Source organism: Cervus canadensis, chromosome 12, assembly GCF_019320065.1.
Source record: "Cervus canadensis isolate Bull #8, Minnesota chromosome 12, ASM1932006v1, whole genome shotgun sequence".
NCBI lineage: Eukaryota > Metazoa > Chordata > Mammalia > Artiodactyla > Cervidae > Cervus > Cervus canadensis.
Window position 1 is genome coordinate 3,229,471 of NC_057397.1, and position 72,089 is coordinate 3,301,559.

Below are 72,089 nucleotides of genomic sequence, written 5' to 3' on the forward strand. Positions count from 1 at the left end.
GTGGAACAAGGGAGATTGCATGTTGCCCTCATGGGCTTGCTGTCAATGGGAAATAGAAGCTATTTGCCCCCATGGTGCCTGGCCCTCGGCTGGTCCTGCAGCATCCCTCATACTGGTGCAGGCCTGAGGCATCCTGGTGCAACAGGTGTGTGAACCACCTGCAGTGCCCGCTGATGCTGCACCCGCCTGGTCTGGGGTGGTCCACCACTTCTGTCTCATGACAGATGCCTGCTCACCTTTTCCAGCCTGATGACTTTCTGGTTGTGACCCAGCTTGTGATGGGTGGTTCCAGCTAGACAATCACGTGGTGTCTCCTGGCCATCATTCAGTCTTGACTGGACACCAGCAATACCCAGGGCTTATTTTCAACAAACATAAGGCTCTCCTGTAAATGACATGACCTTGGGCTAAACATCAATGTCCTTCTGGGACCCACCCCTGGAGCACATCACACACTCCAAAGGGCGTCTCTTCCCATCACTGATACCTCCAGCAGCGTCAGGTTTGTGAGTCGCCTGGTCCATCAGGCAGCTTCTGGCCCTGCAGCCTGAACCTACCACAGACCCCTCTGAGCTCTGGTGCCCAGTCAAAGCTGGCAGCTTGTCATGTCATTCCATCTATATGTCTAAGTATTATCCTGCATGTGCCAAGTGCTCCTATAAAAACCTGGAGAGGCCAATCAGACGCTGTGCATCCCTGTTTGGGGAGGGAGATGGAAAACGAAATAATTTCCCTTTTACTTTGAAGATGACGTCCACGCATGCCCTTAGCCACCACTAGCCCTGAACAGTCTCTGTATGTGACAGAGCCTGAATCTCCTAGGGTTTCTCTGTCACCCTCTGATAATTGCATGGATGGAGGAGCCTGGCAGGCTGCAGTCCATGGGGTCACAAAGAGTCGGACACGACTGAGGGACACTTTCGCTTTCACTGAGGTCTCCATTGTGCCAGCCACCTCTTGCTCACTGGCCCGACCAGCCAACATAATATGTCGAAGTGAAATTCTGTGGCCTGTCTGACTCTTCCTGGTCTTTTCTGACAATATTGTGAAAACAGACAGGAGAGTCAAAGTGTGTACTGTTGCCCATTTCAAAAGAATGCTAACTGTTTCAGATTGTTTATTCTTCCTGGATGCAACAGACATATTTGCCAAATCAGTGTCAGGGTACTGAGCCCTGAGGCTGTTTTAATTGTTAAATACGACAACTGGGGTGTGGGCTGCCATCCTGGCTTCCATTTGGTGAGCTTGTGATAGCTGAGAGTTGTCCTCCGTGATCGGTCTGGTTTCCGCAGAGGTGACAGAGTGAATTGAATAGAAATATGGCGACTATCCAGGCTCCCCGAATCCTTAGATCCTTAAGAAAGGGTGCTTTTCTCCCTCATCCCCATTAATCGGCGGGGGGGGGGGGATTCTAGAAATTTGTACTTGGTCTCCCCCACTATGATAGCTCTTACCCCCCAAGCCAATGTGGAGCTTGGGATACACAACCATACACTGACTACTCCTTTAGAACATGTGTTTCCAATCTCCCCCTCTTTGACCTGTAGATGTTACACAATTTTGGTATTTATCCCGTGGGTAGATCCAAGATTTTACAAAAGGATGTGTGTGAGTCTTACCGATGGCCTTGGCGCCCAGGTGTCAAGAAGGCTCTGGAGAAGGTTTTGATGTCACAAGGGATCAACACTCATGAGATTGTCCAAAAGGTCCTCAGATGGCCCACATCTCCCACAGAGCTCCTGTATCCATCTTGATGATGCTCACTCCTCTTTTCCTAGGATGTTGGTTGCTATGGTGACAAAGAATGAACTGCGAGGGTCCGTAAAAATAGGTTAATTGGGAAGAAGGCATTTTAACCAATATAAATTGTTTTCCAAGTGATTCCTTTCAATAAATCTGAAGAGTTACATCACATCACCAATAAAGGTCGTCATAGAGTCACCAGAGGCAGGTGAACAACAAAGGACTGGGTGAGGGGAGGGATAACTTGAGAGATTGGGATTGATATATACACATACTACTATATATATAATGGGACCTCCCTGGGGGGGAAAATAAAGAATCTGCCTGTAATGCAGGAGACCTGGATTTGATCCCTGGGTCGGGAAGATCCCTTGGAGAAGGAAATGGCAATCCACTCCAGTATCTTGCCTAGGAAATCCCATGGACTTTAGAAGAATCTGGTGGACTACTGTGAATGGGGTCGCAAAGTTTCGGACATGACTGAGAGACTAACACTTTGCTGTAAAATAGATAATCAACAAGGACCTACTGTTTAACACAGGGAACTCTACTCAATCCTCTGTAGTGACCTATATGGGTAAAGAATCTTAAAAAGTAGTGAATATATGTGTATGTGTAACAGATGCACCTTGTTGTACACCTGAAACTGACACAGCATTGTAAATCAAAGTGAAAGGCTCTCAGTCGTGTCCAACTCTTTGCGTCCCCATGGACTATACAGCCCATGGAATTCTCCAGGCCAGAATACTGGAGTGGGTAGCCCTTCCCTTCTCCAGGGGATCTTCCCAACCCAAGGATCAAACCCAGGTCTCCCACACTGCATTCAGATTCTTTACCAGCTGAGCCACCAGGCTATATGCCAATAATTTTTTTTTTTTTTGAATCATTAAAAAACGACTGTGGGGGATACTTTCGCCTCTGTCTTCGCTTGGCTATCCTGGTTAAACCCTGGGATCCTGGGCCAGGAGGAGATTCTAGGTAGAGGAGAGAAGAACTGGCAACAGTTAAATCCTTTAAGAGTAAGCAGTCTTTTGAAAATTGTTAAGTAAATTAGTGCCTACTAATCCCTTTATCCCCACAGTGAAACTGATGCGAGGCTGTCTCACAGGTAGAAGAACAGAGGTTCAGAGAAACACAGGGGGTTGCCCAAGGCCATGTGGTGAGGGTGGGGGATGGGGGGTGGGGGGCATGATGCTGGGGCCAGTCCCCAGGTCCCCAGGCTTGTGGGCACCTGTCTGACCAGCAGAGCATCTCACAGGCAGCTTCGGGCCAGAGTCAGGACCAGAAGCCCTTCACCTTGGCATTGCTCTTTTCCCTGCAATGTGAAAGCAATGAGGGCAGCACCTGATGCTCTCCTTAGCAGAATCCTGAGCTGAGGAGGAAAGAGCGAGCCAGCGCCAGCCCCCTCTGGCTTCAGAGAGCATAGTGTGCTGTCTGTCGCAGGGCTCAGGAGGGAGCCTGCCCAAGAGCAGGAAGCCTACGGGAGCAGCGTGGGGGGTCCCCGGGCAAGGTGAGCTAGGGATGGTCCAGCCGGGCTGACCTGGCCGCTGGGTCACTAAGCCCACCTGGGCCACTCAGCCTCCTCCTAGATGCCACTCTGGCGAGGATGAAAGATGGAAGGGATGGCTGATCCAGAAAATGGCAGAGGCCCAGAGAGAGGAGTGGCTGGGCCAAGGCCACAGAATATGTTAGCCACTTAAGTGGGGTTAGAAGCCTGTCTCCAGGTTCCCAGCTCAAGTGCATTCCCACTGCAGCCCTGCGCCACTCAGAGAGCCTCGGTTGTCCTCTCATCCCACCCTCCCCTCCCTTTGCTGGGGCAGTGGCCAACTGTGGGCACTGTGCCAGCCTCCATCCGCCTCTTCCCCATCATCCCCCCAGCCCTGCCCTCCTCCTGTGGGAGGTTCTGCTGACAGTTGCCCAGGAGGGAACCAATGCTCACCTCTCACTCCTCTCCTGCTTTCTATCCAGTTGTAATCAAATCCTGGCAGCTTGTATGCAGAGACGTCCTGCATGGTTACAGGTTCACACCCCGTCCTCTCCCCCACAGTGACCTCAGCCCACCTCACCTGGCTGGCTTCCTCCCTCCATTCTCACCCTCCTTTCAGCTGCCAGACACCAGCCTTTCATCTACACACACACTCATTTGTTTAATGTGGTAGCTTGAGGATCTGCTATGTGTTGGGCACTTTGTGAGGCTTCATAGATGAGGCTGTGAATAACATGGACAAACCTTGTCCTTCTGAAGCTTATATCCCAAAGGTAAGGGGACAGACAATGAGCAAATAAACAAGCAAAGGAATATAATAGGATATAATGATAAAAACAGGCTTCCCAGGTGGTGCTAGTGGTAAAGAACCCACCTGCCAATGAGGGAGACATAAGAGATGTGGGTTCCATCCCTGGATCGGGAAGACCCCCTTGGAGGAGGGCATGGTAACCTACTCCATTATTCTTGCCTGGAGAATTCCATGGACAGAGAAGCCTGGCGGGCTACAGTCCATGGGGTCACAAATAGTTGGACATGACTGAGCTACTAAACAACAATGAAAATAATGCATATTCATGAAGAATTTGCTCATTTCATATGATCTTTCATTGGATTTTTTTCCTTACAGCAATCTTGTAAAATAAGCAGGAACACACACACACACACACACACACACACACACACACACACACACACACATTTCTAAATATACCAGGATACTTTCAGAAAGGGGGCAGAGACACTGCAGAGAGGGCAGTTGCCATGTCAGTTGCAAAATTATAAAAGTTCATCTGTCTCTTAAATAACAGTGCAGAGCTAAGTGTTCTCAGGCAGTCTACTGTCCTGGAGAGCTGGTGCTCATCTCTGTCTAGAACAGCTGCTCCACTTTTACCTGGAGGAGAAGGAGGAGGGCAGATTGTACCCCTTCCTTTTAGAGGTTCAGCCTATGGATTTCATAGCACCGCTGCTCACACCCCACTGGCTGAAAAATAACCACACGGCCTTTCCTGCTGGCTACTTGTTGGGGAAAAAGGGTGTTTGTAGCTGAGTGGCCATGTTCCTGTTGCAGGAAGGGGGACCCCTTCCGGGGCCTGAAACTGGGCTCCTGTCTAACACTCGGAAATGAATTGTCTGAGGAGACACATGTGCTGACAAAGCAAGAGATTTTATTGGGAAGGGTGCCCGGGTGGAAAGCAGGAGGGTAAGGGAACCCAGGAGAACTGCTCTGCCTCATGGCTCACAGTCTTGGGTTTTATGGGGATGGGATTAGTTTCCCGGTGGTCTTTGGCCAATCATTCTAATTCAGAGTCTTTCCTGGTGGCGCACGCATCACTCAGCCAAGATGGATGCCAGCGAGAGGGATTCTGGGAAGTGGACGGACACGCGGTGTCTCCTTTCACCTTTCCTGAACTCTTCCGGTTGGTGGTGGCTTAGTAATTCTGTATTCCTTATCAGGACCTCCTGTCATAAAACAACTCATGCAAATGGTTACTATGGTGCCTGGCCAGGGTGGGCGGTTTCAGTCAGTGTGCTTCCCCTAACATTCCTAGCTACAACTCGGAGCTGCCTGCTACTAAAATAAAATGGGGATGGATGTCGGGGAGTGGTTAGTCTCTGCCACACTCATTGTCCCTGTGCCCCCATTTAACTTAGAACTTGACCCCAGCATGATGCCGAATCTCCCAAATTGCCAGTCTGACTGCCAGCGTCCCAAAGGGTGAAGAGTGTAAAAAGTATTAATCGCTCGGTCATGTCTGACCCTATGGACTGTAGCCTGCCAGGCTCCTCTGTCCATGGAATTCTCCAGGTAAGAATGCTGGAGTGGGTAATCATTCCCTTCTCCAGGGGATCTTCCTGACCCAGGGATCGAACCCAGGTGTCCTACATTGCAGGCAGATTCTTTACTGTCTGAGCCACCAGGGAAGCCCCAGAATGAAACCTGGACACCCTAAGTGCTAACGGCCCATGTGACACCCCAAGAAAGCCCTGGAACTCCAATGATTTCAGGCACCTAAATGATAGTGACAGTGACCCCACAGGAAAAAGCTCTGCCATTCACAAGCAGTATGTGTCCAGATCAGGGACCCTCACAATAACTTAACGGTTATGATGGATCAGGAAAAAAAAAAAAAAGAAACACTCAACTTCCAAGGTGTCAAAGTTGAATTTAGGAAAGCTTTCCAAAATTTGCTCTGACACTCTCTGAAACTGCTGCTCATCCAACAAGAAAATGGTAACACTTTTCCACAGTATCTACTGAGCCTCCTAGTCTAGGCAAAAATAGCTACCCCCTCATTCTGTTTTATACATTTGTGTATCCAAATATTCTTTTTTATTTATTTTTTATTTTATTTTATTTTTTTTTGGCTATGTAGCATGTGGGATCTTAGTTCCTCGATCAGGGATCAAATCCGTGCCCCTTGCATTGGAAGTTCGGAGTCTTAATCACTGAGCCACCAGGGAAGTCCCCAACAATATTCTTTATGAAAAAGCAAATATTCAGAAAGAATTCTCACCACCCTCCCCATTCCCTTCATTCATATATTTAATCTGTGATTTGTTTGAAGATTGTTGTACATTCCTACAGGAATTGCCTGCATGTTTATTAAGAACTTCTTTTAAAATTGAATAAAATTTGTCAAATACAAGTTTTACTATTTTTCTTGCAAAAAAAGCCAGAAAATGACTCTCTCCTAGAAATCCCATACCTCACCCATGTTCTTGTTTTAAACTTGTATCTTACCCTCTCTTTTCTGTGGCTGCAGATCCAGTGTGAGACCCTCACAGTGTCCTGGCCTTGGAGTATTTTGGGGGAAAGAAGAGATGTCTGAATAGCCTGTCCATATCCATCAACAAAGACTGCAAACAATTTTTGATGAGAACACTTTCCAAGCTGTTCATGTCCATACAAACTGTGTACTAAGATGAGAGGTCAGGTGCAATGGAAAGCAAATCTGGAAACAATGGAAACACTGGATTTGTAGAATACAGAAGAAAAAGAGGGGGAGAAGGAATAAATTTTACCTAACTGTCCTCTGCACATTTTCCCAGATGAGCCTCCGAGGAGTCAGGGATCAGGACACCTCGGACTTAAACCATTAAGCCGCATGGTAGCACCAAACCAGGATGCCTCCCTCTTCCACATTCCTCCGGATGTGCCTCCAGGGATGTTATTTAGGAAATCAGTGGATTCGTAGAAGAGAGACTTGGCACACAGACTTAAGAAATTCTTCCTAGGGGAATGTGATTCTTTTGATTATACAGGGAGATGCAAAAATGCATATGAATAGAAGATTTTATTGCTTGATTTGAGCATTATATTTCATTAACCTAGTAGGTATGTTTTTTCATACCCATTACCCCTGGTTAAAAGAGAGGGTCAGAACGTATTTCGACTTTGCCGGGGGAGGAGATTCAGAATGGTGTGCTGCAAACACCTGCATCTCACTGGTTCTCTGAAAGTTCTGGGCTCCCACGTGGTGGTCACTTTCTGCCATGTCCGCAGATCTTGCAGGACACAGTGGAGTGCTTGAGTGCAGAAACCACCTCTGATGTGACTCTCTGTCCAGCACATTGTCAGGCATAGGATCCATGCTCAGCAACCATCCTTAAAAAAAAAAAAAAGATTAATTAATTAATTAATTTGGTTGTGCAGAGTCTTAGTTGCAGCACATGGGTCTTCTAGCTGAGGCATCCAGTTTCTTTAGTTGTAACATGCAAACCCTTAGTTGTAGTATGTGGGCTCCTAGTTCCCCAACCAGCAATTGAACCCAGGCTTCCTGCTTTGGGAGTGTAGAGTCTTAACTACTGGACCACTGGGGAAGTCCTGCTCAATAACTGTCTTGACTTACATTTTCTGCTTTTGATTCTGGTTGCTGTGTTCGCCCCCTGCCCTGCGTTATCCCTAGAGAAGAAACAGGCTTTTTGTCCTTCCTTGTAAAGTTCATACCTCCTCATTCACCAAAACCCATTCCCGGTGTCCAGAGTAATTGCTTTGTCTCTGAGGATGGCCTGTGACCTTGCAGAGGCAGGATTCCCTGCAGAGGCCCAGCTCCTGTCTGCCACCTGTGAGAAGGGCCATGAGCTGGTTGAGTTCCATCCTGATCTAATAGGTTTCTGTGTGATCGGTCCCTGAAATGGATGGACAGACAGGTTGGAAAATGCTGCAAAATGAATGGTCCTTGATAACTCAAACTGGAGCCGGATCCAGAGTCTGCAGAAAAATGTATCACCAGAAACAACAGCGCCAGGACTTGGGGAGAGGTTCAGGGTGCTGGCTTTTGGGCTGAGAGCTCTGTGTTAAGCTCTCCCATCCCTGCAGAAAGATGTTTGCAGTCATAGAAGAACGGGAAGTGATCCTGAGTTACGATGGAGACAAGCCCTGGAGCCGGGGTAACTCGGGCTCAGCTCTGACCGCTCCACTTACCTGACTTAAAGAAAGCTGCCAAGATGAATGGATAAGGAAGTTGTGGTACATACACACAATGGAATATTACTCAGCTATAAAAAGGAATGCATTTGAGTCAGTTCTAATGAGGTGGATGAACCTAAAACCTATTATACAGAGTGAAGTAAGTCAGAAAGGAAAAGACAAATACCATATAATAACGCATATATATGGAATCTAGAAAGATGGTACTGATGATCTTATGTGCAGGGAACAAAGGTGACACTCATGTAAAATAGCCAGTGTGAGCTTGATGTATGATGCAGGGTACCCAAAGCCAATGCTCTGGGACAACCTGGAGGGTTAGGGTGGGGAGGGAGGTGGGAGGGGGATTTAGGATGCAGGGGACATATGTATACCTATGACTGATTCATATTGATATATGGCAAGAACCATCACAATATTGTGATTAATTATCCTCAAATTAAAATAAATACATTAAAAAAAGAATAAATAACATACCTGTACTTCAAGAAAGGAAAGGTGTCTGGGGTCTCCATGCCTCGGTTTCCTCATCTGTGCAATGAGTAGAGTCATTTTGTGAGGGGTACATGAATTAGTAGAGATACACATGGTGTTGGTACTTGGTAAATAATCTGTTGAATGAGTTCCTGAATATAAATTGACTTTCCTAGTGTTTGGCCCATTATTTATGCTTTTAAAGAATGAAGAAGTGAGTGAATGAATATACGCTTCTTACCATGGTGCAAGGCACACAGCTGTTCTTAAAAATCAAGTTAGTACTTTCAATGAAAAGAAATTCATAAAAGAATGACTTTTAATTTCCCTATTAATATCCAAGGTAGATGAAGCTGCCCACATGTAAATCCAGTCAACGGGTAAAGTCAGTATCAGGGGCAAAAATGGGGCCATTGGTCTACCACTGCTCCAAAGCTATAGTAGTTAAGATTACCCAACTAACTCCCCTCACTCCAAAGCAATGTAGGCAGCAGTTGTCCAATTAGTAATATGGGGTTTGGTGCAGTTTTGTCTCCAGAGAGATTTTACCCAACAAACACACATACTCAGGTCTTCCTCATAGAACCTAGTCATAGTGACCTGATAGGTGAACATTCTGATTTAATACCATGTAGGAACCTGGTCAATATCTGTTAAATAAGTGAATGAGTAGCAGTCTCCAGGGGATTTGGTAATTGTTAATTAATAATGAGAAACGTTCTAATTTTTGCTGCTGCTGCTGCTAAGTCACTTCAGTTGTGTCTGACTCTGTGCGACCCCATAGACGGCAGCCCACCAGGCTCCCCCGTCCCTGGGATTCTCCAGGCAAGATAGTTCTTGAAATACTAGTCAAGCAGGATTCTGAGTTGAAGATTAAATCACAAAGAAGACTTCACCTTTGTGTTTGCAAAGGAAGTACACACAGCCCCTTTTTCTTATCCCTCAGTATATTACAAACAATTCAATTCTTAATTGTACACCTTTAAAAAGTCATATCGCAATTGTTACCAGTAAAATTATACATTTCAAACTAGCGTGTGGACTCTTTAAATTTAAATTTTATTTTATATTGGAGTATAGTTGATTTACAATGTGTTAATTTCAAGGGTATAGCAAGTGATTCAGTTATACATATACATACATCTATTACTTTTCAGATTCTTTTCCCATATAGATTATTAGAGAATATCAAGTAGAGTTCCCTGTGCTTTATGGTAGGTTCTTGGTCCCATCACTTCATGGCAAATAGATGGGGAAAGAGTGGCTGACTTTATTTTTTTGGTCTCCAAATCACTACAGATGGTGATTGCAGCCATGAAATTAAAAGATTCTAAATCCTTGGAAGGAAAGTTATGACCAACCTAAACAGCATATTAAAAAGCAGAGACATTACTTTGTCAACAAAGGTCTGTCTAGTCAAGGCTATGGTTTTTCCAGTGGTCATGTATGGATGTAAGAATTGGACTAGAAAGAAAGCTGAGCACAGAAGAACTGATGCTTTTGACCTGTGGTGTTGGAGAAGACTCTTGAGAGTCCCTTGGTCTGCAAGGAGATCCAACCAGTCCATCCTAAAGGAAATCAGTCCTGAATATCCATTGGAAGGACTGATGCTGAAGCTGAAACTCCAATACTTTGGCCATCTGATGCGAAGAGCTGACTCATTTGAAAAGACCCTGATGCTGGGAAAGATTGAAGGCGGGAGGAGAAGGGGACGACAGAGGATGAGATGGCTGGATGGCATCATCAACTCAATGGACATGAGTTTGGGTAAACTCCATGGTGATGGACAGGGAGTCCTGGTGTGCTGCAGTTCACGGGATCACAAAGTGTCAGACACAACTGAGCGACTGAACTGAACTTGCTGATTGTCTATTTTATATGTGCTGTGCCTATTCACTCGGTCATGTCTGACTTTTTGTGACCCCATGAACTGTAGCCTACACAGTTCTTTGTCCATGGGATTCTCCAGGCAAAAATACTGGAGTGGTTTGCCATGCCCTCCTCCAGGGGATCTTCCCAACCCAGGGATCAAACCCAGGTCTCCCACACTGCAGGTGAATTCTTTACCCTCTGAGCCACCAGGGAAGCCCGTTTTATATGTAGTAGTGTGTATATGTTAACCCCAAGGGCCTGCACGTGTGCTAAGTCACTTCAGTCATGTCTGACTCTTTGCGACTTGATGGACTGTAGCCTGCCAGGCTCCTCTGTCCATGGGATTCTCCAGGCAAGAATACTTGAGTAGGTTGCTATGCTTTCCTTCAGGAGATCTTCCCACCCATGAATCGAACTCGAGAATGTTACGTCTCCTACATTGGCAGGCGGGTTCTTTACTTCTAGTGCTACCCAAGGACCTACAGATTATCATACTAAGTGAAATTAGTCAGACAGAAAAAGACAAATATCATATGAAATCTCTCACATGTGGAATCTAAAACAAAACTTACTTACATAACAGACTCACAGATGTAAAGAACAAACTTTTGGTTACTAAAGGGGAAAGGTGCAAGGGAGGGATTATCGACTCCCCTGGAGAGCAAATCCTCAGGCCATTTTCTCTAGGCAAAACACTGGGAACCATTGAATGAGTGATGGGAGGCAGCCTGAGGAAACTGGTGTTGATATGCAGTGATTAATGAGATAAACTTCAAGCGTTTGTGTGATGCAGGAAGTTCATTTACATGTGTAGGCTGTCTGCCTTCAAAGTCCTTGCCCTTTGGGGACAACCAGAAATTTCAGACAGGGGGAAATAATATGGGCAATGGGAATGGTATCTATGGGGACCTCCATAGAACCATCTTTGGAATGGCCCATGCAAACCTTTTGGCGAGGGGAGCTTAGAATTCTCCATGCAGAGACAAAAGCACTTTAGTGATCACACCCATGGTCATCTCCTGTTTCTAAAGGAGTTTAATTCAATGCAGAGTTCCTCCTAGCCATCATCGACAGACCTCCCACGTGGTGGACTCAAGGAAAGAAATCGTGTCGAGAATTGTCCTGCGGATTTGCTGAGAATAAGTGAGAGAGAGAGAGAAGCATACAGCTGTGAAAGGTTAATTAGTATTTAAACACACAATTATGTTTTCTATTTGGTCTGACTGGGAAAATAAATTGTGTTTTTGCAAAGCAGAGACTTGCAGGCTATAATTGAAAATGGGCATTTTGAGGGCATCTCAGCCAATGCAGCAGAAGAAACAAAACAGAAATAAATGGAAGCAAGCAGAGGTGTCCTCCCCAGCCCCAGCTGGAGGCTGAGTGACAAGGGTGGGGGTGCAGGGGGACAGACAGCTGGCTGCTTACTTTACCCCTGTTCCGGATGCTTTCCTCACGGTCACTTTGGGATACTTTGCTTATCTGAACTCCTAGATTCACTTTGTAAAATAGAGTTAGTAGTACTTTTCCCATGTGTGGCTAGGAGGTAAAGTTTAGGAGAGAAACTGGCTTGATGCCGGGCACAGAACAGGAGTTCAATAAACACATGTCTCCAATAAATGCTTGGTGAACCTCCTTTAATCTCCCTCTTCTCTGAATTGCTATGATATTTCTCTAAAAGACAGGAAAACCAGCCCTTAATGAGATGGTGTCTTCTATTGTGTCCTAATTGTATCATGTTTAGATTGCCAATACAATCCAATTTCATTTCATTCACTTCAATTAAGGAATAAGTGTTGAGAAATGACCATGTTTCTCATGCAATACTAAGGAATCCAAACATGCAAAAGAACCAGCACATACCTTCCAAGGGTTTAAACCATGCTGAGAGAAATACAAAACATACCTGAGGGCCCTCCCATCAGTATTTGGACACTTATTATTGATTGGCTGAGAGCTCCTACTAGGGGGTGATCATGTCCTTTAAGGCATGTGGTTTTCACAGTAAACTCGGGAACTGGTGATTTTTGCACATGAGTACACTGAGGCTCAGAGAAGGTAGCAGGCTTGTTCAAAGCTGCTCAGGACAGAGGACGGACTGGAGCTTGATTCCATCACCTGCTCACCTGAGCCCACTCTGTTTCGGGTTTCCCCATGGTCTGCCCCTCTCCCCGGCCCCACACCTGCCTGGCCTGGCTCACCTCTCACCTTCTAGTGTTCAGTTGTGTCTGCGTGTTAAAGCTCAGCCACTGATAATCCTCATGTTAGACCCATGGGGAGAAGACATGTGTCCTGTAAACGCTAAGGACAGCGGAATTGAGAGTCTCACCGAGAAGACTTTCTCGGGACTTCCCTGATGGGCCAGTGATTAAGATTTGTGCTTTCAGTGCAAGGGGCATGGTGTTCAATCTCTGGTTGGGGCACTAAGATCCTGCATGCCATGAAGAGCCGAAAAAAATGATGATTTAAAAAAAAAAAAAGACTTTCTTATTCTTCCTCCATGAGCTGCAGGCCCTATTTATGATTTATGTATACCTCCTATTTCTAGAAAGAAAATCTGAAGTAGGTGTCCCTGCATTGTCACACATAACCAGAGTTACTGTAAAAACACTTTGATTTAAAGGAATAAATCCATGTGGCTAGAGACTTTTCTGTCTTGTTTTTTCTTACATCATCAATGTATAAAACAGGGCTTCCCCAGTGTAGATGTACAATACATGTTCTCCATGTGATGATGAATATTTTTATCCTTTCTGGTGTTCATACGTATTTCCAATAGTCACATGCAGCTAATCATTTTTCTAACAAGTTCTAAATGTATTCTTCATCTCAGTCATTTTCCAGAGGCACAAATTATCTCAGACACTTTCCATATCAAATGCTTGGTATCTTGTTGTCATTTTAAATTCTACCATTTTAAAAACACAAAACAGTCATTACCATTAATGTATAAATGGTTAAAAATGTTTAGCCATTTATTTTATCAATTTCTGTGTTCACTCTCATTTTCTCCATCCCTACCATACTCCTGCAGATTCCGTTTTCCGCTGACTAGCAAGCAGACGCCTTGGCTCTCTGAACATCTGTATTTCTCTCTCACGAAATGATCGTACTGCTGAGTACAGACCTCCAGGACGCCATACTAAGTTCTCAAAAGTTGACAGTTATCATTTATTTTTCTTTTTGTTAGATTTTCAGTCATTTTGCCTCAACGCTTTCAAGATGGTACTTCCCCTTCTCTGGCATCTATTGTTGGGAAGTAAAGTCTATTGTTAAGTCTAATTGCCATTCCTTTGTAGGTAAGCTATCTTTTTCTCTGATGACTTCTAATATTACCTAGTTTGAACTTTGCTGTGTCACCCAGAAAACCCAATGGTGTCAGTTCCTGCCTGAAAGCTGGCAGTCTTGAGACTCAGGATGGTTTTTATTCAATTCCAAAGACAGTCCCAGCTCAAAGTGGGACCTGTCACCACTGGCTTCTCTAGGTCACAACTTCAGATCTTGAGATTCCCCAGCCTCCAAGATCACGTGGGCCAGTTCCTTATAACAAACCTTCATATCTTACTCTCTCCAGCCTGTTGTTCCCGTTTCCCTGGAGAATCCTGACTAACATAGGTATCTTTTCTGCTTCTGTCTTGAACTGACTTTAAAGTGCCCCTCTGACCCCATCTCCCAGTTTTCATGTTCTTATATAATCCCTTCCCCAGCCAGGGCTTGTGATAACTTGTAACTGATAGAATATGGCAAAGGTGTTGCTATTTTGCTCCCATGATAACAAGACATCATATGATCATATGAGGCTTTTTAATTGTTCACCTAGAACCTATTATCACTAGTGATCCTATGACAAGTGACACAGTAACTACTCATAAAGATTATTTTCTGAGAGAATAAATAAACTTTGAGTCTCCAATTTATCTCATCAGTCTATGATAGTATGTTATTCAATGCCTGTTCCTCTTTGTGTGTGTGTATGTGTGTGTGTATTTAAGAGCTACAATCCAGCCTAGATCTCCATCTACACCATTTTCCTCCCAACAGATACCAGCTTCCCTCTGTGATTCTGGAAGAAGCATCAGGCGCTCCAAACATGAGTAAAGATTCCACAGTCCAATCCTGCAGGGTATGGGCGTCTTTCAGGGGCAAAACTCCACTGCTCCTAGTCAACAGAAAGATTGTAGCCTCAGGAACTGTCCCTGGGGGAAGTGAAAGTCCCCCAGCAGGAGTGAAAGTCAGATTGTAGCTGAACAAAGAAACAACAGTACGTGATGCCTTCATGCCCGTTAACCCTGCACCTGCTGTGGAAAAAAAGAGAAAACCAGAAGCTTCTCTCTGCCTGTCTGGTCCAGATCCATCTCTAACCTCTGAGTCAGCTGTTCCAGTCCCATCCCAGCCAGCAGGGAATGGATGCCTATTATGCATGGCGATGATAGAAAGTATAAGGACTTCAGATTCTGATGGATAGGAGTTTAAATCCCAGTTTTGTCTCTCGCAAGCTGTGAATTTTGGGGCCATACATCTAACTCCTCTCTGCTTTGGGTTCTTTATCTGCTAACTTGGATGTCAATAGCTCCCTTTCTGGGCCAGGTGAGGATGGAAGCACAGTGTCAAGCTCCATAACGTGGTTATTTATCTCACGACATCTGTCCCCTCATGGCGCTACTACTGCAAACCTGGATGAATGTTAACCATCAATCTTTGTTCCCCTACTTCCTGTGCCTCCTCCCTCCAACTTGGTGCTACTAGATTCATCTTCTTAAGGTTTAGTTTTAACAATGTGGGTTCCCTGCTGAAAAATATGCTTTGGTCCCATCTTGCCTCCTTGGTGGTGGTGGTTAGTCATTAAGTCTTGTCTGACACTTTGCAACCCCATGGACTGTAGCCCACCAGGCTCCTCTGTCCATGGGGTTTCCTAGGCAAGAGTACTGGAGTGGGTTGCCATTTCCCTCTTCATGAGATCTTTCTAACCCAGGGATGGAACATGTGTCTTCTACATTTCAGGCTGTCTTCTGTATTGTAGGGTAATTCTTTACTGCTGAGCCACCAGTAAAGCCTTCTTGCCTCCTTAGTAATGTTCAGATTGTCCAGCATAACTCAGAAGCCCTTCTGTCTGGGAGATCTGTCTTTCCTGAGGCTCTCCCTAACCCCAACTCAGGAGAAACAGCCTCTAAGCCCACAGTCTCTAGGCCCAGCTAGTGGGGTCTGTCTCTTAATTCTTGTACTTCCTAGCTCTGGGATTTGGACATGTTGTTTAATGATGATGCCACTTTAGAAAGAGCATTTTGAGAACTGAGTGAGTTAGCTTTAAGTAAAGCACTTAGAACAATGCCTGGCCCATACTAAGTCCTGGGCAATGTTGCTACATGCTTGTCTCCTTTCTTTGAAGTCTTTGGACACAATTTATAATAGACTTTTTTTTTTTAACTTTATGCCTGCCATTCTAGATAATTGTGTACACTTTAACATCTTCTCTTCTTGACTCTAAACTCTTGGAGCAATATCTTGTTTATCCTCTACAGCACCTCAAATAGAGGCTCAGACCAAGACAGTGTTCAGTGAAAGTCACTGAAATTCCATTACTTATTGTATTAGTTTTCTAGGGTTGCCATAATAAAGTTCCACAGAATGGGTGGCTCAAACAGCAGAGATTTATCTTCTTACAGCTCTGGAAGCTGTTAAGTCTGAGATCAAGGTGTTGGCTAGGTTTATTTCTTCTTGGCTTGTAGGTGGCCACCTTCTCTTTGCATCTTCATGTGATTTTTCCTGTGTGTGTGTCCTAATGTCTTCTTATAACATGCCAGTCAGATTGGATTAGGGCCTATCCATATGACCTCATCTTAATTACCTCTTTAAAGACCCTATCTGCAAACAGTCACATTCTGAAGTACTGGGGGTTAAGGGGATTTTGGAGGGATGCAACTCATTCCATAACACTTATCAAAAGACAATCCGAAAAGTGTATGTTCAGTTCTATCAGGCTGTGCTAAAAGCCCATTTGGATTAGTCAGCCTTTTTTATTAGCTCAACTACTCTGCCCTTGGTTATACTGTTGGAGAAATCCATGTGATCTTCATAGAAATATTAAGAATAACCGAGGGTTTGGAGTCAGAAAGTTCTAGAACACTGGGGCCCATGGTAGTCTGCAGAGAGGTTTGAATCCACACCCCAGATGCAGCTAGGACACCAGAGCCCAGAAATTCCGATAGTTAATACAGGACTGTGTTTCTGCCGAAAGCAGAACACGGAGAAGTAAAGCAACAGTTTATCTGCCTACTGCAAGGATTCTAGAATATTACAAAAGGAAGTCACCCCATTTATACAAGACATGGCTGTCATCCCCCTGAGTGGTTGGGCATTAGGTATCCATCCTGGCTGTATGATCCTGTATCATACCCTGAAAGACATTGTGTATCTTTTCTTATCATGAGTCCTATTTTATTAACTCTTTTCTTTTAACTTTGATAAAGTTTAAACATTAAACAATCCTTTTATTTAGTGCAAATCAAAACCATATTGCCACCCATAACTAGCACCGTTCAGCCGCTGACCTGAATGTTGGTGGGCTGTGAATTTGAACAGCTGTTTTGAAAAGCAACTTGACAATATTTATCAGGAAGCTTCAAGATCTCAATTATTTTGTTCCAGTAACTTTACTCTGAGACATTTACCCAAGGAAAAAAGAAAAAATGTGGACAGGATATGTTTACACTTGAGTGTATATGTGCACATGTGTTCAGGGGGATAAGTGATAACAGCAAAATTTGACAACAATCTACTTCACAAGTGTGCCATTAAAATAATGATAATATGTTCAAAAAGGAATATAACAGTCACTGAAAATGACAATTGTAATGAACGTTTAATGACGTGGAAAAATTATTGCAATGTGACATTAAGTGAAAAGGCAGAACACAGCATTGTATATACATTTGGATCTCATTTATGTTTTTGGATATGTGCATTTGTTTAAAAATTTTTTTTTTGTTGAAAGAACGGGAGTTAGAATACTATGGATTCAGGTTAGTGGTTTTCACTGGAGGTGATTTTTCTCCTTCCAGGGATATTTTGCAGCATCTGGAAACGTTTTTGATTGCCTTGCTCTGGGGAGGGGGTTGTGACTGGCATTGATTGGGGAGGGGCCAGGGGTACCCTGCCCCCTGCCAAGTACCCTGCCAATCATAGAACATCTTCCCCACTGCCAAACTAATAATTATCCAGACCACATGTCAGCAGTCAGGTAAGATATCCAGCTCTAAGTTCTCATCTTGATTCTGCCTCTTTCTAACTTGAGCAAATTTCCTCCCTCCCTCTCTCTCTCTCTTCTTTTCTTTCTCTTTATAACACTTACTGAAGCTTCAGTATATGTCAGAAACTGTTACAAGTATTTTTCTGTCTGTTGACTAATGTTGACACAGAATGATTCCACGAGGTAAGTATTGTTACTGTCACTCGAAGTGAAAAAAGTCTCTTCTGTTTTGAGGTTTCAAAAAATAGTTAATCAAAAGTGCTTCATACGGAGCCTAACATACAGATAAATGAAAAGAAGTTTAAACAGACAACAACGTGTATGCATATATATAGACACACACATGATTACTGCGTATGCTGTCTATATATGTTACAGTGAAGTTGTTAGTCACCCAATTGTGTTGGGCTTCCTTGGCGGCTCAGCTGGTAAAGAATCTGCCTGCCATGCAGGAGACCTGGGTTCCATCTCTGGGCTGGGAAGATCCCCTGGAGAAGGGAAAGTCTACCCACTCCATTACTCTGGCCTGGAGAATTCCACGGACTATACAGTCCATGGGGTCACAAAGAATCCGACATGACTAAGCAACTTTCTCTTTCCCTTTCATAGTCGTGTCTGACTCTTTGCGACCCCAGGACTGTAGCCTGTCAGGCTCTTCTGTTCATGGGATTTTCCAGGCAAGAATACTGGAGTGGGTTGCCACGCCCTCCTCCAGGGGATCTTCCCCACCCAGGGATTGAACCTGAGTCTCCTGCATTGCAGGTGGACTCTTTCCTGCCTGAGCCAACTGAGAAGTACATGTATTACAGTAAACCTGTAAAAATGGCTAGCTTTATACACTGGAGTTAGAGGAAAGTTTCACACTTTTTCTTTATACTTTCCTTTATATTCTATATATATACTTATCTATGTCTCTCTGTTTCTTTAATATGTATCAGTCACTTTTGTTACCAGAACAGCCCCTGGAGAACTGAAGGGCTGGCTATGAACACAGTCCCTGTTACATGAGAAAGTCTACAGAAAATATTCCCATTTAGCGATGTGACACATTTTACTGAAACGGAGCACTGGATCTCCTTGCCAAAACCAAACTTCAGTTCTGATCCAGTACAGTCAAAATTAGTGCCTCACACCCTGCATGAGCATTTTACTGTGGCTAGCTCCCTTGGGATTAATTATTTCCCATTGATCTTATTAGGAAATAGAAAGCCATTTCATTTTCCCTTGGAATGACCCTTCTCACTTCCTCTTAGACCAGTGATACTGTTCTGGGGAAGACATTTTTAATCCAGTGGGTTTTGTATCAGATTTATCTGAGGAGCTCTTAGGAGATATTAGCAAATGACCCACTGCCATCCTGAGAAATTCTGATTTGTCTTGCCTGGAGCTGGTTATCATTTTTTAAAGTTCCCCAGAGTTTTAAACAGGGAGACAGATTTAAGAACCACTGCCCTAGGCAGAATCATATGCACTGTCCTTGAACTAGTCCAAGGAGGGGAGTTAGCCTTCTTCAGCTGTAACCTGTGTCAGGGCAGCATGGCGACTGTGGAGCCCAAGTACCCGCAAATCGTCCACCTCCCACTAAAGTTTGAGTTATGTCAGAAGCATCCCATTTTCAGGCAGGCCTGACTGTTGAAGCTCTTCACCCAAGTGCAAGACTTGAGGCTTGGAGTGTCTTCCATGTACCAGCCCACCAGCTAATTGGAACACCTACCACTTGAGCATGCCAACAGCTTCCAATCAGGGCATCTCTGAAAGCCTTCCCTTTTTTCTTTTTCTTTCTTTCTTTTTTTTGCTATGAAGCTTTTCCTTGCCTCAGTCTGCCTTTGAGTCTCTGCTTATGTTTATTCTCATTTGCTTGGTGTTTGTTTCTATACAGCATATTGAAGACGTCTGATGGGGTGAGCGCCGAAATGCGTTCCTGTGATAGCCGCACCAGAGAAGTGAATATATCAATGTCCTGCTTTTCTTTCCAAGGCAAGATTTACATGACACCAATGCACCAGCCTCATGCAAGTTCTAGAGCGTTTTTAGGCCTGTCTCTCATGCCTTCAGCTTTGCCTCCATGTGGTCAGAACCCCACCCTCCACTGACTGCCTCATTTCTATAGGATCCCTAAGAAATTCAAGACCAGTTTACTGCTTCGTTATTTTTCAGATTTAGACCAAAGACTGCTGCCGACAATGCAGCTTTTGTCCTTTTAAATAACTTGGGAATAGAGCAGTTTTCACAGCTCAGTGAATATGAACCTTTGAAATACATAACATAAATAGAATGGAAACGTAGCCCATCAGATTTGGCAGCTTCACAAAACTGACCTAGACCTTCTTGTGACTCTTGGATTCTGGCTTTCAGCTTGAGGCGGGGAATGAGAGACACTCTGATGTACCTAATACTCATGAGAACGGCTGGAGGGTAGGAAAGGGAACCCAGAGGGAAAGGGCCAATGAAGAAAGCGGAGGTGAGGAGGGGACTCTTTCTGCCCTCTGGAATTTAATATTCGGACGAAGACTGATTTTTAGTTTGGAGCTATTCTGTGTTTCTTCATAAGACATACTAAAGAAAGAGGTTTCAGTTGCAGGGTTCAGGATTCCCTGAAAGATAAGAGTGAAGCGCTCTCTTTCATTTGCTCCCTCTGTCGATCTGGCTGCTACCCACACCCCCCTCTGCAACCAAGGCAGCGGTCACAGGATCTCTCTGGGGTCCCTCAGGTGTCCATCACCTGGCCTTTACCTCTCTACCTGGAGCAAGTAAATCCCCTCTTTCATTCTCCAAGGCTGTGTGGAGATTTGTTCTCCAGGGAAGAACAAATCTGACTCTGTATTGGATCTGTTTCTTTTACTTTAACCTTTGTATTCTATTGTTTTTGCTAGAAGTTAAGCACTGAAGGAATGTTGCCCATAGCTTAAAGTATACTTAGCGGCTCATCTCTGGGAACGCTGCCTCCCATGTCTGATCATTAATCTAAAATACCTTTGTTTAGTTCACAGGAGACATCCTGACCAGGCTCACCTATGGATGGCTGCAGGAAAGAAAAAATTAACGCACCCCTTGTGGTGCTGGAGAAGACTCTTGAGAGTCCTTTGGACTGCAAGGAGATCAAACCAGGCAATCCTAAAGGAAATCAACCCTAAGTATTCACTGGAAGGAATGATGCTGAAGCTCCAATACTTGGGCCACCTGATGCAAACAACCAACTCATAGAAAAGAACTTGATGCTGGGAAAGATTGAGGGCAGGAAGAGAAGGTGGGCAGCAGGGGTGAGATGGTTAGATAGCATTGCCAACTCAATGAACATGAATTTGTGCAAACTCCAGGAGATAGTGAAGGACATGGAAGCCTGGCATGCCACTGTCCATGCGGTCACAAAGAGTCGGACATGACTTAGGGACTGAACAACAACTCCGGAGTCTGGCCAGAACTAGGAAATATGTGCAACAACTAATCACCTTTTCTACCTTATCTCCCCATCTCCTTCCCTCTTTGCTCCATAAAAGAAAATAACATCCAAACCTATCAAGACGGTTCTCTGGGGCTCTAGTTCACCATCTTCTCAGCCTGCTGACTTTCTGAATAAAGTCACTCTTCTTTGCCCCAACAATTGGTGTCTTGCTTTATTGCCCTGGCGTACAGCAAGCACTATGAACTTAGACTCGGTAACATGTGGACCCAGTGAAATGAAGATTCCTTGACCTGGTACCAAGGTTTCCCAAACTGTGACACCCCCCCCCCATCTGACACCCCATCACAGCTCCAGGTTCTTGCTAACAGGCATTAGCAAATCAGCTTTCCTCTCAGTATCTGTGCTCTCTTAAGAATGGATACATAGAATTACTGTGAGAGTCAAAGGCTTATAACAGATATAAGCATGTGTAGATTGCCAAGTATTAAAACAAATTGCTGTGGTTACTATTATTATTACAAGAACTCAATGATACATGTGAAAATGAGTTTCTTGGTTGTATAGTTAAACATTGATATTATAAAAATTACTTAAGAGACACATGGAACCTCTTTGAATGGATCATAAAATCAACCACCCAGAAAAGACCCACAGTGGTAAGTACAAACTTCACCATGAACCTTGGCTCTATGGCGAGCATCAACACCGTGGTGTTAAGACTAGTGCTCATATTTATTCTATGGATGCATGGAACATAAAGGAAGCTAGAGATCCTTCAGCTTGATCCCAATGATTCATGGATGGAAAATAGAGCCCCTTGGCCTCCTAAGGCTGAATGGTTTGCCCAAGGTTGTTCAGCTAGAGAAAGCAGAAGTACAACTAATAATAATAGTACGAGGGTGTGCAGCTTACAGTGAAAATGTTGCTCGTACATAAACCTACCCAGTCTTCAGAACCGTTCAGGGATGGACAATATGTACCTCCCCAGTGTTCATCAAGGACTAATTTTTCAAGCTGGGCTCTGAAGATAGGTTGCAGGGATTCTCAATAAAAAACAACTATTATAGTTATTTTCTCCCATCAAACAATGAATATTTAAATGCTCTAGGAACCCATTTATTGCTTTCATTCGTTTTATAGGTTGAAGTCTTAGTAAAGATTTTCTTTGAAAAAAAGCATTCTGCTACTGAAAATGCTTTTTAAAAAACCCACTGACCTAGAGGAAAAATAAAATGCTGAAAGAGCAAGGATAAAATTGAACATGGATGTGTTTGAGTGGATAAGCGGAGCTGTGGAGTGTATTAGGATGGGAGTAGAGGAAAAATGAATCCCTTCATCAAATTCTCTAATAACTCAATGTACAGAGATCACCCATGGGAAATGGGCTCTCTGATTCTCCCAGGGTCTACCAGGAGATCTTTACTATATCACTCTCCTTTACTAGAAATCTCTCTGAAGGCAAGGACCACTGTCTTTCTAAAATAGTCATCTCCAGAATGCACATGGTTCTATTCATGGGTGTGTGTGCTCGGTCACTCAGCCATGTCCGACTCTTTGTGAGCAGCCTGTCAGGAATTTTTCAGGCAAGAATATTGGAGAGGGTTGCCATTTCCTCCTCCAGGGATCTTCCCAACCCAGGGATCAAACCAGCATCTCCTGCATTGGCAGGCAGATTCTTTACCTCTGAGCTAGCTGGGAAGCGATTCTATGGGGACAGATTACTCCAAACCTTGGGCGGGGGGAGAGGGTGGGCTGTGAACACAGGTTGATCTCTGTGTTCCCAAGGACAATACAGCTGAAGTAGTCTTACGGGGAAACATGACACGGAGTCATCTTGTTTTATTTTATTTACTTTATTTCATTATTTTAAGGGGCTTCATAGGAAGAGAAAAAGCAAAGAGTTTAGATAGTACTAGTCAGCTGGGCCTCAATGAGTTTGATAAAGAAGGGTTCAAGACAGTGCTTTTTAAACTATCCTATCCCATGACTTACAATAAAAGATATATTTGACATCATGCTCCAATATACACGCACATATGCAAATACAATAAAAATACATACAACTGTATAAATATATTACACAACACTTAGCCTGACTGCATGCAATGCACTCATTTTCTTTCCTACCCTAAACTATCATAAGGATGGATAAATTAACTATCAGAAGGCAAGATTAATGGGCCTTTTTTTACTGGATATGACAGGTGAAGGAGAAGGACAGATGAAGATAACTCCCTGACTTCTGATCTGGGTACCAGCCTTGTGTGGCTTCTGTTACCTGCATTAGGTGACAATGGACAATGGAAGAGATGCTGAGGAATGAAGAGTCCTGTGGGCAATATACAGAGTGTGAGATGCTAATGGGAATGCTTTTAGTCTGAGAAACCCAACAGGAAAGTCGATATGCAAGGGACTGAAGTCAGACAGGAGCTTTAGACTCAGCATTCACTGGCATGCCAGTGGTAAATAAAGTCAAAAAGGAGTCCCATCATTTGGAAAGGAGAGAGATAAGAAGAGGCTTCCCAAGCGGTGCTAGCGGTAAAGAACCTGCCTGCCAACGCAGGAGATGTAAGAGACACGGGTTCAGTCCCTGGGTTGGGAAGATCCCGTGGAAGAGGGCACAACACCCCACTCCAGTATCCTTGCCTGGAGAATTCCATGGACAGAGGAACCTGGTGGGTTACAGTCCATGGGGTCGCAAAGAGTCGGACATGACTGAAGTGACTTAGTATGCCTGCAAGTATAAGAAGTCCAAGAGTAGCATCCTGTGACTCATCACCCTTGAGCGGGTAAGCAGAGAAGCATGAGTGCAGTGAGAATGAGGAGAGAGAGTCCCAGGGCTACAAATCCAGCCCGGAGATTGCGGTCCCAAAAGCTGAGGGAATAGGGATTGAAAACATAAACTGGGAATCCATGAGATCTTAAGGGTCTTTTCTACCATCCACACTCATGTAGGTTGCATTCCTGAAATTTTCGTGGTGGGAGAACTTGTGGATAAGAAAACATGTACAATTCAGCTGAAGAGGCAAAGTCGAGAGAGAAAGTTTGACATCACTAGAGATTTTATTTTAGCATCTACCAACTTGGTTTGGTGAAAGTCGCTCAGTCGTGTCTGACTCTTTGTGACCCCATGGACTATAAAGTTCATGGAATTCTCCAGGACAGAATACTGGAATGGGTAACTATTCCCTTCTCCAAGGGATCTTCCCAACCCAGATATCGAACCCAGGTCTTCCGCATTGCAGGCAGATTCTTTACCAGTTGAGCCACAGGGGAAGCCCAATGAAACAGCATTTTACTTAAAATAATTTGCATCTTGTATTAGCAACAATAATGTAAATTTGATCACTTTTTCCTGTTCCATGATAAAGATTATGTACTGTCATGTATTAAATGATATTAATGATCTCATTCAGTACTTAAAGTAACTCTGTGGGGCAAATATTATTTTATGTTTGCTTTCAAATGAAACACACATGCACACGTAGACACACACATGCCACCAGAGGCTTGAAATAGTTAAGTGCCCAAGGTCATGAGTAAGTAAGTTACAGAGCCAGAATTCTAACAAGGGTTTGTCTACCATGAACTTGGGCTGGCAGCCACTGCCCTGGGCAGTATCAAATCCACTGTGCGTAAATATTTAGTTACAAATCCTTCTGTCACTAGGAAGTCTTCAGGATGTACACGTCTCTGAGTCATAATAAGATGCTTATGCATTCTATTCACTGCAGGGCACATGCAGACTAAGATCTAAGCTTCAGCTTCTGGTTTTCTGGCTATTGAAAACCTTTTGAGCTTCCCCACTCATGGTTCTGTATTTTTCATCCTAAGAGACCTCAGGGAATGCCATGACATTTGCATAAATTTAATCAAAAATGCTTAAATAAACAGAAAGTCATCTGTAAAGGCTACAATTACGTACGAGAGGTATTTGAGGACAAGGAGGGGTTGCAATATGTTCTTATTTTCAAGTATAATCATGAGTCCGTCTTGTGGGGAGGAAAAAACCCAGTTGCATCATCCTACAGTAAAGATAATTATATTTTGGAGCTATCATTTCCTAGAAGTGGGGCGCACAGATTACAGTCTTTCTCCTCTGTATGAACACTGTCAGAAAGCAGAAAAGACAAACCTATTTCTTGTGGTTGGCTTGTAGGTGTTCTCTCTGATCCCTCTTCAGGTTGATAAGAAATGGAGAAGCAGATCCCTTGACTTCATTTTTTAGAAAGAGGGAAAAGATTATATCCTTTTACGATGTCTGTCAGCTTGAAAGAGTTATGAATCACAGCAAAACAGCATTTTATATTTAGTAATTCGTTTCCCGTTCAGATCAAGGTGACAAATCTTGTGCAAAATAGCTCCCTGTGACCCACATCAGCTTTCTGAGGTTTCGGTAACAAAGTTTGATGCATCATTATCAATCCAGCTTTGAGGGTGTACACAATTCGTCTCGGTTATTAATAAGATATACAGTCTCCATCTGACTCAGAATGTAATGATTATTTCTTTCCCCTGGCATCCCTCTCACCCAAAGAGAGAAGATGTATTCCAGACTCGAGAGAGGGCTTTTGAGCCGTCCCAAAAGCAATGCTGCTAGATTCTGCCACATCTAGCAATCTCAGGACGGATTCGAGACACAAGAAGAAGTTGAGACATGCAGGCAGAGTTTATTAATATCAAAATTTATATAACAGGTGCAAAAGGTCAAAGAGCTGCTAGTCATATAGATATCATATAGTTATCATACTCAACTTGGTATTTTTATCGCTGTTTTCCCCACTAGAATAAAAGATCGATGAAGTTGAGAACTGTGTTTTGTTCACTGTGGCATCCCCGATGTTTAGTTGAACACCTGACGTAACATTTGACGAATAAATAATGGAATGTAATACAACATAATTTGACACAATATAATACAACATAAAATAAAAGAATGTATCATAATTGCTAATTTTTGTCTCTTCATCCAGCCTTTACTTCCCTAGAATAGAGGCCTTTTGTGTTGACCTCTGGATCCCTGTGTCTTGTACTGTTGCTGGACACAGTAAGTCGTCACACAGCCCTTGATGAATGAATGAGAGAATGAATGAGAGACTGGAAGAAGGAGATTGTGTGAATTGGACCTTGAATCGTCCAATTCAAGGTGTGAATTGGACGAACAAGTGCAGGATGGTCCGCTGGCACAGCCTAGGCTTGTGAACCTCTTTGGAGGTCCTGCGTAAGGAGCCTCCCCAGGCAGCTCTGAAAGCCTGCGCTGGGCTTGCTGTTATGGGTCCCCCTGCCCAGGACGCCAAGCCACCCAGCGTTGCTGCCCGTAGGAGGGCAACCCTCCTGTTAGACATCAGGGTGCTGGCTTAGATACGTGCAGTGATGTGCACAGCCCCGGCACTGCCAGTCCTCACCACTCAGCTGCTCACTACATCTTCATCAGGAGCTCAGCCTTTCTGGAACCTTCGTCCCTACTTCTCAGAGGGTACTTTCCATGGATACCTGCACACTTGTCCTCCATCCTTCCAGCTGAGGGATGCCGCCCCCAATCCCAGTTGACATGCATCACGCGCTCTGCTCTCCCAGCTGTTGAGAGCAAATGGGATCATTTTATGCAGCAAGAGATATCACAGTGCAGGTTGTGAGCATGGAAGGGGGGACCCTGGAACTGGGATTTTAAGGTCCAGCCGTGTGAGGGCAGAGGGAGGTGGAGAGAACACTCAGGCATGTGTTAGGGGGCAGATAGATGTCTCTGCATTGATTGTTCCTGGAAAATCATTACATCTACATTGGTGGTGTTTTCACCCTTATTTAGTGTGTGTGTTTCCCCAGCATCTTCTCCCACCAGATCCTTCCAGACAGACGTTTGGATCCTGCCTGAAACATGAGCACACTGCCCAAAGGGGTTTGGGATGATTCCCCAGGTTGAGAAGATGCCTCTGTCCCCACCGCTTGTCCCTCAGCGGCTCAGGGTTCTTCTCAGCTCCCCTCTCTCCCCTCTTCTTTCCTGAGCTCTTCCCCTGGATCCTCTGCCTTCCCACAAGATTTCTAAATGTTCTCATCCCTTTCGTCTTCCTTATCTCCGTCTTGGGCATGTCTCTGCTCTGACCCTCTCTGAGTCCTCTGTTCTCAGTACCTATTCTTATCTTTTCCAGTTCCCTCACTGCCATATGCTTCTTTCCCTGTGCTATCTTTTCTCTTCTTTCCTATTCCTGGATACTCCCCTTGGTCTCTGGCCACCTTTATTTCATTTGTTTGCTCATTAATGGATTCATGGACTAGATGTCCATGTAGAGCCCATGACAGGTCATATACTCCAGCAGACCCTGGAACATAGCAGAACTTAACACATAACTGGAAAAATAGTTGCTGCTCTCTCATCAGCGCTCCTTCAGCACTCACTTATCAGCACTCCGTCTCCCCTCCTTCCAGCTTAGAAGAGGAGTTTCCTTTGGTCCACATGGAATAATGATCCTCAGTCACAAAGACCTGAATTTGAGTGCTGGCCTGATTGCTCAGCTGGTAAAGAATCTGCCTGGAATGCAGGAGACCCGGGTTCAGTCCCTGGGTTGGGAAGATCCCCTGGAGAAGGGAAAGGCTACCCACTCCAGTGTTCTGGCCTGGAGAATTCCATGGGGTCGCAAAGTGTTGGACACCATTGAGCGACTTTCACGTTCACTTGCCTCACTCAAAAGTTATAAACCTAGGCAAGGCCATTGATCTCTCTGAACTTCTCTCAAATCTGTGCATAGAGTACTTGGAATATTGTGGATGCTAAATAAATCTAAGTCACCATTCCTTCCCTTCGTCTCTACTCTAATTCAATTCTGCAAAGACTAGCTCAGCACCTGCATTATGACAGACTTTGTGCTAAACATTATCCATCAGACAAAGTTACACTTTACTTTCCAGGATCTCACACTCCGTTGGAAAGGACAGATTGTGTGCAAATTATGCTATCATCGGAGTAGGATCTGTGTCCCACATGGTCCAGCTCCTATATGTGGTCACAGTGAAGGGAGCCCAGTCCAGCCATGAAATATTTTCAAAAAGCAATGGCAGTGACTTCCCGGTGCTCCAGTGGTTAAGGCTTCACCTGTCAAGGCAGCGAGTGCAGGTTCAATCCCTGGTCAAGGAGCTAAGATTTCACATGCCTGTGGCCAAAAAAACAAAAAACCATAAAACAGAAGCAATATTGTAACAAATCCTATAAAGATTTTAAAAATGGTCCACATCAAAAAAAAAATCTTAAAAAGAAAGCAGTGACAAATTTTCTTATTTCTTTTGAGGAACGTTGTTGTTATTCAATCACTAAGTGGTGTCTGGCTCTTTGCAATCCCATGGACTGCAGCACACCAGGCTTCCCTGTCCTTCACTATCACCTGGAGTTTTCTCAAACTCACGTCCATTGAGTCACTGATGCCATCCAACTGTCTCATCCTCTGTCGCCCTCTTCACCTCCTGTCCTCAGCCTTTCCTGACCAGCATCAGGGTCTTTCCCAATGAGCTGGCTCTTCACTTCAGGCGGCCAAAGTATTGGAGCTTCAGCTTCAGCACCAGTGAGGAACTTTGACCAGGACCCAATGTGTAATTCCCATCAGCCATTCCTAAATCTTCCTTGAACCCCTGTGCATTCAGATTTTGCATCTGCTCCAGACTCTCTCTCATGTCACCCCTCCCCCATTCCCAAATCTCCTTCAAGCTCCCAGGCCATCTAGCTTTTCCTTCTCTTTATCCCCAAACCCATCAGTATGCAAACTGACTCAGCCTCTTTGGCTACAATCTCTCCCCTTTCCTCTCATCTCTCTTGTTGAGATTTTATCCTTTCTTCTTACCTGATGTTAACGTTTACTTGTAATGAATCTTGCGAGAGGACAAAGAACACATACATTGGTGAATCCAGTCACTGGGGTAATGATGATGCAGTGCATGTGTTGATGATTATATCTAATAGTTAATAACTTCCCAGAATGTATCACCTTCACCTGTACCATCTTCAAGCTCACAGAACTCCTGCAAAGTAAATATGGTGAACTGAGCTATAGGCATATAGCTCTTCCTTTGCACAGAACTGAATGAACCCATTCAAACTCCAGAAGACTACCATGGGAAAACAAAAACGGACTCTCCTCACTCTGCCACTGGAGATGAACAAGGGAGCACGTGGCTTTAGCTGTCAAGGAAAAATTTCCCTCCAAGCAAGTAGGCATTGAAAGGAAAGCAGAAAATCACCACGAAATGAGCAGAAACTAATCACCCCATGCCCGGGCTCACATTTCCTCTTGACTTCCTGTCCAGAAATGTGCTTATTTTTCAGTTCACTCTAAGTCAGAACCCTAGGGATGTGATAACAGCAGTTAGCTGTAAGCTTTGGGGTGATTTAAATTTTTTCTTGACAAAATGTGTGTTTTTCACATTTCCAGCATGAAGCATGTGGGTTTAAAAAAAATAATAAAGCCAGGGAAAACATATTTGTAAGAAAGAAGCAATTTCTTTTCACAACTTGAAATTTGGAAGAACATCTGAGGGCGGGATGCGGCTGACTTCATCTCAGCCAGTCACAGGGAACTGACATCACCGTTGACTTTGGAGCACGTTCGAGGCTACAGAAAAGAAAGCATCTCCACCAAAGAATTCTGGGATTTAAAAATGACCACAGGCAATCGTTTCCTTTGAAGTAAAGTCTGGAGAGAATTCACTCATCTTATAATCAAATTAGATGAAAGGGTGAAAGGCTGGCTGAGCAGAGGGTCCTCGTGGGATCTATTTACCAATGGGTCTGAGGAATAATTGAGGAGCTGCTTGGCCTGAAAGAAGAGCAACTATAAACACACATTTGGTTCTATGACAACGCTCCTGAGTTAGAGAGGGGGTGTGACAGTCGGCAGACCTTCGGCTAATCCCTATGTCTTCTGGACTGATCTGAGGGTTATGGGAGTTAGTGCCCCAAGAATTTGAGATCTTGGAAGCATGAAGCAGGTCTGCTTTAAGAGCACCACAGTGGGGTTCCAGGTTTTCCTGGTATGCAGAGAACACCTAACAGCTTTGTGGAAGCTGCCAGTTACTTCGGGGATAGATGACTTCCTTCATCAGCCATTGGCAGGTTTTGGCCATGGGATTCCAAGCACGAGAAAGATAAAACCACAATGAGTAAAGCAACTGAGAGGTCCAGGCTTATAACATCTGGGTGACTCTGTCCCTCACTGCCCTCTCAGAACCGGCTGGAAATCCTGGTCATGGGAGAGATTGAAATTACTGACTGGTGGTCTGTTTTCACTCTGTAGTGAGAGAAATCCCAGGTGAAACTCAGGTTAAATATATAAACACACTTTGCCCAATTCAATAAAAATATTAGGAACCATCTAACTGTGTGAGTTTCACCTATGTGGATGCATGTAGCCACAGTCCATTCATTCCCATGAGTGTCTCTTGCTTCGCATTGTAGGGGCATAAGGATCTTCCCAGATGGCTCAGTAATAAAGAATCTGCTTACTAATCCAAGAGATGTGGGTTTGATCCCTGGATTGGGAAGATTCCCTGGGTCAGGAAGATCCCCTGGAGGAGGAAATGGCAACTCACTCTGGTATTATTGCCTGGAAAATCCCATGGACAGAGGAGCCTGGCAGGCTACAGTCCATAGGGTCGCAAAGAGTCGGACACGACTGAATGACTGAGCACACACATGCGGGCATAACATGATTTATTGATCTACTTTTCTATAATGGACATTTGAGGAGTGTATTAGGGTTCTCCAGAAGAAAACCAAAACTGATAGGAAAGGGAGAGAAAGATAATTGATAGATAGATAGGAAGAGGAAATTTATTTATAGGAATCAGTTCACCTGATTATGGAGACCACGAAGTCGCAGGATCTGCTATCTGCAAGCTGGGAAGAACCAAGAAAGCCAGTGGTATAATTCAGATCAAATCTGAGAATCAGGGGAGCGGAGGGAGTAAGTCCCCGTTTGAGCCCCAAAATCGGAGAATTGGATCAGGGAGCTGGTGCTGTAAGTCTCCCTGCAAGTCTGAAGGCCCAAGACCTAAGAGTGCTGATGACATCTTTCTTGTTCCACTGAGGCCTTCAACTAACTCATGAGGCCCACTCACATTGGTGAGGACCATCATTACCCAGTCTGCCAATTCAAATGCTGCCACGGTTCACAGACACCCTACAGACCCACCCAGAAGTAAGGCCAGTAGCTTCCTGCATATCTCTCAGTCCAGTCAAATTGACACATGAAATTAATCATCAGAGGTGGCTTCCAGTTTGAAACCTGTCATAGTCAAGTTTCCTAGGAGCAAGAGACAAGAATTCTTGGACAAATATTAATAATTCATTAAGGGGTGCTCTTAGGAGAAACCAATAAGGAAGTGAGGGAAGAAGTATGCGGAAAGCTCTGGGTCAGAGACAGAAGCTAAGCAAGAATGTGGGCCCAGGACCCCGAGTCTCATCCTGGAGGGAGCTCTGGAGCATAAATTGCACCCTGTTCTGCACAGAAGTACTTTATCAGATAAATGACTTTCATTATGTTCTCCAACTATGTGGCTTCTCTTTTCATTCTCTCAACATTGTCTTTCATATAGCTAAGCTTTTCAATTTTAATAAAGTCCAATGCATCCATTTTTCTTTCCTGATAAAGTTAACTTTTCAATTTTACAATAATGTTTGGTATTGAATCTGAAAACTCATCACTAAACCCAAGGTGATACAGATACTTTGCAATGGTTTCCTCTAGAAGTTTTATACTTTTGCATTTTTACATTTAGGTCCATCATCCCCTTCCAGTTAATTAGAAGCTTTTCTCTTAAGCTCTTACATTTGGATCTAAAAACCTCATAGAATTGATTTTTCTTTGGGTGACAAAATAGGGGTCAGAATTAGTTTTTTTCCCATGTGAACTCCAGTGGATGCAGCACTATTTATTGAAAAGATTGTCCATTAGTCACTCCTCTGCAGTGTCACCTGTGTCATAAATGAAGTGTCCTTATTTGACTGGGTCTATTTCTGGACTCTCTTCAGGCCCACTGATATATTTGTCTGCCCTTGCCCCAAGGCCACACTGTCTTAATTAATGTAGCTTTATAAGAAGCATTTATATTGGGTAGCATAAATCCTTCAACTTTGTTCTTCTTTTTTAAGACCACCTTGCCTATTTTTTGTCTCTTTGCATTTCCACGTAAATGAGAGAATCAGCTTGAAATTTCCATTAAAAATTTTTGAAATTCTTACTAGAATAGCATGAAATCCATAGATCAACTATCGGTAATGCAATATTAGCTTAATGGTGTTAATTCTTTCAAACCTTGGACATGAAACAGTTGACTGTTGAACAACATAGATTTGAACTGTGGGAGGCTACTTACATGTGGATTTTTCTTAATGAATATGTGTTACAGCACTACATGATCTGGAGTTGTACTGTAGTACTATATCCATTGTATATATTGGCTATACGTTGTATGTATATATTGGCTATAGCCACAGATGCAGAGCTGTGGATATGGAGGGACCACTGTAGCTACACAGGGATTGTCACTGTGCAAGAGGCTGGCAGCCCTAACCACTGAGTTGTTTGAGAGTCAAGTATATATTCCTCCATTCTTTGGGGTCTTCTTTCAGTTCAGTTTAGTCACTCAGCCATATCCAACTCTTTGTGATCCCATGGACTACAGCACGCCAGGCCTCCCTGTCCATCAGCAACTCCCGGAATTTACTCAAACTCATGTCCATTTAGTCTGTGATGCCATCCAACCATCTCATCCTCTGTCATCCCCTTCTTCTCCTGCTTTCAATCTTTCCCAGCATCAGGATCTTTTCAAATGAGTCAGTTCTTCACATCAGGTGGCCAAAGTATTGGAGTTTCAGCTTCAACATCAGTCCTTCCAATGAATACTTAGGACTGATCTCCTTTAGGATGGACTGGTTGGATCTCCTTGCAGTCCAAGGGACTCTCAAGAGTCTTCTCCAACACCACAGTTCAAAAGCATCAATTCTTGAGCACTCAGCTTTCTTTATAGTCCAACTCTCACATCCATACACAACTACTGGAAAAAACATCGTCTTAACTAGATGGACCTTTGTTGGCAAAGTAATGTTTCTGCTTTTTAATATGCTATCTAGGTTGGGCACACCTTTTCTTCCAAGGGGCAAGCGTCTTTTAATTTCATGGCTGCAGTCACCATCTGCAGTGATTTTGGAGCCCAAAAAATAAAGTCTGACACTATTTCCACTCTTTCCCCATCTATTTGCCATGAAGTGATGGGACCAGATGTCATGATCTTAGTTTTCTGAATGTTGAGCTTTAAGCGAACTTTTTCACTCTCCTCTTTCACTCTCATCAAGAGACTCTTTAGTTCCTCTTCACTTTCTGCCATTATGGTGGTGTCGTCTGCATATCTGAGGTTATTGATATTTCTCCCGGCAATCTTGATTCCAGCTTGTGCTTCTCCCAGCCCAGCGTTTCTCATGATGTACTCTGCACATAAGTTAAATAAGCAGGGTGACAATATACAGCCTTGACGTACTCCTTTTCCTGTTTGGAACCAGTCTGTTGTTCCATGTCCAGTTCTAACTGTTGCTTCCTGACCTGCATATGGATTTCTCAAGAGGCAGATCAGATGGTCTGGTATTCCCATTTCTTTCAGAATTTTCCACAGTTTGCTGTGATTCACACAGTCAAAGGCTTTGGCATAGTCAATAAAGCAGAAATAGATGTTCTTCTGGAACTCTCTTTTTGCTTTAGCGATGATCCAGCAGATGTTGGCAATTTGATCTCTTGTTCCTCTGCCTTTTCTAAAACCAGCTTGAGCATCTGGAAGTTCACAGTTCACGTGTTGTTGCAGTCTGGCTTGGAAAATTTTGAGAATTACTTTGCTAGCATGTGAGATGAGTGCAATTGTGTGGTCGTTTGAGCATTCTTTGGGATTGCCTTTCTTTGGGATTGGAATGAAAACTGACCTTTTCCAGTCCTGTGGCCTCTGCTGAGCTTTCCAAATTTGCTGGCTTATTGAGTGCAGCACTTTCACAGCATCATCTCTTAGGATTTGAAATAGCTCAGCTGAACTTCCATCACCTCCACTAGCTTTGTTCATAGTGATGCTTTCTAAGGCCCACTTGACTTCACACTCCAGGATGTCTGGCTCTAGGTGAGTGCTCACACCATCATGATTATCTGGGTCATGAAGATCTTTTTTGTACAGTTCTTCTGTGTATTCTTGCCACCTCTTCTTAATATCTTCTGCTTCTGTTAGGTCCATACCATTTCTGTCCTTTATTGAGCCCATTTTTGCATGAAATGTTCCCTTGTTATCTCTAATTTTCTTGAAGAGATCTCTAGTCTTTCCCATTCTATTGTTTTCCTCTATTTCTTTGCATTGATCACTGAGGAAGGCTTTCTTATCTCTCCTGGCTATTCTTTGGAACTCTGCATTCTAGTGAGTATATCTTTCCTTTTCTCCTTTGCTTTTCACTTCTCTTTTTTTCACAGATATTTGTAAGGCTTCCTCAGACAGCCATTTTGCTTTTTTGCATTTGTTTTCCATGGGGATGGTCTTGATCCCTGTTTCCTATACAATGTCATGAACCTCTGTCCATAGTTCATCTATGGCTCTCTATCAGATCTAGTTAGTCCCTTAAATCTATTTGTCACTTCCACTGTATAGTCATAAGGGATTTGATTTAGGTCATACCTGAATGGTCTAGTGGTTTTCCCTAATTTCTTCAATTTAAGTCTGAATTTGGAAATAAGGAGTTCATGATCTGAGCCACAGTCAGCTCCCAGTCTTGTTTTTGCTGACTGTATAGAGCATCTCCATCTTTCGCTGCAAAGAATAAAATCAATATGATTTCGGTGCTGACCATCTGGTGATGTCCATGTGTAGAGTTTTCTCTTGTGTTGTTGGAAGAGAGTGTTTGCTATGACCAGTGCGTTCTCTTGGCAAAACTCTATTAAGCTTTGCCCTGCTTCATTCTGTACTCCAAGGCCAAATTTGTCTGTTACTCCAGGTGTTTCTTGACTTCCTACTTTTGCATTACTGTCCCCTATGAAAAGGACATCTTTTTTGGGTATTAGTTCTAAAAGGTCTTGTAGGTTTTCATAGAACCGTTCAACTTCAGCCTCTTCAGCGTTGCTGGTCGGGGCATAGACTTGGATTACTGTAATATTGAATGGCTTGACTTGGAAACACACAGAGATCATTCTGTCATTTTTGAGATTGAGTCTTCTTTAGATTATCTCAATAAATCTTTGTAGTTTTGTGTGCAGAGGTATCTTCCATTTTTAACTAGATTTATTTCTATGTATTTGAAGTTGTTTAGTTATTATATATACTTACATGCTTCTATTTAGTTTTTGCTTGCTTATTACTGGTATATAGAAATACAACTGACTTAAAAAAATACTGACTCCTAGTTAATGAATAATTATAACAGTTTTCTGCATTCTTTATTTGGGCCCCAGGCTGAATACCTCCTGTTTGTCTCTCTAGTTACAAGCAACTGTTCTCTAGACTGATCTATGCCCTAATGGGTTGCATATACCAAAGGCTCTAATGCCTTTGAACTTCTTCTGGGTTTGGGCAATGAGTCCCATAAGAGAGGTCTGTTTTCTTGTCTGGCTCCATTCCTCTGAGATTGCCTCTGGCTGACTGTCTCTCAGCAGAAAGTCATGGCTCCTCTCAAAATGGTTGATTCTGCAGGGGTTAGTCTCCCCGTTTTCATCCCATTGCTTCCTTGAGCTTACTGGTGATGAAAGCTCTAGTGCTGTTGGCTCTGAGCTCCATCACTGTCCCCTATGGCTCTACTATACTTTGCCTACAGTAGTGTAAATGTTGTCTTATAAATAAGCTCAACTAGAACTATCTCTGTCTACATGTGATGTGTCTTTTGGGATCCTGACTGAAACAGGTAGAGAGACTTCTAAACAACAGAAGCCTCCATTGAAGGATGGGAAAGCCAAAATTTGTAAAGCAAATCTTTAGGAAAATTAGAACTGTATTATTTCCATATTGCTCCTTTAGTGGTCCCTACCTCATTTTACTGTTAATGAGAGAAGTCGTACCAAAGATATGAATCAGAGCATATATCACACACACAATAAACCTCCCATCCTTACAAAATGTTGTCTCCATGCTGCTGCCAAGGTTGAGCTATCAATAGGACCCCTCCCCCTTTATATGGACCTCCCTGGCGGCTCAGATGGTAAAGAATCTGTCCACTTTGTGAGAGACCTGGGTTTGATCCTGGGTTGGGAAGATCCCCTGGAGGAGGTCATGGCCACCCACTCCAGTATTCTTGCCTGGAGACTCCCATGGACAGAGGAGCCTGGCGGGCTACAGTCCATGGGGGTGCAAAGAGTTGGGCCCAGCTGAGGCGACTAAGCACAGCACAGCAGTACTTGCTTCGGGGCAACTAGGTTCATTATAAAGCAGTAAATCTCAAAGGCCTCCCTGCACTGAACTGTCTCATTGCAGCAGCAATTGTTCATTAGTTTGAGACACCAGACCAGTTCACAAAGTATCTGGTAAGTTCACAGAGTAGGTGAGCATCAGAGATGGGTAAAGCAAAATCAGATCTAGAATAGGCATCATTTCCAGTAAGGACAAATTCCTGCCTCATCAAAATGAATGCAGTTCATTTTCACTCACCAAGGCTGGCTGATCCTTTCGAGGAATGGCTCTGTAAGAAGCATCAGGGTTGGTTGTTGCTTCTGCACTGAGGGATGGAAGAAACTGGGCCAACCCAGATGAAGAGAAGCCGTGCTTTCAAGAATGATTCCTGTCCATGCTGCTGTGGACATCTGTCCACAAGCCCGTTGAGTAAGCACGGGTATTGTTAGAAGAGGAGTCTGATTATTATTTGTTAAAACCCTAGTCGCGTGATTACTAAGGGCCTTTTCCACACAAGGTAATATTGGTGAGTCTTCTCAAGAGACACAGTTCAAGTCTTTGTTATTATTGCAAGCAAGACACAGACTTGATTCGCTTATGCAAAAATAATTCATTGGCGACCTATGAGGCAGCTTACTTAATCGAAGGGGATGTCCAGACCTCAGAAGGCGTCCGACTGTGGGAACTGGGATGATAGTTAGGGTGGCTATATAATTCATCATTTCAACCATGACACTTTGGAGAGTGAAAGGAAGTGTTATTAGCAATTATGTTGGGACAACCGGCATTCATTGCAGCATGTGGTTCCATGGGGATAGTCTCTGGACTTTACAATTAGGATGTTTTAGCTCCAGCTGTCTCTCATCGTTTTGCCTTTCAACTTAAATTTCAAACTCTGGGGAAAGAGAGACAAATTGCAGAACTTGAGTCACATGTCCATGCCTGGGACAGGGGAGTGTGCGAAAACTTGACTAATGATCTCACCAAGCCTTAGCCCAAGAGCAGAGAAGTATCCTAAAGGGAAGTAAAAAATCTCTTATCAGATTAAAAAAAAAAATTCTTAGGCAGGCAAAACAGCAAATGTCTACTCCCCCTAAAGAGACATATTAGGAATAATTAAGACCCAAATGACATGTTTTCCTGTAGACAATGCTTGAAATTTCCGCTGTGGAGTGTCAGGCATTGAAAAGAACATGGTTATTTGGAGCCAGGGGACGTGGATTGAAGTCTAACTCCATCACTTTTCTGCTGTTGTCACTTGATGCCAGGGCCTCTTTTTAGACTCTGCTACTTTACTTATAACACAGGGATCAAGATCCATGGAGGTGGAGGAAACAGAATGTTCTGAACACGGAAGGAAATAATATATGCAAATGCCTACTGAGGGCTGGCTGGCTTAGATTCTCAGTGACTCATCCCCCCACCACCCGTACCTGATTCTCTTCTTTAAAACAAAAAAAGAAAGAATAAGCTAGTGGGAAGTCGCTGTATAGCCCAGGAAGCTCAGTCTGGGGCTCTGTAACAACCTAGAAGGGTAGGGGAGAGGTGGGGGGGGGGTGGAGGGAGGGGATGTATGTATATTTGAGCTTCGCTGGTGAATCAGATGGTAAAGAATCTGTCTGCAATGTAGGAGACCAGTGTTCGATCCTGGCAAGATCCCCTGGAGAAGATCCTGGCAAGAATCCCCAGTATTCTTTCCTGGAGAATCCCGTGGACAGAGGAGCCTGGCGGGCTATGGTCCATGGAGTCGCAAAGAGTCGCACACGACTGAACGGCTAACACTTTCACTTTTCTCAAGGCTGATTCATGCTGTTGTAGGACAGAAACCAACACAACATTGTAAAACAATTATCCTCCAATTAAAAAAAAAAGAAAAGAAAAAGAAAAAAGTCAACATTCCTGCAATCAGAAGGAAATAGTTCAGTCTATGGAGATGGAAGAAACTGGATTTTATTTCTGATGCCACCATTTACAGCAATAGGGATTTGGGTAAGTTTTGTAACTTTTCCAAGCTTTAATTTCTTTAAAAGAGAGAAGAATATCCACTCCAGGGTATTTTAGGAGGCTTAAATGGGATGAGAATTTTCAAAGAGCCCAGCACCCTCGCCAGCACCAGTGGGTGCTCAATGAACACGCTAGAATTGGCATGTTCTGTTCCGGCTCATCAGAGCTGCTCAGTGTTTCTGAGATAAACAAGAACCCCTGCAGCAAAATAAAATGTTCTCAAACCGCAGAGCAAATAAGCAATTTGTTAAGAAGTTCATGAGATAAGAAGGCATGAATAATTTCCAGGGTGCCCTCCAAGGTAGAACAGCAGTCTCTGGTGGTTCTGGAAGAGTCTGTCAAAATCGGCTTCCAGAAGGAGCATGCATCCGAACAAAGAAATTCCTCCTCTTTTTGGACAAAACTCCAGAATTGACTGGACTTCTTCCTCCCACTCCCATTTCGCTCGGGTTGTCACTGTTAACTGCTGAGCTTGGGGGAACAAAAGCAAACTGAGAAAGTGGAACTGGAAAGGCAGTACGAGTTTTATTTCCACATCTTCTATTTTGTACTTGATTTTAGAAAATAATTACCTATCTCTAATATCAATTCTTGCATTTGTAAGAGAAAATAGGGCTTTGGAGCGTTGACAAGTACCATAGGGCTATACCTCTCCACCAACCCAGTCCATGTTACATCATGAATGCAGCTGGACACTGTTTCCTGCTGAGCCAGAGGGGCTTCAAAACCCTACTCTAGGGGCCACTGCAAATCAGTCAAATTGAGTCTTGAAACAAATTATGTTTACAGTAGTGAACATGATTTTTTTGTTAGTCACTTAGTTGTGTCCAACTCTTTGCGACCCCATAGACTGTGGCCTACCAGGCGCCTCTGTCCATGGGATTTCCCAAGCAAGAACACTGGAGTGAGTTGCCATTTCCTCCTCCGAGGTATCTTCCCCACTCAGGGATCAAGGCTGATCTCCTGCATTGCAGGCAGATTCTTTACTGACTGAGCCACCAGGGAAGCGCTATAGTAGTGATAAAGACAGTTAATGCTGTTTCAGGGTTTGTGTACTCACAATAGTACTAACTCTTATTATTTCTATTTATAGGTGGGAAAACAGTAAGACAAAGTGATTCTGAGAAAGACATTGATATGAAAGCCTTTCTTCTCTCTTCTTAGTCTTGACTCGGAGCAAAAAGGAGGGAATTCCTGCTGTGAAGGCTTCTGCCTTCTCAGAGAAGCCCTACAAAATATGTTTCTGCCCTCATTTTCCTCTCTAGAGCCATGTACCTTTGTCTGGTAGAGAGGAGAATATTGGCCTCCAGTTGGCCACGGAGCATGGAAAATCTTAGTTCTTGGACCAGGGATCAAACTCCACCCCTTAATTGGAAGTGTGGAGTCTTATCCATTGGACTTCAAGGGAAGTGCCCAGAGCTAGGTTTTAAAGCTAGGTTTTCAACTCTAAAGTGCATAGAATGGGAGAAAAAAAAAAAAAAAAGGAGTTTACCAGACCCTCAGAGAGGGGTCAGCAGGATAGACAGGAAAACATGCTGGTCTAGGGGTTAACAGACAGGGAGTGGTGTCCTGACTCAGCAGCTGACTTCAGCAAGTCACACAGCCCTCCCAGCCTCCTCTCTACCCATCTCTGTTTGTTTAAAATGTTGACATTGACCCTTGGCCTTCCTTCGTGCCATGAGGACACAGCTGACTCTGTGCAGAGACAGGAGGTGATGTCAGCAGCCTCTCCCTGGGCTGCTCCTTCATTTTTCATCCGCCTTGATCTCCATCTCTCTCTCTGTCCCCATCCCCTCCACCCAGGCTGGCGCCACCTTCTCACAGGTCTGAAACAGGGCAGGATGGGGACATGGAGAGGGCAGGATGGGGACATGGAGAAAGCAGGATGCAAGAGTCCCTGAGAGGCCTTGTGGCAAGGGCTCCTTTCCTGGCTGTTAAAGGTTTTTATGGGGAGATGGGTGCACGGGAGTCTTAAGGCAAAGAGCAAATAGACTAAAGATCAGGACACTGGCCAAGCAGACTGTGGGATGGGCCTGGCAGGCACCTGGTAGAACTCAGTGAGGAAGACTCCTGACCGGGACTGGAGGGTCCCCAGGCTCAGAGGATTACCTTAGGAATCCAGTTACTAGATCAGGGGAGCAAGGTGGCTCTAAGACCCTGCCTGTCCTGGGCTCCTGAGCTCTGAGCTGGGGAGGCTGAGCCTTCACAAGGCAGAGGGTCTGGGGAGAGAATGGGGGCAAGTGCCCACGGACACAGCTGACCAAGAGGGCTGCCCACGCAGCCTTTGATGTGCTCAGAAGCCTGCCCTGTCTTGTTCGCCTGAAGTTTGCAAATGGTCAGAGCCTATGGAAGTCAAAGCAGGGCTTCATTTCTCTCCTGCCCATGATCACAGAACAGGATCTGGTCTATCTGTCTGGATAAGTGTGGACCCTGAGTGATGTTCAAACCCATCTCCTCATATCTACATTTTGGGTCAAATTTCATAGGGGTTGTAACTTAGGAACTGCTCCCAAGTTCCTCTGGAAAAGATTTGACTTCCAACCTGACTAAGGCAGCCTAATGGGCTTTCAGTACTAGAAAACACCAAGGAAGAACCAATGTCCTCCAGGAAGATGACGGGAACCCCACCTCTCTGCATTCAGAGGCCTCCACTAACTTACAAATGATAACCTCTCCAAGAAGATATGTAAGAGTCCTTTTCTTATTTTCTGGAAAGATCTTTCCAGTGGAATCACATCAGGTCAAGTTATTCCCAACAGCCTATTCCCTCCAAAGTAGTGTCCAATCTCCTTATGTTGGCTGAAAAGACACAAAATCATAATCTGACCCCAGGTATCCTATAATTTTTGCACTCTTCTGCACACAGCGCTCTCCACAGGCCCAGGTACACTGGAATCATGTCTGTTCAGTGGACCTGCTGAATCATTTCATGATTTCCTGTCTTTGTGTGTTCTTTAATTCCATACATATTTATTAAGCATCTCAGGGGTACCACGCTGTGTTCCAGGCCTCGGGAAGAGAGAACAGGACATTCAAATTTCCTACATTCATAAAGAGAAATAGACATCAAACTAACAAACAAATAAGTATATAAACAATGTCAGTGATAAATACTCCTGGGAGAGTTAATGCCAGATAAAGGGATAGAAAGTGATAGAGGCCATCATTTTAAAGCAGGTAAGAAAAGTAACTTTATAGAGGATGTCCAAGCAGAGACTTGAATGAAAGCAAGGAATCAGCCATGAAAATATCAGAAGAAGAAGGGGGTCACTCCCAGATGGAGTGGTCAGAGTGGGACATTGGTGCATGAGGTTAAGAAATTCCCTCCTCCTACCCAGGTTACATTCAAGCGGAGGAGATAGACACTCCAGAAATAATGTTATACCACCTGGACCCTACTCTGACTCACCTGTGACGATCACTCAAATAAGAGGGAGCAGCGTGGTGTGATGACTATTATTGCCTATGTGTGTCAGATCAGTTCTCCTAATCATCCAGTTCCAGTTTCTTGGGTCTCCTCATTGCTCCATTGGAGAAGGACATGGCATCCACTCCAGTATCCTTGCCTGGAGGATCCCTTGGACCAAGGAGCCTGGGGGACTGCAGGTCCATGGGGTTGCAAAGAGTCGGGCATGACTGAGTGACTAACACTTATTGCTCCATATTCTCAGATCTCAAGCGGATGGAATAGTGGTGGTCCTCAAGCAGGACATCCTCTGGCCATGTCTTCTCGGTGTCCCATAATACCCCAGTGTCTGGTCCTGCCACATATCTACTGTAGGACTCTCTGGGAACAGATCAAGGCATTTTAATTTTAAAGAGTGGGTTTGATAAAAAGTCTTTCCATCCAACATTTCAACATTTTTAATCTAGTGTCCTTATGCTTAAACATTTCTCATGATAGGTGAGTTCATTCCCCCACCCACACAGCCAGTGAGCTCCTGCCCATTTTGAGCAGTTCACCTCATTAGAAATCAGTCCTTTATTGCAGAACACAAACCTAATTCCTAATGATTCAGCAGTTCCAATCAAAGCTGTACAGTAGATGCCTGTGGCCCTTAGAGATAGTCTGCTTTATTGCCTGGAGGTTTAATGTTTAACATGGATTATCAGTAATAGAAATAGATTTCACTTATCTGCCTTCTCTTGAAAAATCAGAAGACTTGTCAACAGAGGGTTGGTTTCTGCTTCCCTAGTGGCTCAGAGGTAAAGAATCCCCCTGCAGTGCAGGAGACCTGAATTCGATCCCTGGGTGGGGAAGATCCCCTGGAGAAGGAAATGGCACCCCACTCCAGGATTCTGGCCTGGAGAATCCCATGGGCTGAGGAGCCTGGCGGGCAGGCTACAGCCCACAGGGTTGCAAAGAGTCGGACACAACTGAGCAACTGGCGGGCACACTTAGCCCTTTAGCAGTTGCCGCCTGGCTTTAGTTGCACTCTGAGTGAGCCCCAACACTTCATCCACCTTGCTCATTCTCATCATGTTCCCAACCTCTGCAGAGGTTGAACTGAAGACCTCTCTTTCCTGCCTCTGCTTCTGGGAAGGTTAACAGTCCTCCAGTATCCTCCATCTGACAGCCAGCCCTGCTCTGGATTCAGGGGCCATCGCTCTCTTGAGTTTCTCAAGCCCAGCATCCTCGCGGTGTTCAGCTCCCTGGCAGGGTCAGGCTTCCAAACTCTCTGCCATCTTGGTTTCTCCTCTAGATTCTTCAGTTTGTTAAGATTCCCCCTCTAACCAAGAAGCAGCGTTCACCAGTTGGGAGGCCAGTACGGCTGACACACGTTGAATTTTTCAGGTTTGTTTCCTGCTTGGAAACTCTGGGTTTGTACTTGTTCAGGTTTCTCCAAGCCCTCCCACCACAGCTCTTGTTTCATTTGATTCAATGTACCTTTGACATTTTAATTTTACCCTCCTTTCATTTGTCTGCCGCCTGCCCAATTCGCCCACGCGTCATTCAAGATTTTATTAAGAGATTATTGCTTACCTACGAAATAAATCTCCTCAGATCTCAGTAGCTGCCAGTTCAGGTTCACTTAATAATGTCCTCCTTGATCTTTTGCAAACAGTTTCACACTTGATTAAGAATCTTGGTAAACCTTTCCAACATACACACACGCATATGCACTTATCCACACACTAATATGCAGCAGGCTAACGTATTGATTCTTGTGACTTTCTGCTAAGAACTGTATCTTGATTGGGAAGGAGCGTCTTATAAGTGACCTAAGAACGCAGTGACCTGAGAATTGACTGCCAAAGTTACCTAGGAAGGTAATAGAAGAATTCAGTAAAGCTGCCGTCTTTTCAGAGTAGACATTGCCAACTCAGACAGTTTAATTGTTTTGAACATGAAGGAAATTAATTTAGTATTCTCTAAACATGCCTCCCATTAGCTTGGGACCACTAGTCCTGAAAAGAAGAAAAGCAAAACAGATGAACCAAAAGGAAATAAGAAAGAGATTTCCTTTTTCACGAAATTAAATTGCTTCTTGGTTTCCACTATTTTCTTTGTTACATAGATGCAACAGGAATGCCCTTAGGACTGTGATGGAGTAGTAATTGAGCACTTACTATATACGAGTATCACCTAGCCGTCTTTTTATTGGATCCTCAGCGGCTCCATGGAAGACAGGAGACAGAGGCTCAGGGCAGGGAGGTGACTTACTGAGGTTGTCAGGAGGACTGCTTCTGCATCTTGCCAGGTGTAGGCAGTGGAGAGCAAGGAGGAGGTGTCACTTTTCTTCACTGAACTGTTTTATTTTAGGGCAGCTTCTCTCTCCTCAACACCTGGTTTCCTCCTGGAGCACGTTAGCTGTTATTATTTAAGGTGATAGGGAACTTCAGAGATGAGGAGAAAGAATGCATATAGCACAGGTCTTAACACATAGTATAGACTCAATAAATGGGCTTCCTGGTGGCTCAGACAGTGAAGAATCTGCCTGCAATGCGGGAGACCTGGGTTCAATCCCTGGATCAGGAAGATCCCCTGGAGAAGGGAACAGCTACCCACTCCAGTATTCGTGCCTAGAGAATTCCATGAACAGAGGAGGCTGGTGAGCTACACGACTGAGTGACTAACACACATGCACATCCACACATACTCAGTAAATATCATAGAAAAGAGCATAGAGTTCAGGGCAACAGAGCCTCCCTCTTCACGGTCATGCAGGACAAGGTCAAGCAGAGATGATTTGCTCATTCAACAAATATTTCTTGAAAAAGTAATGCATTCCAGGCAGAAACAAACTGGGAAGAAGGGAATTGCCTAGTGCAAAGTCCTTGATATAGTTTTAGTAGATTGACTCTACTCTTTTTCTAGAGAAGACATAGACCTAAATCAAGCTAGTAACTTAATCAAGATCAAGTGACTGGTTCCTGGAAGAGACTGAGGTCCAATCTACATTTGCTCAATTTTCCAAATGCTTGAGCTTCTGCTGAATCATTCCACTTCTTCTTGGGGAAGATTTCAGATTTCTGTCACCTGATTGGGAAGCTGCAGGGTGGGGAAGTGAGAGCAGAAGTGAAGGGGAATGAGTGGAGGGTTAGTGGAGAGAGGGGTCAAGGCAGAGAGCTCTTAGACTTACAGACCAGTGCCCCAGGCTTGGCAGGGATCCAGGCCAGACCGAAGAGAAGCTTCTGAGGCTTGAGAAATCACGGAGCATACCTTAGGACTCAGCTCACCTTCCTCTCCTCCACTGAGGCCTCACGGCTCTACTACTTGCTCTGCAATCAAAAACAGCCCTTCATCTCCTGAGCCAGTGAAGACGGGAAGACCTAAGGACCAGAAATTCAATTTGTGAACTAATGTAATCCTGAGAGTGGGAACCCCATTTTGAAGTCAGTTTTTATGAGACACAAGTGGCCTAAATAACATGTTAAAAGCCCAGGCCAGAGGAAGTGGTACTAATATGAAGGTCACTGACCTGTAACTGCAAGGAAGGGCCTGACCTGACCCCTTCCCTCTGTCCCTAAGTTCTGTACTCACCTGTGTCACTTGTGGGAGGTGTCCTAGGGTTGTGTAAAGAATGAGGGTTTGGAAACAGGTTCGAATGATGGTTCTCCACTTACGTGTCAAATGGCACATGGCTTTTTGAGGGCAACATCAGCAAGATAGCTTGGTTTAGCTGAGGCACAGAAAGAGATTGCTGGACATCACCCTGCGGAACCGAGTCTCGGAGAAAATCACAAGTATGGGTGCTTCCAGGTCTCTCTCTTTTGTCTTCTGCCACTGCATCTGGGTTTCATACGACCCTCCTGTAAATAAGATCCTGCCAGGGACAATGGATTATGAACCTTGAAGAACCTCAGAGCTCACAGGTTGACCACCAGAGAGAGATTAACATGCTCTCCACAGTATAAATTCAGATGTCTCAGGAAAAGAGTCTGGTCGGTTCAACACAGGTCACGTGCTCACCCCTGGACCAATTAACTGTCCAGATGAGCAAAATTATCAATGGTAGCATATGGAATGAGGGAATAACTTCCCCCAAAGGATTATGAGATTCCCAGTAAAAGGGTGTGAGACCAGAGGAAAACAGCCAGATGTCCTTATCTTCTGAAGGAATTCTACTGAACCTCAATTTGGTCATTAATAGCATTGGAGTAATAGTTATCTTACAAGTTTATTATAAAGATTAACTTCAATAAAATGAGAATATAGCACTTACTGTAAACACAATGAGCTTTTATTATTCACAAATTGAACAGCTTTTATCTTTCTTAAACTTTTATTATTTCCCCCATGACTAATGTAAGCATAAAGTAAAGCTCATTACTAAGAATATGGAAAGTGAAAATATGAGTGGAACAAGTCTCCCATATTCTATATTGATGCTCTTGTAACTTTCTACACGATTATGTAAAATACCTTCACCCACTCATTTCACTTAGTGTAAATCACAGATGTGTTTTTACATGTTTTTGTAGAAGAGGGTATAGATTGAACTTGGTCTGTAACTACTGATGGGTCAGGTATGTCTAGTGAGAGAGGGAGAATATATATATTCTCCAATGCATATTTTCATGTGCTACTTTGCAGATAAGGAGCCTCGGTTGATGAGAAGGGAAATAGCGAGTGTGCAGATGGCCTGGTGACGTTTGTGGAGGCCATGTGGACATACAGTTGAACTTGGAGAAAAGACCTTCAGTTAATTTGGAGGGGAATTCTTAGAACGTCATGAAAAGGATGATTCTCCAACTTCTTTCAGAAATGCGATGAGAGGACTTCCCTGGTGATTCAGTGTTTAGGACTTCTCCTTTCAACGTAAGAGGTACAGGTTCAATCCCTAGTCAGGGAGCTAGGATCCCACATACCTCGTGGCCAAAAAATCAAAACATAAACTGAAGTGATATTGGAACAAATTCAAAAAGACCTAAAAATGGTCTACATTAAAAAAAAAAAAAAAAAGAAACCTTAAGAGAAATAAAATGAGATCTTGAAGACTTGTAACCGCATGGCCTTGCTTTTCTCTGGTACCAGGGGGACTGTGATTTCAGAAGCATCAGAGACAACTGTCTTGGGACAGGCTTGTGAGTCGTGCACCCAGCAGCAGGAATTTTGAAGGTAGTGGTCATCGGAAAAAACTCAGGCAGGGAAAACAAAAGCAGAAAGAGAATGCCTCTTCGGGGCTTCAGGTACAGACCACCCTCAGCCCCACCCCTGGGCCACGCACTACATGAGACATTCTCCTTTGATGATGTTCGGAAATAACTGGGTGAGACTTCTTAAACAGATGAAGGCAAAAGCTAATGACTTCTCACAAAATACTATACATGCTCAGGTGAGGTGTAGGGGAATTCATTATGAACTCTAAGCAAGCATCAGTTGTACATCTTCATGTCTACATAGCTGCTATTCTATCAGAGACCACTAGAACTTCTTTATTCATTCCCTTATTATTTACTGTTTGGATGGCTCCCAGTTGACCATTATGATAAAATCTATAATCATGAACAGTGACCCACTAAGCATTTGGTTGGGCTTATGATAATTTTTAAATGTAATATGGATGAAAGAAAATAGGTTTTTCAGTCCCCAAGAAGAAAAGAATAAGATCATTGTGTACTGATTGATCAGTGTACAAATTAGTGAGTCAAGTAATTAAAGTGGATCAAGAGAATTATTACCCTAGATCTTCTATGATGTATTTTAACTCAGTAGTTATATAAGAAGTAAGAAATGTTATAGTGCATGCAATGTGTGTGTGCATGCTTAGTCGTGTCCAGCTCTTTTGCAACCCCACGGACTGCAGCCCACCAGGCTCTTCTGTCCATTGGATTTCCCAGGCAAGAAAACTGGAGTGAGTTGTCATTTCCTTCTCCAGGGAAGAGTCCCCACCCAGAGACTGAACCTGCATCTCCTGTGTTTCCTGCATCAGCAGGCAGATTCTTTACCACTGAACCACCTGGGAAACCCACAGTGTGTATACATATGCGTGTGTAATTGCATGCTGTGCTGTGCTTGGTCGCTCAGTCGTGTCTGACTCTTTGTGACCCCATCAAGGCTCCTCTGTCCATGGAATTCTCAGGCAAGAACACTGCCTGTGGTAGCCATTCCCTTCTCCAGGGGATCTTCCCCATTCAGGAATCAAACCTGGGTCTCCTGCATTACAGGCATATTCTTTACCATCTAGAGCCGCCAGGGAAGCCCTATAAACAATCATTAAAGGCAATGTTAGAAGGGTGCTTTGCTCAATCTTGGGACATCTTATGTCCTTGTGTTACCCAAACTAAGGAAGTGCTTGCTTCTTATTGGCCTCAATCATGAGCAGTCACTACTATGAATCTGGTATCAGAGGTTTCCTTTTCTGTCTAACCAAATTCCAATTCTTTAAGCTAACTAATCCATGTGAGTCAGGACTCCAGTGGCCCACAAAAGGGATCCATAGCCCCAAGAATGTCTTTTGGAGAAATCGTCTGAAAATGAGCTTCTTAGAAACTTGTGGATTTTGTAAAGGCCTTTCTGGAGTTGGGTGGAACTGTGGATTGTCCTCCAGGCCCCTCAATCCTGTTTTCAGCAAAACAGATTGCTGTGTATTAGTTTTATTGTTTTACTGTCCCAGAAAAGGTTTGCTTGGAGCCTAATACTGATCAAGCACTTTCTTTTTAGATTTATTTTTTATTGGGCTGCTCTAGGTCTTAGGTGCAGTATTCAGGATCTTCCAGATTCACTGTGGCATGTAGGATCTTTAGCTTCAGCATATGGGATCCAGTTCCCCAGCCGGGGATCAGACTGAAGCCCCCTGCCATGGGAGTGTGGAGTCTTAGCCACTGGACCAACAAGGAAGTCCCTCAAGCACTTTCTCCTCGACAACACTGTAGGAGTCCCTGTTGGTCCCTGCTGGTTCCCTGCACCGTCACACCCAGCTCTGGCCCTTGCCAGATTTGAGATTCTTCTGTAGTCCTCTCTGTAAACAGCTTAGCTGTCCCCTAAGGTTGCTGTGAGAAATAGATTTAAGGGACTAGATCTGATAGACAGAGTGCCTGATGAACTATGGACGGAGGTTTGGTGACATTGTACAGGAGACAGGGATCAAAGACCATCCCCATGGAAAAGAAACGCAAAAAGGCAAAATGGTTGTCTGAGGAGGCCTTACAAATATCTGTGAAAAGAAGAGAAGCAACAAGCAAAGGAGAAAAGGAAAGATATTCCCATGTGAATGCAGAGTTCCAAAGAATAGCCAGGAGAGATAAGAAAGCCTTCCTCAGTGATCAATGCAAAGAAATAGAGGAAAGCAACAGAATGGGAAAGACTAGAGATCTCTTCAAGAAAATTAGAGATAACAAGGGAACATTTCATGCAAAGATGGGCTCAATAAAGGACAGAAATGGTATGGACCTAACAGAAGCAGAAGATATTAAGAAGAGGTGGCAAGAATACACAGAAGAACTGTCCAAAAATATCTTCACGACCCAGATAACCACGATGGTATGAGCACTCACCTAGAGCCAGACATCCTGAAGTGTAAAGTCAAGTGGGCCTTAGAAAGCATCACTATGAACAAAGCTAGTGGAGGTGATGGAAGTTCAGCTGAGCTATTTCAAATCCTAAGAGATGATGCTGTGAAAGTGCTGCACGCAATATGCCAGCAAATTTAGAAAACTCAGCAGAGGCCACAGGACTGGAAAAGTTCAGTTTTCATTCCAATCCCAAAGAAAGGCAATCCCAAAGAATGCTCAAACTACCACACAATTGTACTCATCTCACACGCTAGTAAAGTAATGCTCAAAATTCTCCAAGCCAGACTTTAGCAATATGTGAACCGTGAACTTCCAGATGTTCAAGCTGGTTTTAGAAAAGGCAGAGGAACTAGAAATCAAACTGCCAATATCCGCTGGATCATCAAAAAAGCAAGAGAGCTCCAGAAAAACATATATTTCTGCTTTATTGACTATGCCAAAGCCTTTGACTGTGTGGATCACAATAAACTGTGGAAAATTCTGAAAGAGATGGGCATATCAGACCATCTGACTTGCCTCTTGAGAAACCTATGTGCAGGTCAGGAAGCAACAGTTAAAACTGGACATGGACCAACAGACTGGTTCCAAACAGGAAAAGGAGTACATCAAGGCTGTATATTGTCACCCTGCTTATTTAACTTATATGCAGAGTACATCATGAGAAACGCTGGGCTAGATGAAGCACAAGCTGGAATCAAGATTGCCAGGAGAAATACCAATAATCTCAGATATGCAGATGACACCACCCTTATGGCAGAAAGTGAAGAGGAACTAAAAAGCCTCTTGATGAAAGTGAAAGAGGAGAGTGAAAAAATTGGCTTAAAGCTCAACATTCAGAAAACTGGTCTCATCACTTCATGGGAAATAGATGGGGAAACAGTGGAAACAGTGGCAGACTTTATTTTTTGGGGCTCCAAAATCACTGCAGATGGTGATTGCAGCCATGAAATTAAAAGACACTTACTCCTTGGAAGGAAAGTTATGACCAACCTAGACAGCATATTAAAAAGCAGAGACATTGCTTTGCCAACAAAGGTCAGTCTAGTCAAGACTATGGTTTTTCCAGTGGTCATGTATAGATGTGAGAATTGGACTGTGAAGAAAGCTGAACACCAAAGAATTGATGCTTTTGAACTGTGGTGTTGGAGAAGACTCTTGAGAGTCCCTTGGACTGCAAGGAGATCCAACCAGTCCATCCTAAAGCAGATCAGTCCTGGGTGTTCATAGGAAGGACTGATGCTGAAGCTGAAACTCCAATACTTTGGCCACCTGATGGGAAGAGCTGACTCATTGGAAAAGACCCTGATGCTGGGAGGGATTGGGGGCAGGAGGAGAAGGGGACGACAGAGGATGAGATGGCTGGATAGCATCACCGACTCGATGGACATGTGTCTGAGTAAACTCCAGGAGTTTGTGATGGACAGGAAGGCCTGGCATGCCGTGATTCATGGGGTCGCAAAGAGTCAGACACGACTGAGCGACTGAAATGAACTGAACTGAACCGAAGGTCGCTGTGGCTCCCACTGTAGCGTTTATATACTAAATGTAGTATGTGTTGTTTGTTACCTTATCTATTATTACATGTTAAATTCCACTGATTTCCCCCACTTCAGTACTCAGCCCCGACAACCTCAGAATGAGGAAGGAGAAAAGAAGAATTTTTTAATATTTCTTTTGTAAGAATTCTTAGTTTATTTCTCCCACAAAGAACAGAGCTTTATTTTATTTTCCCCTGATCATATAAGCAATACATATTCATTATGAAAAATTTGAACAATACATAAAATTATAAAGAAGAAAATAAAAATTAAAACCCCAGCTCTCTAAGCTAACCACCATTAAAATTTTATCATCCTTATTTCAATCCTCTCTTTATGCAAACATGCAGGGAAGAATCTTATCATTTCAACTAAGTGGGGGAATCACCATAATATTATTTTATTCAGTGATAACTTCTTTCTTCTTTCTTCCCCTACCATTTACCAGATAATACACACACACTCTCTTTCTATCCTCCACATACAGATGTATATAGATTTTTTAAAATTTGTTATCTATAAATGATTTTTATATAAATCAAATATATATGTGCTGATATAAGTATGTATGTATAATATATAATAATATATTATATTATATTGTTATAGTTAGTATATATTATATATGTATAATAATATGTATAATATATAGTCATTAAATATATGATAAATCTATTAATTAATTAATGCCTTGATGATTTGTATAATTAATTGTTACTGGGAAAAACCATATTGAGGGCATATATATACTGATTGATATTTCTCTCTCTCTACATCTCTCTCTCATATATCTGTATATCATATACATATATGTATAAACATATATAAATATATATGTCCCCAATATTCCAAATGCATATACATACATATGCATAAGGATAATAGATAATCCATATAAATATATATGATATATATATAATCTATATAAATACAAATATACATTTGTATATAGGGTAACTGTGGAAAGCCAATCATTTGAATCAGGGAGAGAAGCATTCCAACTTATTGACTGTAAAGATGATTTCAGTAAGTGGGCAATTGTTTTCTGTCGAGTGCCTATGATGGCCATTACAGTGTTTTGAGCAGATAAATGACACGATCTGACTCATGTTCTCAAAGAATCACTCTGGTTGTTCTGTTTAAGAAAAAACAATTGTTGGTGGAAACTACCGGAAGAGTTGTGAGGATGCTGTTTAAGGAATCTGGGAGAGAGGGTGGTGTCTCTGAGCAGAGGTGATAGTATGAGGTATGAGAAGGTATGAGAAGCAGTGAAGAGCTGGATACAGCCTGACGGTGGAGCCCACAGGAGTTCTTGTTGTATCGGATGCTGGATCTGAGAAAAAGGGAAGGAGTCAGAGATGACTCGAGGGTTTGGGCTTGCGAATCTGGAAGGATAGAGTTTCCTTCAACTGAGATGGAGAGGGTTGTGTGGTGGGCAGTCTGGGGTGGGGGGCGGGTGACTGCAGATACATATGGGGAGATTCTCAGCACACAGAAGGTATTTAAAAATGACTGACTAGAAGGGAATGTCAATAGAGCAGATCGAGAATATGGTTCCAGACCACTATGACTTTAAAATTTGAGGAGAGGAAGAGAAATCAGCAAAGAAGACTGACAAAGGGATGCCATGTTATAAAAGAGAACTCAAGAAACAGTGAGCGTGTCAGGAACTTGGGGATGATGGTAAACCTCAATTGATATTGCAGTCTCAGGTCAGCATCCCTAGGGAAGAGACACGAAGACAGAGGTGTCCAAGAAGGTGGTGTGTGGGTTGGGACACCTGAGAGGTAGTGAGGGAGGCAGGACTGGGCAGAGGAAGAAGAGAAGCAAGCAATGAGGTTGCCAGGAAGGCTTCAGCCACACTCAGTAGGAACTCTGGAGCAGAAGGTGGCCATTCAGATATTATCTTGAATTGAAATAAAGCCTTTGTGGTCTGGCACAGACTAGTCACTGGATGAAGTCCCCACAAAATGTTGCATGCAATCCCTTAAGGGAAATTCCTGGGAGAGACTAAGCTGTGAGCAGCCAACACTCCTGGCAGCTTCAGGAATGAATGCTTTAACCTTGAAAAGGGAACCTGGGTGGCATGCCACAGCACCCATCTTTGGGAGAGATTAAATTGACCACAGGCTTCCAAAGCATGGAAGTCATCTGTGATCTTCATATGAGCATTTTGGGTGGAATGGTAGCTGGCTTGGAGTGTGGTAAGAGTAAATGGGTGGGAAGAGCTTGAGGAACTGTTCAATACAAATACATAACAACCACATTAATGTATTTTGATGTGAAGACAAGCAACGATAAAGAGCTGTGGTGTTGGAAGAGGAAGTGAGGTCAGAGAAAGTGATGTTCTATTTATAAGTCAATGGTCCTGATCAGAGGGGTAGAAGATCATCGTGATGTAAGGGCCAGGTTTAGAACTCCTGGAGCAATAACCCTGAGGATTCTTCTACAAAGTGTTTTAGATTATTATTTTATTTTATGTCGCATTGCATTTGCAAGAACCTACAAAAATATTGAATATTGATGAAGCTAATGGACTCTCATCTTGTGCTTGATTTTAAGAGAAACAGCTTCAGAGTTTCACTTTTTGAGAATGATGCTTGAGAGGATATTTTTATAAATAATGAATCATTGTATGATCAGTTCCTCGATCATGCCCGAATCTTGTGACCTCATAGTCTGTAGCCTGCCAGGCTCCTCTGTCCATGGGCTTTCACAGGCAAGAATATTGAAGCGGGTTGCCATTTCCTCCTCCGGGGGATCTTCCCCATCCAGGGATCGAACCCACGTCTGTTGTGTCTCCTGCATTGGCTAGTGGATTCTTTACCCCTAGTGCCACCTGGGAAGCCCAATGAAACTAGGTAATGATTCATTTTTCTAATATTGTTTTCCTTAGCTATAACTGTAATAGCTACTGAATTTTATCGGCTTTCTTTCCAGCATCTGATCCTGTGTTCTTACCCTACCTCCCTCCTGCTCTTAGCATGCAGCTCTGCAGTGGAGGGGTTAAGAGCAGGACTGAGAAGCATTACTTCCCAGGTGAGGTTCCTAGCCCTACCACTTTGCTCTGTGTGATCATGGAAGTTTAACTTATCTTCTTAATGCCTTATGTTTCTTATCTTCAAAATTCATTGCTAATTGTTAACCAAACAGGATTACAGTGAGAGAGGAATTGAGCTAATGCATGTAAATCATTTAGCAGATTATCTGGTGCAGAGTTCCTGCTGAAGCCACACTGGCCTTCAACATTTTATTATTCCCATTTTAAGAGGTTTCCTGATAGAGTATCTTTGAAATAAACCCTACCAGATCATAGTACATGATCTTATTAGTTAATGTTAAAATTGTGGCCTCGCCTATGATAAAGAAGGTTTTTGTAACTATTTTTCTATTTTTTATATTTTTATAATTATTTTGTAATGATTGCCATTGTTTTCTTTTTTAAAGAATTTTTCAGTATTTAATATTAACACTAACCTTAGTATCAAGGTTATGCTGGCTGCACGGTTATTTTAAAGGTTGAGCTTTTCGGTTTTCTTGTATTGTCAGAAGTTTTGAAAACACATTGGGAATAAGCCACCTGGTCCTCATCCCATGTTTTAAGGGCAAATCTTTAACCACTTTTCCAATCCTCTTTTTTTAAAATAATTAATCTGTTTCTCTTTCTTCCGAAAGTTTGTAGTTTGATTGGAAGATATCCATCTTTCTGGGTTTGTTTTCATGCTTATTTATTTGCTATGGACGTATACATATTATTAACCTGTAATTCTTAAAAATCTCTTTCATATGTGTTTACACCTCCCATTTCATTTTGAACCATGAATATTTTACTATTTTTCTTTTTTTCATTAGTCAGGGTCAGAAGGCATTTATTTATATCATTAATCTTTTCAAAGAATCAGATTTTTTGTATATTTATCTTAAAATACATTCCTTTTTATATATTTCATTAATTTCAGCTTTTATTTGAATAAATCTTTCTTCACTGAGACTTTTTGGGTTGTTCTTGGTTCTTATTTCCTAAGAAGAGGCTTAATTTCCTTTATATTTTGTCTTCCTTCTTATAAAACAATGCCATTACTCTGTATTTTTCTCTCTATACTGATTTATTGTGCCCCCAGGGTTTTGATATAAAGTTCCCTCTTTTTCCTGTTTTTTAGATAGTTTGTAATTTCAGTTGCAATTACCAGGCTTCTTAAAATTCCAAGTAGTTAATAATTTGGGATGATATTTTATTAATTGTTTAAGATCAGTCATATGATTCTGATCACAGCATATAATCTGTCAAATTTCTAGTTTTGAATTTCTTAAGCTTTTTCATAGTCATAAACATGATCAATTTTTGAAAATGTTTGTTAGACATGTGTAAAAATGTATAATATATATTCAAAGAACAAAGGTAATATATATATATACACACACATACAATTTATAAATATGCACAACATGTGAATTAATTCCAGTGTATATAATACTAATGTTGCTGTTTTGACTTTCTTACTGTATGCTTGGTATATTTTTATGCATCTTTTTTATTTTCAGTTTTCTCTATTACTTTGTCTTAAATTTATTTGTGTCAACCATATGGAGACAGGTTTTATTTTTAAATAAGTTTGGCAGTCTTTGTCATTCACATAAAGTATAAAGAACAACTATAAGGATTTTCAGTCTCTTGGACTGCAAGGAGATAAAACCAGACAATTCTAAAGGAAATCAGTCCTGAATATTCATTGGAAGGACTGATGCTGAAGCTGCAACTCCAATACTTTGGCTACCTAATGCAAACTGACTTAATGGAAAAGACCCTGATACTGGGGAAGATTGAAGGTAGGAGGAGAAGGGGACGACAGAGGATAAATTAACTGGATGGCATCACCAACTTGATGGATGTGAGTTTGAGCAAGGTATGGGAGTTGGTGGTGGACAGGGAAGCCTGGCGTGCTGCAATCCATGGGGCAGCAAAGAGTCGGACACGACTGAGTGGCTAAACTGAAACTGATAGAGGATTTAATCCTTTCATATTCTTTCTATCCATTATTTATTGCATGTTTTTTCCTGGTTTTTCCTTGTATTTCTTGTGGCTGGTCTCTTCTAGTTACAATACATCTCTATTTATCCCTTTATTAGTTTAGAGTTTATATTGTCCTTTTTGATACCACCACCAATTACCTCCCCTTTCCTGAAGCTCAGAATTCTTCTATTGTATTAATATAAGGTATCAGTTATTACTTGTAGGCAAGATTTTTAACCCACCTGCCCGTTGCTAGCTTCTTACTTTAGCATAATAAGAATTTTAAAAATATTTTTACTTCTACCTTCTGGTCTATCACACATCTTTAGGGTTTTATTCACAGGAGTTTGGTTCTTCTACTTTTAGATGTTTTGTCTTATAGAATGTGGCTTTTACTTTAGGAATTCTTCTTTGGTATGTATGCTATGCCTTCCAAGACATAATTCTAAGACAAATTACATAATTTTAATAACTACATAATCTCTGTCTCTGCTCTTGGGGCTTTTCTGGTGACTCAGTGGAAAAGAATCTGCCTGCCAATGCAGGAGACTCAGGTTCAATTCCTGCGATGGGAAGATCCCCTGGAGAAGAAAATGGCAACCCACTCAAGTATGCTTGCCTGGGAAATCCCACGGACAGAGAATTATAGTCTGTGGCATCTCAAAAAGAGTCAGACACAACCTAGGAACTAAACGATGACAACCTGGACTCTTAACTTTATTTGCTTTTCACCCTTCCATCCTGTCTTCTCCTGTCTTGAGATCTCTCATTTGATTCCTTTCTTATTTGATTAGAGTCTGTACTTCAGTATTTTCTTCTGTGAGGTATAGGTAATACATTCCCTGAATCCTTAAATACCTGCAAACTTCTTTCACAACAGCAGATAAATATCATCTCAGTTGGAGGTAGAAGTCTTGTGTGAAAATTCATTCTCTTAGCATTCTCACCATGCTATTCATTATCTTCTACTTTGGGACTGTGGGTAAGAATTTCCATGCCAGTTTGATCCTTTTTTATCTTTGTAAATTATTGTTCTTTCTGTATGGAAGCTTTAAATATTTTCTCTTTATCCCTGAGATTCAAAAACGAAGTACCTTGTCTGACTTGGGCTTGGTGTGTCTTGTCTAATATCAGTCTTGCCTAGATCAGACGAAACTTTCAGGATTCAGACTCCAGCCTTTCTTTAACTCAATGCATTTTTAATGTATTAACTGTTTTTTTTTTTCTGTTTTTTAATATCCCTTTATCTATTGTTATCTGTTCACCTGTTAAGTACAATGTTAGTGAACAAATGATATGTAATAGATAAAGTGTCCTTAAACACAAACACATGTAAAACAAAGCTATATATTGATAGACTAATGAAAATGCTGTGGTTAGAAGCTTGTAAGAACCTGACCCTTTATTTCCCCAAAGAGCAATAGTTCAATATTTGTTAATTGAGTGTTTGCAGCATTATGTATAAAATGACAGCCATGAATAATGAAAACTGACATTATCTGGTTCTCTGAAGTCCTTTTTTTTTTTTTTTGCATACTGTAATGTAATCTTGTTATTATTTTGTTTGTTGAGGTTGCCAGATTCTCCGGCATTTTCCCTCTGTGTCTGCTAGTTCCCTCTTGTACAGGCTGCCTATTTCCATTGCCCATTCAGTGGGGCTCAAGTTCAGCTACCAGGGTATCTTAGCATCAGTTCTCAAAGATGAGATAGGCACCTTAGTCTCTGCCCTACAGACTAACAAACTACAAGACTCAGCTCAACAAATGACTTGTCAGTTCCTAGAAAGCTGCTCTGAACTCAAGGTCAACAGGTTTTCCTGGGAATATCTTTTCCAGTCTCTGAACCCTTTGGGAGCCCAAGAGCTTTTCAAGTCCTACTCTGCCTCGTGCTGCCATGTTCTACTCCTTGCTTTGGGATTCTCTGCATTGGTTCTGAGGCATTCATCTGACAGGAGAAGAAATCCTCAGCAGCATTTTATGTCTGGCTTTCTGCATGTCCCAAGGCTTTGCTTTCCTTCACCAGATCTCATATGTCCACCGACTTCAAATTCATAGAGGTGGTTGGCAGGAGGAGTTGAGAAGTGGGTGCAGAAATATGATAAAGTAGCCATCCTTCTAGAATTGGATTCTGAAGCATATTATATACCAGTGAATGCCACCAGATTCGAGGGACACTGTCTTTCTCTACAGTCGCATTACTTGGAGGTCTTGAACTAAATGCAAACCTCCTTTTTACTCCACATGTTGTCACAAGAGACATCCCTCTCTCAATGGTTATCGTTTCTAACACGGCTGCTCATAATGCGATGGCAGATTGGTTTGTCTCTTCTTTTCCTTATTGGCAAGTTGCTACCATTACATGGAAGCAGCTGAACTCTGTAATTATGAGCATTGAAGGGAAAGAATTTCCATAAATGCCACATGTTTTACCAATGTTGTCTCAGATGAGGCTTACCCAGGAGTTTTTGACTTTGCACTTGTGGTAACAATTCTGTTATTGTACACATGATTATTTCCAGGATGAGGAAAATGAAGATACATTTTCTAGTCCACTAACCCTTACCAGCACGCCAAAAATCAGTAGCTTCTCTTGCTACACAGACACTGCCTTCAAGATGACCAACTTCAAGCAGTTTCCGTCAACAGTTTTTATATCCATTTGGTGTCTCAGTTTTAACTAATGTCAGTGTGGGCACACTTCACCACCTGTTTATTAGCATTTTTTTTAAAGCATGTTGTTGTTCATGAAGAACTTAAAAAATGTTTGTTTCACTTAAACATAGGGCTTATAACTCATTACTCTTGTAACATTTTTGTTAATTAACTTTAGAGTGGCCCTTATTTCAGTATCATTTTTTCTTTTAACATTTATGTCCCAATTTGAACATTTCAGAAGCATCATTCCATGCTGGCTAAACCTGATTTTTGGTAAATATTCATGATTTCTGTTGAAGTGTGTTCTATTGGATAAATTTTTGATACTATAAAAAGAGTATCGGATTTAAAAGCAAAAAGTTTAGGTTTAAATCTTTCTCCTACTGGGAAGTTAGTTTATTCTTGATTTGTGTGCCTGCGTTCTTTAACATCTATGAACTTTCATCTTCTCCCTTTAAATGGGAATGAGAATACCAACCTTACAGAGTTCTCCTAACTGAGTCAAGTGTGTGAAAGGGGTGGATTCATAATAAATACTCAAGGAAATACTAAATACATAGTAAATACTCAATTTCAACTAATGAGTTGAAATTGAAAGCCTGAGGAAAAGTCTTAAACATATAATGAGTATTATTAAACACAATTTGCAAGGAAAAAGTTTAACCTGCCTAAGTCCAAGAACAAATACTTTGGACCATTTAAATAAACCCAGTTTATAACCAAAGTGTTCACTCACATCATCAATTTTATCCATTATATTATGTCTGACTTATCTCTGTTTCAGAAAGATTTTATTCCATTTTGCTACTTCTTCTAACTGTGTTTCCTCTAAATAATACAATAATTGCCCTTTAAAATAATCCTAGAATTCAGACTTTTGACTAAATTAGATTTCCCTTTGCCTCAAATTGGAGATATCTGAATAAAATTTCTTTCTTTTTAATGGCATTAAAAAAAAGCAACTCAGAATCAGAATACTGGGGAAAATATTTCAATACTATAAAATTAATGAAATGTACATATGTAAAGATATTTATGTATTTTTATATATGCATATATACACACAACTGGCCAATGCAAAAGTCCAGATAGAAAAGTGGTTAAAACAGCAATAGTACTGTGTTTCATGTCAGTCTCAGCCTATTGATAATTAATGTTTTGGCTGGGCCCGCCCTTGTGGTTCCTATTATGATTGGAAGATGTACATAGCAGTAATCATCAGTAAACTCGGATGGTGACTGCAGCCATGAAATTAAAAGATACTTGCTCTTTGGAAGGAACGGTATGACAAACTTAGCATATTAAAAAGCAGAGCCATCACTGTTTCAACAAAGGTCCAATATAGTCAAGCCATGATTTTTCCAGTCATCATGTACAAATGGGAATGTTGGACCATGAAGAAGACTGAGTGCTAAAAAATTGATGCTTTTGAATTGTGATGCTAGAGAAGACTCTCGAGAGTCCCTTGAAAGGGAAGGAGATCAAACCAGTAAATCCTAAAGGAAATCAGTTCTGAATATTCATTAGAAGGATCGATGCCGAAGCTGAAGCTCCAACACTTTGGTCACCTGATGTGAAGCGCCGACTCACTGGAAAAGACCCTAATGCTGGGAAAGACTGAGGGCAGGAGGAGAAGCGGGCAACAGAGAATGAGATGGTTGAATGGCATCACCAACTCAATGGACATGAGTTTGAGAAAATTCCAGGAGATAAATAGTGAAAGACCGGGAAGCCTGGCATGCTGCAGTCCATGGGGTGGCAAAGAGTCAGATATGACTTATCAACTGAACAGCAAAATGAATGATGGACATTGAACTCAAGACTTTAACATTCACCATCACTGAGTAGTTGTCAGTCTCTATTTATGTATCTATATTTATCTACTATCTCCTTGCCTGCCTATCATCTATCTACTTAAATATTTTTATCCCCTGCCTCATTTAACAAATGATTGAAGTGAATTAATATTTACCCTGTTTAGTCTTAGGGCTTCCCTGATGGCTTAGTCAGTAAAGAATCTGCCTGCAATGCAGGAGACACCAGTTTGATTCCTGGGTTGGGAAGATCTGCTTGAGAAAGGATAGGCTACCCACTCCAGTATTCTTGGGCTTCCCTTGTGGCTCAGCTGGTAAAGAATCTCCCTGCAATGCGGGAAACCTGGGTTCAATCCCTTGGTTGGGAAGATCCCCTGGAGAAGGGAAAGGCTACCCACTCCAGTGTTCTGGCCTGGAGAATTCCATGGAATGTATAGTCCATGGAGTCGCAAAGAGTCAGACACGACTGAGTGACTTTCACCTCACTTAAAAAAAAAGGGTCTTAAAACCCTTTGGGGAAGAAAATGCTATTATCATCCATTTTACATATGAAATAACAAAAACTACCTGGAAATTAGCTTTCATTTTTCACTTCTCATTAAAATATTTATAAAATTGAGAACCAGACATGGCATAATTTTGATAAATTTCTTTGCTTTGGCCTTCATTTTTATTTCTAAACTTCTATTCGTAACCCACACCCTGAAACAGCCTGAGTCTAATTCATGATGGAGCTCTGCCTATCTGGCTGGTCTAAATCTCCGATATCCTATTATCAACCCTCGTGTGACTTGACAGGTTTGAATAATAGGAGTCTGCACCAAAAGGATGGAAGCTATATTGGAGAGAGTGCCTCCTGTTCTTTCCTAAAATCCTAATGATTATAGATTTTATTTTGGAGCCCTGGACCCAGGTCCAGCTGGGAATAACAAATGAATTTCTGAGACTGTAAATGAAAACTGAAGGGTGTGTGTTTGAAAGAAGGCCCCCAAAGAGGGGCTACAGACTCCAATTTGTGCATCTGGCACTGCTTATAAAATTGCACTTCCATTTTTCATCATTATGCCTTGAAAGGACCTGAGTGTGTGCATGCTCAGTTGCTTCAGCAGTGTCTGACTCTTTGCAACCCCATGGATTGTAGCCAGGCTCCTTTGTCCCTGAAATTCTCCAGACAAGAATAATGGAATGTGTTGCCACGCCCTCCTCCAGGGGATCTTCCCAACCCAGGGATCAAATCCATATCGCCTCGTCTCCTGCGCTGCAGGCAGATTCTTTACCCAGAGCTACCTGGGAAGCCCGTGTCTCTTACACAGACTGCACCAGCCTCCCTCTACCTTCTGGCTCAACTGAGGCCGTAACTAAAGGCTGTACTCAAGTGGGGGGAAGATATTCTATGGGTCAAATTAGGTTTTTTGTTAGCATAATATTAAACTTGATCTTGTGGATTCCACTGTGTAAAGAAAAGCCAGTGATCACCCATTTGCAAACCTGGGGAGATGCTGGCCAGGAATGACCAAGGTTGCATATGGCAAAGTGCTTTCTGAAACATGATTCACCATGGTATACCTGGGGTATTCAAAGATGCTGTTACAAATATAGCTTCTGAAAGGCACAGATTCTGTTTTTACTTGGCCACTCCTGCTCTGAAATTGTCGCTTTAATTAATTTATTTGGTTAAATCCCTTGGGACACTGCTGGGACACCGGGACACTATTGGGACACTAATAAATGTGGAGTTCACATCACGTGGGTGTGGGGTGACCATGACCGTGTGGACAATGCGACCTCATCCTCTTTTCCTTCACTTCCTGTGTTAAGTTATTGCAGGACCAGGGTGACGGAGTGCTTACATCACCAGGCTGAGGTCAAGGATACCCTCTCCAGAGGCTGAGAGAGCTTTGCTGTTTAACAGTGTGATACTGAGTTCATCAGTGCAGTAGAGAATGGTCCATAGAGGACTGAGATTGTTCAATCTCCACCCTGCATGGCAATTTGCAACTCAAATGGGCTCATTGGACCGATTAAACCCCAGGGTCTTGTATTTGTCATTGAGGTCAGTGAACCCATAGAGGAGAAAATTAAGGACTTCCTACTAACAGAAGGAAATCAAATGTCAAACAGTAAAATAGATGTTTTTGGAAAGGCCTTATATTAAACCCTTGGAAGGACGCTTGCCAAGGTGGGTTATGTTGATCATGGAGTTTTTTTGTCAAGAAACATCCATTCATATGTCTTGAATCTACTTTTCCTTGGATAAGGTTTGTGAAATTCCAAATTCTTGCTTGTCTTGCTTCTGTTATCATTAAATGATCCATGCCACTTAATGACTTCGAATTTTCCTCCTTTCCTTTATCAAGTTTTTTATGGATCTCCTTCAGTTCAGCAGGAACTCTGCCAAGAAGTATGGATTAAAAAAGTATAACCCGTTTCCTATAGTTGAGAAGAAAAAGAGTTTATGTATTTGCATATTTTTTTGGCCCCATCACTCGGCATGTGTAATCTTAGTTTCCCATCCAGGGATTGAACCCCAGCTCCATATGGTGGAAGCTCAGAGTCTTAACCACTGGACCACCAGGGAAATCCTAAGAAAAGGTATTTAATATTTAATGCCATCTGTATAGTTAAGTACTTTATATATAATATCCCAAATATTCTTCCCAACTATGCAAAGTCAGTGGAGTTACTTCTGATTTCACAAGATGGGAAGACTGGGGGTAAGAGAATTAGTTGATGGACCTAATTCATGTAGCGAGTAAAGATAGATACAGGGCCATACCCTATAAAAACCTATCCTTCGCCAATGAGCCAGTGCAATCTATTTCACACGTGGCAGAAGAATTGGCAAAGTGCTCAGAGCACTAGGAAGGATGACCAGGAGATGGTGACTCCGCTTGGGAGGATCAGGAAATGCTTGCTGGAAAGTACATGAGTGGAGTCAGCTACAGAGGGCTTTTTGCCACATCGGGGAGACATCCATGTTCTCAGAGTTGGAATCTTGTAGTTGCTCAATTTCTAAGGCTAATGGAGTCATTCTAATAGAAACAACCTAAACAGGCTGAGGGGCTGATATGCTAAGCGCCCTGCAGAAGGTTTGTTGATGATGGACCTGCCTTGTCTCCATGTGTCCTGATGATGATTTGTTGGTGAGGTCATAAACCATATGCTCAAGGACCTCGTATCATCTGAAGAAAGCCAATGTATCAAATAAAAGGATGATTATAGCCAATCATGGTCTCATCAGGCAACATAAATCAGAGGCTGTTTTCCCACGTGCAGCCCAGGACTGTTATTATGGTTGGGGATCTGTCTATGTTTTATTGCCTATAAATCCTCAGTACGATACTAGTTGGCAGCATAAAACCACCATGTGGAAACTCCAGTAAGTTAAAAAACAATAGCCCAGCAGACTCTGCCAATTCTAATTTCTTTAATGTTTAGGGTCATTAAGTGGCTGAAAGACATCACTATGAAGTCATTATACTTCCAACACTTGGACTTAGACGACAAGAGTTTTAGGCTTTACGGATCAACTTTTCAAAAAGACTGAGAACCGGCTGCCTGTTGAAGGGCATGGTTTATTAAGTAGTCACAGTAGCAGGGTATGAAATGGAGAGATGAACATACTACTGTCATGTTACCTTCTCATTAATTCAGAAGTGTGTCTTTCTTTAACAAGTATTTGTGAATGGCCCACTTTAGAGCAGGTTCTTTATTAGTAACTGGGAATGCAGCATAAGTAAGTCAGACCTGGATGTCACTCTCTTGTCAGGGAAACAAGTAATGCATAAACATTATATATTTGTAGAAATAAATGTAAAAGTATGAACTATGTTGAATGCTCTAAAGAAACCAGGATGTTTTGAGAAGGTAAGAGAAAGGAATCTACTTGAGATTTTGGGGATTGCCAATGAGTGTCATGGAAAAATGCAAACCCAGTGGTGTCATCTCAATTTCTCCAGAGAAGTTTGATTTTTATATAAAATAACCAAATTCAAAATTTTAAAAAATGTTTAAGGTATTTTGAAGACAACAGAAACTGATCAGTACCAGTTTTTTCCTCTGTATTCTCTTTTTTATGATCTTTGCCTTAAGAATCTAGGATTATGCATCCTTGAAAGGAAAAGATCAGACTGGTAGAAGACTGTCTGGGTCAGATTCAGAGTCAGGGGAGGAAATTCAGAAGTTTTGGAAAAACAGACTGAGGACAAGACTTGGGCATCATTTTAGGTTTATGACTTCCTGAGTTGTTTTTACATTATTATTGAATGAGTAATTGAGTTGAATGAATGAATGCAGACACAATCTTCCTATCAGCCCAGACAGCAGAAATAATCTAGAATAATAAGAAGAAATTATCTAGAATCTAAGTATAATAGTAATAATGATATTGACTAGCGAGTCAGCTCACAATGCAATTCCTTGTGTGGTCCTTACTACATTAGCCAGTGAATTTCATACATGGACTTTTGATGATGTTGCCTGATGCTTAGTTGCTCAGTCGTGTCCAAATCTTTGCAACCCCATGGACTGTAGCCCACCTGGCTCCTCTGTCCATGAGATTTCCCAAGCAAGAATACTGGAATGAGTTGCCATTTCCTTCTCCAGGGGATCTTCCCAACCCAGGAGTCGAACCTGAGTCTCCTTTGTCTACTGCATTACAGGCAGATTCTTTACACTTTGAACCATCTGAGACTCAAAAGGATGACATCACCAGCCCAGGATGGCACTATAAGTGCCCAAACAGGGATTCTGCTCAGGTCTCCCAATTCCATGAACAGGAAGTACCCCGTCCATATGATCCTATGTCCTTATATTTTTGCCCCAAGCAAGAAAACACAATATCTAGCCTCTGGAGCAAAAATCACATGTGGGCTTCCCTGGACTTCTGCTTACATGTAGCCAAGTCCATCCTTGACAGAGACAGAGCATACAGATGTGAAAGGACATTTCAGGGCCAGACTTGAGTCTAGAATTTGAGACAAATACAGTTTCCCAATGCTTGTCATGCCAAGCTCTGTGCCATGTGCATGGGATATGACTGTGGCTATGAGCCAACTCTGGATTGCAGCCTGTTTGTAAATAAAGCTTTTTGGTGATTTATCCACGCACGTTTGTTTACCTAGTGTCTGTGGCTGTATCTTAAGTACGATAGCACAGCTGAGCAGTTACCACAGAGACGGTACGGCCCCTCAGAGTCCAAAACACTTACTGCCAGGAGTGGTACGAACGAGGTCTGCGAATACCTGGGACAGAGCCACGACCAGGGCAGGAGACAGAGAAGAGCCAACAGTGACTCTGTGAGCACAGCCTGACATTGGAAACACGGCCAGGACACAGAAGCGGAGCAGAAGATAGCGAGCTACTTAGCATTACTTGCTTTACTGGAGAAAAGGGGACAGTTACCTTCCTAAAGGGCTTCCCCTGTGGCTCAGCTGGTAAAGAATCCGCTTGCAGTGCCAAAGACCTGGGTTCGAACCCTGGGGTGGGAAGATCCACTGGAGAAGGGAAAGGCTACCCACTCCAGTACTCTGGCCTAGAGAATTCCATGGACTATAAAGAGTCAGACAAGACTGAGCAACTTTCACTTTCACCTTCCTAAAAGGAAAAGTGAATGGCAGCTGGCTGCATGCTGCAAGATTAGCCGTACTTTGTAAAGCAGTGGGAGGATATTCCAGGCCTTCAGAGAGGCTCATACAAAAGTGTCAAGGCAAGAATCGAGTCGTTTCGCTCGGGACATCGTGGTGAATAATAGAGATGAGGGGCTTCCCTGTTGGTCCAGTGATGAAGAATCCTCCTGTCCGTGCAAGGTTCCCACCCCTGGTCTGGGAAGATCCCACATGCCGCGGAGCAGCTAAGCCCAAGTGCCACAACTACTGAAGCCTGCACACCCTGGAGCCTTGCTCCACCACAGAAGAATCCACTGCGATGAGAAGCGTGTGCAGGACAGCGAAGAACAGCCCCCACTCTCCGTAACTAGAGAATGCCCATGGGCAGCAATGAAGACCCATCACAGCCAAAAAATAAATAGCATAAATAAAGCTTAAAAAATAATAGAGATGAGATTCAGGGAAAACTTAGCTACAGTAAGTTGGGCAAGTGAAATGTATTATCACGTACAATCCCGAAAACAAAGACCTGCCAGGCACCTCTTATCCCTATTTTTTAGAAGAGACTGAAATGAAAAGAAATTAAGTAACTTGTCTCAGTTCTCAGAATAAGGCATGAATTTTTTCCAGGCTCCAAAGTCTCTGTCTGACCCTCCACCATTCAGCAGGTAAATCACGTCCACTCTCAGCCACCCAGCCTTATCTCAGCCCCAGCAGCCAATTGTGTTGCCTATATACCTGTTTGCAGAGACATCAGGATGGGGGGGGGGTGTGCCAGCAGATGGTAGGACCTCCCCAGGCCAGGCAGCCTTTGCAGCAGGAGTCATGACCACTCTTAACTCTGCAATAGCAAGACTGGCTCTCCTGTGTGTTGGAAATAAGCCTAGCTGGATGTGAGCAGGGGCCAGTGACCATTAATCATGATGAAAAGGAGCCCAAGTCACAAATTCCAGTTGAGTTCATCTTCCCTACAGCTCAAGTCATTCCCTCCCCTTATTTCATCTAGCAGCCCTGTATTCAAAGTCTGCAATCAACTCGGGCCTTAAGTAGCTGCAGGAACCCTAGCAGGTTTGATTACATCCACTTCACCTTCACACTGCAGATCCAACAATGAAAATGTGTGAAGAGCGATGCCTCGTTTTCATATTAATGCATACTTAAAGGATCATAAAGGGACACTGCCACTAAAGCAATGGACAAAGGTGATAAAACTCTTTTTGAGAATCTTAATGAACTCACTTAAGCTTTGAAAGAAGATCAACTGATTGAAAATTTTTGCTACCTCCATATTAAGGTAAGATACAATCATTTCTTTTTCTGAAAAAAGAGAAAAGTGGTCATCACGCAAATTTATGAGAAGAACTGTGTTATATTTATTTTTCGCTGTGATGAAAAATACAAAACATTTGTTATTTTAAATATTTTTAAATATACAGCTCAGTGGCGATAAGTACATTCACATTATTGTGTACTGTCCATCTCCAGCATTTTTTCCATCTTCCCAAACTGAAACTTTGTATATTAAGTGACAACTCCCCATTCTCCCTTGGCAACTCTCAAACTGGCAATCATTACTCTATTTTTCATCTCCGTGAATTTGACTACTCTAGGTACCTCACGAAAGTGGAATCATACAGTATTTGTCCTTTGGGGGCTGGCTTATTTCAATTAGCATCTTATTCCCAAGGTTTACCTATGCTGTCGCACATAATTGTGAGGCAAGCAGAAGTAACGCCATGGCAGGCAGCTTAGATTAGGAGCAGGCCTTCCTACTTCTGGGTGGTAAGATTATCAGGCCACCTGGATACAACCAATCAGCTTTCACTTAAACACTGACCACTGTTTGCCAATTAGGAAATTAGGAACAGGGCGGAAACCCCCGGGAAAGTCCTGCGCGTGCTAAAGTTTTGACCAATGAAATTGCTTTGCAAACTTGTAACCAATCCGCTTAAACCAACTACCAATGGCATGTGCTCACCCTATAAATTTGTGTAACAGCTTGGGCTCGGGGCTCTCTGACCCGCACCACTGCATTGGATGCGGGGGGAGCCCTGACTTGAGTCAGCAATAAACTTTCCTTTTTGCGAGTTGCATTGTCTTGGAAGCCTTCTCTGTTCCCGCTAGGGGATTCGGACATTGGGCATAACAATAATCAGAATTTTCCTTCTTTTTAGGTAGAATAATGTTAAAACACCTTCAGCTTTTGCTTATTTGGGAATGGTTTTATTTCTCTTTCACCTTTGAAGGACAACTTTGCTGGATATACCATTCTTGGTTGTTGACACGTATTTTTCTTTTTTCACGTTACAGTCCTTGTCATATTAATCATAGTCATTTTAAATTCTAAGTTTGATCATTCTCAACTCCCTGCCATATCTTAGTCTGGTTCTGATGCATGATTTGTCTCTTCATACTGCATTTTGGCCTTTCAGTATGCCACATATATATGACAGAAAGGTGACATCTCAGCTGACGTCTAACAGGTGAGTAGGAGAGGGTGGGGTGGGGTAGGCATTTTAGGTGGGGGTTGCAAAATGTAACATCTAAATCATATATGTTATTTATTAATGCTACTGTTGTTATCCCATTCAGTGACCTAGGCTATGGAATCATTGAGACCCAGGTTCATGCTGGTTTTGTCACCTTTCGCATGTATCCTTGGATAAGTTAACTGATCTTTCTGAGTCTCTGTCTTGTTCTCTGCATCACAGGATACTCATATACAACTTGTAGGAATGCTACTGGAGGATGAGTTGATAGAACATGAAACCCTGCCCTGCGCCTGACATTTAAAAGGGCTACATTTCTCTTTCTGTTCTTTTCAAACAGTTTAATGTTTCTCATCTTATGGATTCCAAAGTCTTCTTGAACACCCAATAACGTCTATCACTTACCATCTGCTAGAAGTATGAGATGCTAAGCAAATATTCCATGTGATTCAGTTCAGTTCAGTCGCTCAGTTGTGTCCAACTCTTTGCAACCCCATGGACTGCTCATGCCAGCCTTCCCTGTCCAACAACAAACTGGCAGGCCATGCTGTGAATTCCTCCTGAGCCACTATATGGCAGAGCACACTGCTATTTCTAGGAAAACTCATAATACAAATTCATAAGATGGTAAAAGTATGTTTGTTATTAGTCACTAAGCCATATCAGACTCTTTTGCAACCCCATGGACTGTAGCCCACCAGGCTCCTCTGTCCTTGGGTTGTCCCAGGCAAGAATGCTGGAGTGGGTTGCCATTTCATTCTCCAAGGGATCTTCCTGATCCAGGAATCAAACTCAAGCCTCCTGCATTGGCAAGCAGATTCTTTACCACCAGGCCACCAGGGAAGCTCATGAAGGCATGTTACAAATTACTAAGTAACTGTGTCAATTCCAGGCTTTTAACTTAAAGTCTGCCCAATACCCACATCTCAACTGACATTTGGACTTTTCTTGAAAATGCATTGTCTAGATCACAAAGGAAAAATAACTTAAAATACTTTTGATTCAACACTTCAAGAGGATGGCCAGACCCCATCCAGATGGAGTTGGAATCTAGGCTTTCCCTCAGTCCCCTGTAGGTCCATGAGTAAATTGTGGTCTGCCTGACACAAAACCATCTGTCATGGACTCTTATGCAAATGATCATTTTCTTCTGAAAACTATTTCCTTAGTGATGGTAAATCTTCAACTACTGTTGACAGATTCAATTTTTGCAAAGCACCAAAAAAATATAGAACACCTGTGGAAATATAATTCAGCTCAGTCAATATTATTGAGCAGTTACTACCTGTCATTTACTTGTTTGCTCCCAGATTCACCAAACACGTTTGACTCTCTGAGTCAAGTTCAGGCAGTGTGAGGCAAGTTAGGAGATAGAAATGAGCAGGTATGGCGTAGACACACTAGAATGACCAGGAGCTCACCAGGGGAGATGGAACGGTGGCAGAGTTGATGAACACATTTCTGGGTTGGGTGGGAAAACTCGATTCAACTCTTGCCGGGTACCCTCTGACTACTCTTTCTCCCTCTTTGTGTCTGAGCTTTCAATCTACTGAAGTGGCTTTGTGTACATTGTGTATATATGCATTTGTGTGTGTGTGGTCGCTCAGTGGTGACTGATTCATTGTGATCCCATGGACTGCAGTCCACGAGGCTCCTCTGTCCATGGGATTCTCCAGGCAAGAATACTGGAGTGGGTTGCCATGCCCTGCTCCAGGGGATCGTCCTGACCCAGGGATCAAACCCGGGTCTCCTGAAGCGCAGGCAGATTACTTCCCATCTGAGCCAGCAGTGGACTCCAGGCATCCTCTGTGACTGGACAGCATCTGCACCACATGCACATTCTCACACCTGAGCCCACTCCCCAGCCCCAGTCCTACTGAATAGGCAGGTCTTGGTTGGGTCCCACTGGGCTCTACTTTAACAAGCTTCCTGGTGGTTCTGAAGTTTGAGACACACTGGTCTGGATGAACTCAAGGTCTTATCTTGTTCTAAGGGCCTATCATGGGGTCACTCTTGGCATTGGAAGTGGAAAAAGAAGAAAGAGACTTCCCAGAAAAGGAGAATTGCTCATGGTTATGAAAAGCTCTCCATGTGGGCACCATGGATCTCTCTACTTTATCTGGGTCAAATGACTTTTCCCTTTCAAAACTCCTAAGTTTGACATCAAACTCTCCATGTTTTTCTTTCTAATTTGCTGACTCTTGCTTCTTGGACCTCACCCAAAGACTTGCCATTTTTTGATTACTGCTCAGATTTTTATTTTCCCAAGTTTTCTGGCCTTTCATGTCTCCCCAGTTCAACAACCAGCTTCGGGCAGTGGGCTTGGCTGCAGGCTGCGTTGGATCTAGGTCTCTTTCACTCATCTTCATTACGGGGCCCAGGTTGAAGGGGTAGGGGCTCTCCTAAGCTCGCACTTCTCAAGGTAAATCCCTGAAGGCCATGAGCCCAGCCAAACTGTGTCAGCACTTTTAATAGTAGCTGCATTATCTGCTCTTATTCAATATGTTCATTTCCTTCTTATTGTCCAAGCAAAAGTCAGTGGAGAAGGAAAGTATAATCCACTCCAAAGAGAGGAGAGGGGAGTGAAATGCGCTGAAAACTACTCTGATGAAAGATGTAATTATCACTGTCACAGCCTTTGGAGTGAGTGTCTCAGGCTCCTCCCAGGAATACTGCTGGCCTCATTTCCTCCTACCCTGAAGAAAAGAGTTCAGTGACTTTTCCTCCTTCCCAGACTCTGCGTTTCTCTGATTTTTCAGTAGTTCCCAACCTCCGTCAAGCTCAATGTGACATGAATTCTGGAGGGAATTCCCAGGCAAAACCTGCTCTCAGACTCTGTTGCAGAGAAGATAGTCAGTGATCCCCATGTCACCATGCCCTCTAAGTCACACCGAGCTGATCATCAGCCTGCCCATTTCTCTCCCTCACTATAAAGTATAATCATCATACAAGTGTAGGAATCCAAATTCAGAAGGCACTGTTCCTCCTAAATCTTTGTGCTTTAATAGCAGTAGATGACTCCTAACACCTCCCATAGCTGGTGTATGAACACCAGAGCTTTTTTTTTTCACATGAGTGGATGTAAACTGCACTGACCCATTCCTCTAGGGAGATCTTCTTTTTACTGAATTAACTTTAGCTGCACAGTTGGGAAAGGATGGACATTGAATCAAAGTCTTCCCAGGAGCCGGTTATCCTCAGTTTCATCTTTATAGATTTCTCAGTAACTCTTATTTCAGCAGGCTAATCAAGAATAGAAGCCAACTGGAGCAGAGATGTCTAAGTGTCACCCCAATACTTGCTTTTACTTCCTTTCCTAACCTCTTCCAGAAACACTCTATCAGATGCACCCAGTTAAAAAAAAAAAGTTTAATTAGATATGTAGGCATCTGCATGATCCAGTCAACTTGCCACATAAAACTAACCATCACACAGCTGGAGATTTCATTTGCCCCCCACCCCCAGTCTCCTGAAGTTAGCTC

General features: G+C 42.8%; 1 long non-coding RNA gene across 1 annotated transcript; it reads right to left on the minus strand.

Moving 5' to 3' along the window:
• Window positions 1-7,212: 7,212 nt before the first annotated feature.
• On the minus strand, window positions 7,213-37,112 carry LOC122451164. Its single transcript, XR_006272324.1, has 3 exons — window positions 36,791-37,112; window positions 8,640-8,693; window positions 7,213-7,337 (listed from the first exon to the last, which is right to left on the minus strand). It is a non-coding gene; the product is annotated as an uncharacterized LOC122451164 (long non-coding RNA).
• Window positions 37,113-72,089: the final 34,977 nt, after the last annotated feature.